The 72,089-nt window shown below is 41.0% G+C and overlaps 1 protein-coding gene across 2 annotated transcripts; it reads right to left on the bottom strand.

Annotated features, from left to right (window-relative positions):
• Window positions 1–43,170: 43,170 nt before the first annotated feature.
• LOC118990817 (interferon-induced very large GTPase 1-like) lies at window positions 43,171–71,238 on the bottom strand. Of its 2 annotated transcripts, XM_037051608.1 has the most exons (3): window positions 71,235–71,238; window positions 61,040–61,046; window positions 43,171–50,132 (listed from the first exon to the last, which is right to left on the bottom strand). In XM_037051608.1, the coding sequence occupies exon 3, from the start codon at window positions 50,043–50,045 to the stop codon at window positions 43,173–43,175; it is 6,873 nt and encodes a 2,290-aa protein (XP_036907503.1). In that variant the 5' UTR covers window positions 50,046–50,132; window positions 61,040–61,046; window positions 71,235–71,238; the 3' UTR covers window positions 43,171–43,172. The 2 variants fall into 2 exon arrangements, with proteins under 2 accessions (XP_036907503.1, XP_036907502.1); XM_037051607.1 differs by lacking the exons at window positions 61,040–61,046; window positions 71,235–71,238 and having other exon boundaries at window positions 43,171–50,531.
• Between the last annotated feature and the right edge of the window lie 851 nt (window positions 71,239–72,089).

The raw sequence follows: 72,089 nt of genomic DNA, 5'->3' as shown, positions 1-72,089 counted from the left end.
AGAAGAGGAAAAAAATAACCTTTTGCCCACTAGAAAATATCTGTGTTCTTACACTAAGGGAAACAAGTAGAAAAAGGTAAGTCTTAGTGGTAAGACACTATGCCAGCCCCCTTATATCCTCTTTGTTCCTCATGCCAACTCACTGAAATAGCTACTCAATGTTCACTATGTATGTAAAAACAAGTTAGAGAGATATGCTAATTTTCTTACTCCATCTTCACCAAGTTCTTGATTATTTATATGGAGAGACCCCGCAAAAACCAGAGTTTAGTTATAAAAATTGTGTATATGTTCTTACATGTTTAAACTTCAGTCACCTTCCAAGATAATAATAAAAAAAGTGCTTTAGGTAGTTGTAGATTTGAGGGTGTGTAGGGTAAATGCAGTCAGTCTGGTTCCCTCACCCAGATGTCTAGGGAACTAAGATAATAACACTTAAAGCTAAATGTTCTAATAGGCTTGAGACTGGTGCCGACATTGTGTGCATTTAGTGTATAAGGGAGTTAGGGGTTTTCCACTGGGGGACACACAGCTTGCAGCATGCATGGATCACTCCACCCTTGAAAAAGGTATGTCAAGCATTCCCAAGGCTCCTTGACTTTTCCTTCATCTCACCGAATCCAGAGTGAACCTGCCCAGCCTTGACTGGTTGCAAGAAGGGTTTCAAACAAAGAAGAACTGAGGATACAAATCAAACAAAAAGTTTATTTGGGGTATTACAAATCTGAACCCTGGAGCACAATCTCACAAGGAACCTATAAACTGCTCTGGGTATAGATGGATGTGGGAGAAAAGAGAGTTTATAAAGGCAAAATCCCAAGGAACCTATGCACCCCAATGTTCACAGCAGCACAATTTACAATAGCCAAGATTTGGAAGCAACCTGGATGCCCATCAGTAAATGAATGGATCAAAAAACTATGGTACATTTACACAATGGAATTCTATGCTGCAGAAAGGAAGAAGGAACTCCTACCCTTTACAACATCATGGATGGAACTGGAAAGCATTATGCTGAGTGAAATAAGTCAGGCGGTGAAAGACAAATACCATATGATATCACCATTAACAGGAACTCGAGTAGTGAAACAAACAAGCAAGCAAAATATGACCAACAACACTGAAATTCAGAACAGGCTGACAGTGACCAGAGGGGAGAGAGGGGAGAGTTTCAGGGGACAAGGGGAAGGATTTGCAGAAACTAGTGTAAATGACACATGGAGAACAGCTGCCGNTGAGTAGTGAAACAAACAAGCAAGCAAAATATGACCAACGACACTGAAATTCAGAACAGGATGACAGTGACCAGAGGGGAGAGAGGGGAGAGTTTTAGGGGAAAAGGGGAAGGATTCGCAGAAACTAGTGTAAATGACACATGGAGAACAGCTGCCCGGGGGGGGGGGGGGGGGTGGAGATGGGAGGGAGGTGGGGAGCACGGGGGGTGGGCTGGGTTGGGAGTGGGGGACGGAGAACTGTACTTGAACAAGAATTTTTTAAAAGGGCAAAACCACAGGCTTACATGAATTGTTTTAAAAAAATTATGACTGGTGTAGGCAGAAAAAAGGTTAGTCTATATAGGATAGGTTACTATGTTTGCTGCTTGGTTGGAGTTTAGTGAAATAAGCCTCATTCTGGGAACTCCAACAGGGTGTAGTCATTTGTGGCTTGCACAGTTGAAAAGTTCACATTCTATCTGGGTGTGAATGTGAATAAAACCAACTTCCCCGGTGTTCCCAACTGTTAAGGTTATTAAACCCAAAAAAGGTTATTAAACACAAAAAACCAGAAAGTAGTTTCTGAGTCTGCAAGACTATGGTTGAGAAGCCTTCTAAATGCAAAGCTTTTGCTGAAATAAAATTAAGCGGTGACAATTTGATAGCTCCTAAATATTTCTGGTGATGTCATCCGGTGCTCAGGCAAATTCTGTATGGCTTACACTGCATCAGTAGTTTTCAAGACAAAGGATGGGGGCAAATGAAACATTATCTTGGAAGAAAACTAGAAAAATTAGGATTCCTTTGACTTTGTGGGTGACAACTGGGCATTGTGAATTCCCTTGAAATGGAATTTCTTTCCCTAGAATTACCTTCAGTTTTACCAAAGAGACTACAGAAAGTCCAGTTTCAACTTGACCTGATTATTTGCATGAATATAGCAAGAGTAGTAATTGATCATATAAGCATTTTTAACTCTGCTTTTCTGTAATTTCATAAGAAATCTTCAAATTGAGCTTTAATCACCTTGTCAGGACACAGAAGCCAAGCTACACAGTTGCCGTTTGGCTTTTCCTGCAATTCTTATAAGATTTGGTGGATTCCTCAAGTTCTTGAGGTCCCCAAAATGTCTTAAGGTTCCTTCCTTGCCATTTTCCAGGAAAACAACCTTCATTTCTTACCTGGAAAGACTGCCATGAAGCATGTGACCAAGCAAGGTGCCAGGTCATTTCTTGTTTTTTTTTTTTGTTTTAAGATTTTTATTTATTTATCTTTAGAGGGGAAGGGAAGGAGAGAGGGAGAGAAATATCAATGTATGGTTGCCTCTCATGCGTCTGCTGCCGGGAACCGGAGCCAGGAACCGGGAACTGGCCTGCAACCCAGGCATGTGCCCTGACTGGGAATCGAACTGCGATCCTGTGGTTTGCAGGCCCACGCTCAATCCACTGAGCTACACCAGCCAGGGCCAGGCCATTTCTTCAGTGGGCTTTTATTAGCTTCAAAAGTCAATGTTAATTCCATAAGACTTTTTGGTGACATCCAGAGTCCAGGCATGTCTCTTTTGATCATGACATTCTAAAGACTTGGTTAATTAAACCACAATTGGAAACTGGTTATCTTAATAAAGAGAACATTCTTATCAGACTTATGTAAAAACAAGTTTCCTTATATTTGGGAAACAAAATGATTTACAGTTAGCAATATTTTGAAAGAAGTCACGAACAATAATAATTATTCTTTTTAGTTCATTTAATTCCATATAATTGATTTTGTTTGTCTTATTTGCCAGCATTTCCATGAATCCGGTAATTCCTTAGGGCTCTTCCTCTACTTCAAAGATAGGACTTGCTTAGATATCTGTAATTTAGAGTAAGTCGGAATTCTTTTTATGAACTTTTCCAAAGTTGTAATATATTTGCAAATGAATTAGAATAGAACAATGACTGTTTATAAATGACAAAACAAAATGACATGGTTATAGATTTGATTATAATGTAATTGACAAAGAATGTTTCTTTGTAAGATATAACATTTCACAATAACAGTTTCTTGGTAATAATTATTATGAAATGACATAAAAAATACAAATCCTATATTTTTGGATTTAACACACAATTTCAATGTATAAAGAAGAAATAACATGAGATTTTAAAATGCTGCACATTACTTATCGGAATAGTGCACTGAGCACTGGAAACAATTTGTAAACGTCCAATGTGTGCACCACAAACACCTGGAGCACCACTGCTCAACATTTCCTCAGGGTTTCATCACTCTTGGTTTGTCCGAAGTTACCGACAGGACATGTGCTACCCCTGAGAGTTTCCCGTTTGAACTTAGCTTGAATTTTTGGGAGTTTCCTTCTAGGACAGGCTGAAACCTTAGAACATTTATTTTCATACAAATATATTTATAAAAATAGGACATAGTTATCATTATTGTTTGGCAGAGCTTCCCAGGTCATTTTAAGAGTATTAAATGGGTTTAATTAGTTCAAAATTTATCTTGTATAAGGAGAGAGAACAAATTTGTGAGGTATTCCAGGCACTCATTGGAATAAGTCAAAGTCATTGCTTCATTCTTAAAATTTAAACTTTGGGAAGGTTGCCAACTTAACGAAAAGATTATAACATAAACTTTTTGTAAAACAAAAAATGTAACACATTTTATGGTAATAATTCTAAAAGATATTACTTAAACTTAAAACTGGTTTTAATATGAAATAATTTACCCAGACCTCAGGATCCTGGTTCATTTATATCACTATTTAATTTCTTTAGGGCAATAAAATATTACACCCTACTTATATCATACGGAGGCAAAAAATGCACCTCATGAAATACCCAGATATACACATATCCCATATAGACCACACATAAGACTACTAAACACATAAAGGCCATAGACATAATTTGAATTACTAATTTTTGTAGAGAAAGCACAAGATTTTCCTCATTTGCTTTTGATAGCTTTTAACAAGAATGGAAAAGTGGATAGAAGATCCTAAATACCATGCAGCAAGTTTTTTATTTGTTTGTTTTTTAAAAGATTTTATTTATTTATTTTTAGACAGAGGGGAAGGGAAGGAGAAAGAGAGGGAAGGAAACATCAATGTGTGGTTGCTCTTTGCGTGCCCCTTGACCCACAACCTGACATGTGGTCTGACTCAGAATTGAACTGGTGACTCTTTGGTTTGCAGGGGAGCAATCAATCCACTAAGTCACACCAGCCAGGGCAAGCAGAACATTTTCTTAAGACTTTCAGTGAAAGCTTCAAGGTCTGTGAATGAGTGGTACAAATAAGGCTCCAATCCAAGGAATCAAGCAGCAGGAAAGAGTCTGGGTGGGGCTGCTCTGGCCCCCTAAAAAGGTCAGAAACCTGGTGACATGCGATACATGCTCCAGATAGAGCACAAGGAGTCATAGTCTACTCCAGCAGTGAAATACAAAGCTGCTGCATGCGTTTATGGGTATGCTGACCCCATATCCTGAGGGTGACCTTACCCCATGATGAGAACACCAGCCACAGGCCCTGGGAATGGATTTACCCACTCAGACAGGAGACTCCATACCACTGAGTCCCCTCCCAGTGGTAGAAGCCCATTTGAGAGAGAAAGCACTTTTGACGTGTGGACATGTAACTCCACACTGGCCAAACAGAAGAGAAAGGAAGCATTTTTGGATGCCCTGGGAATGGATTTATCCCACTCAGACAGAAGACTTAACTCCACACCTGCCTGTGGACATGCTTACCCCATGCCCTGAATGTGGCCTTCCCAATGACCTGAGCACCAAACAAGAGGGAAAGGAATGGGTCCCTTTGGATGTCAGTGGTGACTGGTTCCTGTCTTATTAGCCCACATGCCCCAGGTGTCACCTGGGGACAGTCCTGTAGGGGGACTCTGCATCTTACCTTCTATTTCAATGTTGATGAGACGTGACTTGATGAAGGATTTACTCTACTGCTAACAAGTAGGATTCCCCACAGCAATGAGGGCAAGAGAAAGCATATGGAAAACAGTTCCAGGTCTCATCAGAATCATCAAAAAATGTCACCAGAGAAAAATTAGGTGGAAGAAGGGGTACTGGACCCTCACTGGGGTTTCCTTTTTCACAAATTTTAAACTTCTACAACCTACACAATATTTTATCAACTTTTAAATAACTTTCACAAACTTTTTACTCATTTAGAAATAGCCATCTTTAGAATAACTCACCTTCAATTCTTCTCTGTCAAAATTGCATCTCCATGCCTTCTTCCTTCCATTATTAAAGCCATACAATTTATTTCCAACTTAATTTGACCTTTAGACTCCAAGAAAGCTCAATTTCCAATGATAAAAAGTAAGCAGCCTGCATTCCTTAGATTGACTTTTATGAACGCATTTCATGACCTTTAGAAACATAGGTTCCTTTGTTGGCAAACACATTGACTTTCAAGAAACACACCTCCAACAAAGCACAAGGCATGTAACTATGGCTGTAAATCCTTTTTACAGCCTCTTTGTAAAAAAGGCCCCAAAGAGGTGAACTTAAGACTTGTTAGCAATTAATATTTTACTATTTCATGTTACTTCAAATTATCTAAATATTCAATAACTTTTACTAGAATTTACTGATTTAGAAAAGAATAGCTGAGATAAATGAAATTGATTTGCTTAGATACAGCTACGGTTTTCCCCTTTTGNACAATTTGTTTCCAACTTAATTTGAACTTTAGACTCCAAGAAAGCTCAATTTCCAATGATAAAAAGTAAGCAGCCTGCATTCCTTAGATTGACTTTTACGAACACATTTCATGACCTTTAGAAACATAGGTTCCTTTGTTGGCAAACACATTGACTTTCAAGAAACACACCTCCAACAAAGCACAAGGCATGTAACTATGGCTGTAAATCCTTTTTATAGCCTCTTTGTAAAAAAGGCCCAAAAGAGGTGAACTTAAGACTTGTTAGCAATTAATATTTTACTATTTATGTTACTTCCAGTTATCTAAATATTCAATAACTTTTACTAGAATTTACTGATTTAGAAAAGAATAGCTGAGATCAATGAAATTGATTTGCTTAGGTACAGCTAAGGTTTTCCCCTTTTGATAATAATAATTTCCCCCAATTTTTTATTTTAAAACATGGCTTAGACAAGAGTTTTTAAAGAAGACCAGGTACTTCCATTTCAAAAATGTAAAGAAAGAAACTGTACTTGAACAAGAGTTAAATAAAATAAATTAAAAAACTGTAAAGAAAGAAGAGCAAGTTTCTCTTTGAAGGACTTTGGTTTCATAGGTAGTTACCTATCAGTCTTTTTTAAGATAAGTAGAGGAGGTTTGGGAAAGATAAAAGGATTCGGTAGGCTTTGATGTTCTGGAGCCACACTCTGGCCCAGTAAAGGCTTTATTCATAAAACAAAAGGTTATGTTTATTTTTATTTTTTAAGTAAATTTAATTGATTGTGCTATTACAGTTTTTCCAAGTCTTTTCTTCCCTTTATCCCCCCTCTGCCTTGCACACCCCAGCCCTCCAGCCTTCCCCTCTTCAAGTCACGTCTATGGGTTGTACATAGATGTTCTTTGGCTTCTCTGTTTCTTATACCATGCTTAACGCCCGGCCCCCCACACATCCATTTCATGCCTAAAAATATGCTTCTTATTCCCTGTACCTTCCCCCCACATCCTTCCCCTTGGCCTCCCCACTGAAAATTCTCCACGTGATCTCTGGTTCTCTGTTTCTGTTCCTGTTCTAGTTGTCTCTTAGGTTTTTTTTTGCTTTTTTAGGTTCGGTTGTTGACAGTTATGAGTTTGCTGTCATTTTACTGTTCATAGTTTTTTATCTTTTTCTATTTCTTGGATAATTCCCTTTAACATTTCATGTAGAAAGGGCTTAGTAATGATGAATTCCTTTAACTTGACCTTATCTAGGGAGCATTTTATCTGCTCCTCCATTCTAAATGAGAGCTTTGCTGGATACAGTAATCTTGGATGCAGGTCTTTGCCTTTCATGACTTCAAATACTTCTTTCCAGACCCTTCTTGCCTGCAACATTTCTTTTGAGAAGTCACCTGATAGTCTTATGGGCACTCCCTTGTAGGTGGTTGTCTCCTTTCTTCTAGCTGCTTTTAAGATTCTCTCCTTATCTTTAATCTTGGGTAATGTATTTATGATGTGCCTTGGTGTGTTCCTCCTTGGCTCCAACTTCTTTGGCACTCTCTGAGCTTCCTGGACTTCCTAAAAGTCTATTTCCTTGCCAGATTAGGGAAGTTCCCCTTCATTATGTTTTCAAATAAGTTTTTCAACTCCTTGCTGTTGTTCTTCACCTTCGGGCAACCCTATGATTTGGATGTTGCAGTGCCGAAAGTTGTCCCAAAAGTTCGTAAGCCGCTCCTCATTGTTTTGAATTCTTGTTTCTTCATTCTATTGCAGTTGGATGTTTATTTCTTGCTTTTGTTTCAAATCATTGATTTGAGCCCCAGTTTCCTTCCCTTCATTTTAGGTCTCCTGTATATTTTGCTGTGCTTCACTTCGGGTAGCCTTTTTTTCTTCCTTCATTTTGCGACCGAGCTCAGTTAGTTCTGTGAGCATCCTGATTACCAGTGTCTTGAACTCTATGCCAGATAGGTTATCTATCTCCTTGAGGCTGAGCTCTTTTCCTGAAGTTTTGATCTGTTCTTTCATTTGGGCCATGTTTCTTTGTACTGGCACGCCTGTTATGTTGTAAAGAGGCAGGGCCTTAGCTATTTGCTAGGTCAGGGCAACTCTCTTTGACATGAAGGGGCAGAGCCTAGCCTAGGAAAACCTGGAAAAAGTCCAGACTGGACAAGGGCAAGGAACCCTAGCAGATTCAGGAAAGAGACTCGCCAGGAAGAAGGACTAATCCAGGCCTGAGGGAAACCTGGGAGTGGGCAGAATGTCTGAACAATAGCCTCCACAGCCTGCCAGTCACTGAGACCCCAGAGCCAGGGTCAACTGCTGCCAGAGCCAGTCCTGGGAACTGGTCTTTCTGGTTTTCTGTTCTAAGGTTAATGCACCTGTGCTCCTCCTCTAGGGGCTTCCAATTTGCAATCAAGTTAAGTTTCCCATTCATTCATTTTAATTTAAAGCTAGCTTTTCTAATTTCGCATGCAAAAGTTTGGGCTTTAGAAGAGGTACATATTGGCCATGTTAAGTGGATTACTTCTAGTTAAATCTTCTCATTTCTGTAAGTACTTGCAAGTAAGTAAAGACTTTCCCAAAACTGTCCACATCTCAAACCCTCCCATGTGTCTTGGCCTCCACAAAGATTCCCAGTTGCCTAAGAATGCCTGAGACCCGAGTTGGAGGGAGTACGTGCCCCAGTCATCCTTAGAGCTGAAGGAGTTTGTGGTTTAGACTTTTATTTATTCAGCAAAAGGTTTTGTTAAGACTACAAGGAAGCAACTTCAACTGAAAAACCAAAGTTAAAAATAGCCATTCATTTTCTCCTCCATCTTGCCTTAGTCTGGCTTCTTCTGAAACCTTAACCTCTGGCTCTACCTCGAGGATTAAAAACAAAAAAATCAAAGAAATTTAGCCTCTTACCTTATAACAATAGGGATGGCAGGAATTCCAGGAAAAGTCACCCAGCCTCACTCAATGTAGATCAATGAGTTAATGGAGCACAATGGGCCTCTGCTTGTACCTAGATGGTCCTGGCCTGCAAGGTGGTCCTGGTTGGCCCCTTCCCTGGAATCCTTCCATTCTACCCAGAATGAGACAATCTGAGTCACTCCTTTCATGGCTGCCATATTATGTTACCAGAGAGGAGTTTGTTCTAGAATGGGAATGCCTAGGATCAGTTGTAGTGTGTAGGGTTTTGACTCCACGTAGGAAAGATTTCACAATGCAAGTCCAGGTGACTATGAGGATACATTTGTTAAAGCTGGGGACAATGGAACAAGGAAGGGCTTTGTATATAAGAAGCAACAGGAGAGCCTGGGCTGGGCTGCCTTAGCTCACTGGAAGTCAGAGAAAATGGGGCTTTAGGAATGGGTTCCAGGGGTAAGTGAGGGACAAAATAGGATGTGACCAGGCTGTTGTTTTCCAGTTTGTCTCCCTTCAATCTTCAAACTTCCTTAAATTTCCAGGCTAAAAAGACTGGAGGTGCAGTGAAAAGAGCACTTTCTTTGTAGTCACCAGACAGCGGCAGGTTTGGAATGAGGTTGTGGATGAAGATGTCAAGGTTCGAGTTTTTCCTTAGTCTACGAGAGGCATTCATGTGTCAAGAGAAAGATTAAAAACTTTTATAACGGAGATGTAAAAGAAATTATGATACAGGGTGCAGCCAGGGGGAGTGGTAAAAAAAGATTTGGAATGGTGTCCAGAACTCAAAGTGTATAGGAATATTGGAGGAAATATTAAGATGTCCTCATCCACCCCCCCAGGTGTCAGCTGGGGGAAGGGACAAATGGAGCAGGGACATTGAGAGCTGTTTTGCATAGCAACAGTTTCGCAGCTAACTTCTGGAATGGTCATATAACATATCTATAACATTTAACTGATTTTATGGATATGTTAAATAGCTGTGGCCATGCTTTGAACCAGGGAGAAGTGAATGGCTTCTAACCAGGATGTAACTGGGGGCCGGTCCTCTGAGAGAGTGCCTGCGTGAGAGCTTGGAATGGATTGGCTCTAGGACACGGGGATATACTTGCCCAGGTGAAAGGGAGAGCCACGCTGTTTTGCAAGAGGGCAGACACAGCAGCGATTGGAGGGAGAGCCATGTGGCTTTAGCAGAGTGAGGACCCCCTCTTGCCCAGGTGAGGGGGAGAGCCACGCAGTTTCAACAGAGTTAAGACCTCCTCTTGCCCAGGTGAAAAGGGAAAACCACCCAGTGTTGCCAGAATGGAGATCCCTGCGGCCAGGTGAAGAAGAAAGACAGGCGCTTTTGGTGGAGAGGCCCACAAATGGGAGTGCTTTGGGGCACTCCCTTTGGCCGAGTGGCCTGGAAAGCAGGAGAGACTTTGACTAGAACTTGGTACAAAGAACTCTTGCCAGTGGAAGGTGCCGCATGACTTTGGATTAATTGGAGATCCTGCCTGGACAGGCAACACAGCTCACAGTGCCAGTGACCTGAAAAGCAGACATGTGGTCTTTTCCTGATTTACAGTACCCAGAGATGGGACAGTGGGAGAAGGGAGTGCTCTGTGTGTGTGTGTGTGTGTGTGTGTGTGTGTAGGTGTATACCCTTAAAGACTTTGATATTTTAAGGAAGGCATTAGGCCTGAATAGCATTAAATAAACATTTCGTTTCCTTTTCACAAATCTCTGGCATTGAGAGATGTCTTTTCAATTGGCAGCTGCAGACAGAAGAGCCCAGTACGTATTGGTATACCTTCCTTGGGAGGGGCCCCTGTTGTTCTGTAGCAATTTTTGGCATCCCTTGGTGGGCCAAGCATTGCCCCCCACCTTGGACCTGTTGTTCGGTAACAATTAGACTGAGTTAATGTTAGTCTTTGATATTCAAAATAGATTTGGCTATGCTTCAAGTTGAGGACTCAGTCACAGAAATGTCATGCATCATATTCAAGTGGAGGGCAGTTCAGGGTTTTAGCTTGATGAGAATGCCCTGAGATTTTGTGGGCTGTGGGTGTTGAATTGAAAGCGAGTGGGTGGCCATGGGCTTACCATGGCAGGGTGAGTTGACTCTACCCTCCAGTAGTGTGGACTGCTGGGTGAAGTTTTGGGATAAAGGACATGGCAATAAACTCAGGAGTTGAGCAGGCTACAGAAACCTTGGTGTAGGTAGCCTTAGCAACTCAAGAACGTTGTCCCTCTGTAGGAAATCATTCTGTGTGGCATGGGCCCAGCTCTTACTAGGAGATGCACAAGACCTACACCCACGGATAGGTTCTCCCAGGGGGGATCAGGCCTGCTATGTACCTAGGCCGCTTTGAGTCTTGCTTTTTGCTAAAACCTCCTGCACCCAGATTTGTGGCAAACATTTACTGCAAAGTAACTTCCTAAAAACTATGCTCTAAACCTTCTAAGGACCAGTGTAACCTGTTCAACCACTCTTGCCTTTTCATTTGCAAATATCCCTCTTCTGTGATATTACCAGCATCCTCTCCTTTGTTTTCTGTAAAAGGTGATCACCTAAACTGATCCTGTGCATAGTAAATGAGGACCACAGTGTAATGTGCCAAGAAACCCAACAAAGGTTGGTCTGGCAAGGGCCACGGCTTTTCTTCCCCTTGAGAGAAAAGCCATGCCCACCCTTTTCCTACACAGGACTTGGTAGTCCATGCGAATGTGTCATTTCATCCACAATGACACAGACACTGCAGGCTGGTGTCCTCATCATCCCTGCCAGATGAGATGGGGCGCGTTCAGGGTGGTATGGCCGTAGACCTCATCATCCCTGCCAAAGGTCTAGACCCAAGTTAACTAGTCAATTCAGCATTGGTATCCTACAGAATGCTGAGCAATCAGGTTGACAAAGGAGAGTGTTCCAGGGTCCAGCAGGTGGCAGCCACCACAACACCCTTTTCCACTGTGTTTTGAGGGGACATGCAGGGGAGGGACCCAGGCTTTAATGTTTTTCTCCTGCTAACTAATAATGAATGGGATTTTAGAAGGATATAATATTCTAGACTAAAGTAAGGAAAGGAAAATATTACTCTCCCATCATCTGAATTGCAGTGTAAGCCTTAGGATTCATTCCAAATTGCACTTCTGCAAGGTTATTCACATTTCTTCTGGATAAGAAAGAAAGAAAGAGAGAAAGAAAGAAAGAAAGAAAGGAAGAAAGAGAGAAAGGAAGAAAGAGACAGGATAAGAGAAATGCATACCATTTTTCATTCTTTCTTCCTCTCTTCTCTCTATATTGTACTTGTTTCCTAGTCTGTCTTTAAATTTAGGAAGCTGAGAGGAAATTTAAGCTTTTAAATATACTCCTACTTGCTCTTATGTGATTTTTCCCCTTTTCTCGCCTCAGGACAATGTTCTCCAGGTGGGAAGGTTTCTAAAAATACCCCCCATTCAACAAACCTTTACTGAATATTCAGTATATACAAGCTCTGTCATAATGACAGGGTATATAAAGAAGAAACATCTGGTCTTGACTTACACACAGGGAACAGGGGGAATAGGGAAATGGTAATTTAAACAAGTTGTTGTTATAAATAACCACTTGAAGCAAAAGGAACAGAAACCAACTTGTATACTGACTCTAGGCCTATGTCTGTGTGAATTTATATTTTTATATTTTCTTCATCTTTGGCTAAGATTTCTACCTTGCATTTCCATGACACTTGTCATATTTTATGTTGTCCTGTATTTATTTTTCCTTACTAGTCTTTGCATGTCTTTGGTACGTGATATGGTTTAATTCACTTTGTAAAGCTCTTGGTTTTGTCAAACTTCTAGATATGATACAGGGTGCAGCCAAGGGGTGGGGGCAGAAAAGATTTGGAATAGTGTCCAGAACTCAAAGTGTATAGGAATATTGGAGGAAATATTATTAAGATGTCCTCCCCACCCCCCCCAAGGTGTCATTTGGGGGAAGGGACGAATGGAGCAGGGCCATTGAGAGCTGTTTTGCATAGCAACAGTTTTGCAGCTAACCTCTGGAATGGTCATTTAACATCTCTATAACCTTTAACTGGTTTCATAGATATGTTAAATATCTGTGGCCAAGTTCTGGGCCAGGGAGAAGGGAGTGGCTGCTACCCAGGATGGAACTGGGGGCTGCTTCTCTGAGAGAGTGCCTGTGGGAGAGCCATGTGGTTTTAGCAGAGTGCAGACCCCGTCTTGGCCAGGTGAAAGGGAAGACCACGCAGCTTTGCCAGAATGGAGATCCCTGTGGCCAGGTGAAGAAGAAAGACGCACTTTTGGTGGAGTGCGGCTTTGGTAGAAGAGGCCCACGCGGCTTTGGGGTGCTCCCTTTGGCTGAGTGGCCTGGAAAGCAGGAGAGACTTTGACTAGAACTTGGTACAAAGAACTCTTGCCAGTGGAAGGTGCCGCATGACTTTGGATTAATTGGAGATCCTGGCTGGACAGGCAGGCGACACAGCTCACGTGCCAGCGACCTGAAAAACGGACGTGTGCTCTTTTCCTGATTTACGGTACCCGGAGTTGGGACAGTGGGAGAAGGGAGCGCTGTGTGTGTGTGTGTGTGTAGGTGTATACCCTTAAAGACTTTAATATTTTAAGGAAGGCATTAGGCCTGAATAGCATTAAATAAGCATTTTGTTTCCTTTTCACAAATCTCTGGCATTGAGAGATGTCTTTTCAATTGGCAGCTGCAGACAGAAGAGCCCAGTAGGTATTGGTATACCTTCCTTGGGAGGGGCCCCTGTTGTTCTGTAGCAATTTTTGGCATCCCTTGGTGGGCCAAGCATTGCCCCCCACCTTGGACCTGTTGTTCGGTAACAATTAGACTGGGTTAATGTTAGTCTTTGATATTCAAAATAGATTTGGCTATGCTTCAAGTTGAGGACTCAGTCACAGAAATGTCATGCATCATATTCAAGTGGAGGGCAGTTCAGGGTTTTAGCTTGATGAGAATGCCCTGAGATTTTGTGGGCTGCGGGTGTTGAATTGAAGGCGAGTGGGTGGCCATGGGCTTACCATGGCAGGGTGAGTTGACTCTACCCTCCAGTAGTGTGGACTGCTGGGTGAAGTTTTGGGATAAAGGACATGGCAATAAACTCAGGAGTTGTGCAGGCTGCAGAAACCTTGGTGTAGGTAGCCTTAGCAACTCAAGAACGTTGTCCCTGTGTAGGAAATCATTCTGTGTGGCAGGGGCCCAGCTCTTACTAGGAGATGCACAAGACCTACACCCACGGATAGGTTCTCCCAGGGGGGATCAGGCCTGCTATGTACCTAGGCCGCTTTGAGTCTTGCTTTTTGCTAAAACCTCCTGCACCCGGATTTGTGGCAAACATTTACTGCAAAGTAACTTCCTAAAAACCATGCTCTAAACCTTCTAAGGACCAGTGTAACCTGTTCAACCACTCTTGCCTTTTCATTTGCAAATATCCCTCTTCTGTGATGTTACCAGCATCCTCTCCTTTGTTTTCTGTAAAAGGCAATCACCTAAACTGATCCTGTGCATAGTAAATGAGGACCACAGTGTAATGTGCCAAGAAACCCAACAAAGGTTGGTCTGGCAAGGGCCACGGCTTTTCCTCCCCTTGAGAGAAAAGCCATGCCCACCCTTTTCCTACACAGGACTTGGTAGTCCATGCGAATGTGTCATTTCATCCATAATGACACAGACACTGCAGGCTGGTGTCCTCATCATCCCTGCCAGATGAGATGGGGCGCGTTCAGGGTGGTATGGCCGTAGACCTCATCATCCCTGCCAAAGGTCTAGACCCAAGTTAACTAGTCAATTCAGCATTGGTATCCTACAGAATGCTGAGCAATCAGGTTGACAAAGGAGAGTGTTCCAGGGTCCAGCAGGTGGCAGCTGCCACAACACCCTTTTCCACTGTGTTTTGAGGGGTCATGTAGGGGAGGGACCCAGGCTTTAATGTTTTTCTCCTGCTAACTAATGAATGGGATTTTAGAAGGATATAATATTCTAGACTAAAATAAGGAAAGGAAAATATTACTCTCTCATCATCTGAATTGCAGTGTAAGCCTTAGGATTCATTCCAAATTGCACTTCTGCAAGGTTGTTCAGATTTCTTCTGGATAAGAAAGAAAGAGAGAAAGAAAGAAAGGAAGGAAGGAAGAGAGAGAGAAAGGAAGAAAGAGACAGGATAAGAGAAATGCATACCATTTTTCATTCTTTCTTCCTCTCTTCTATGTTGTACTTGTTAATGTTCCATTCACCAACCACGAGAACAAATGTCGGAGACTTTCAGGGTTCCAAAGATGTTACTTTATTGGCCAAGTTTAACCTGTGCAGGGGCGAACTCTACAAAGTGTTCGGAGACACGGTGCCCGCAAGGGAGGTATCTGGTTTCCTTAAGGACCCACTGCCGGGACACTCTGCTGTGACATTGTCTAATTGTTTACACAGGTAGGCCACTGGCCTTTTCCGGGGTTTGTAGTCTTGGGTTTGCAGGCTGGCTGAGAGCCTGATGGCCCCTTGTACTAAGACCTCCTTCCTGGTGGAGTCCGAACAGGACAGTGACTACTGAGTGTTCCAATCCGGTGTCTACCATAAAGTCAATGTCCTGGCCCCCAACTTTTACTCTGACTATGGGCTCCTGGGGACCAAGCACAATGGAGCCCGGTCCTCCTCAGTCTTGGCTGAACCCAGCAAGGGCTAATACATTAGGGTCTGGCACCGGTGGGACTGTCTGACTGTCAGGCGACTCCTCCTGCCGCTTGTGGGCTGGGCAGTCCCACTTCCAGTGTCCCTTCTCTTTGCAATAGGCACATTGGTTTTTATCCAGCCACTGCCTCTGGCCCCTTTGTTGTCCCCCTTTTCCTTTTGGGGAAGGCTTCTGCGCAGCAATTAAAATCTTGGCAACCTCCCTCGCCCTGCCAACCTCCAGATCATCCCTATTGATGTACACCTTTTGGGCTATCTCCAAGAGTTTAATTATATTCTCTCCCCCAAAGCCGTCTAGTTTCTGCAATTTCTTTCTAATGTCTGATGCTGCCTGAGTTACAAATGCTATATTGACAAGTCTTCTATTTTCTTAAGCTTCTGGATCTAAGGGGGTGTATACCCTATAAGCCTCCATAAGTCTTTCTAGGAAGGCAGCAGGGGATTCCTCTCATCCTTGTATGACCTCACTGACTTTGCTGAAGTTGGTGGGCTTCCTAGCTGCCGTTTTTAGTCCCCTGAGTAGAACCCGGCGATATTGGAGGAGTGCGTCCCTTCCTCCACTGGGATTGGGGTCCCAATTAGGTGGCTGAGAGGGGAGGATATCTTCTAGCTCCCTCCTCCCCGCTGCTGTGCCGCCCTCCTCCCCCATGACAGCTTTTGCAGCCTCTCTAATAATCCTGTCCCTTTCTTCTGATGTGAAGAGGGTCTGCAGGATTTGCTGACAGTCATCCCACGTGGGCTGGTGAGTTCTAAAAATGGTCTCAAGGAGGGAGATTAACCCTTGAGGCTTTTCCGAAAATGGGGGGTTCTGGTGCTTCCAATTATATAAGTCACTAGTGGAAAAGGGTACATATATTAGCCGGGGAGGAGCGCGCGGTGGCGCGTCCGGGGCTGGAGGCACCTCTCGCAGCGGCAAAATGGCCGGCGCTTCCCCCAGAAACAAGATGGCGGAGGCAGCGTTATCTCCCGCCAGAGGGCCGTGCACCCCGCCCGAGGTTATGGCGCCTTCCCCATAATGTGGGCCTCTGCGGGTATGTGGTGGACTTAATACTCTATCCCCTCCCGGGTGGGTGGAATCTGGTTTTTCTGGGAGAGGGTAGGGAGGTGGAACATTCACAGGATCAAATGGGTCTTCTGGCTGCCCTGGGTAAAGCCTGAGCTTACCCAGTGGTTTCCTCAGGGCGTGACCATTGCCAGATTCCCCACCCCCCCCACCATCCTGGCCTGGGCTTAGAAGTAACACATATTGCTCTCCTACCCCTCCTGTTTGTCTGCATGCATCTTCTAATATAACCTGGGTGCTCAGTGGTAATATCCACCCAGACGTCTATGTACAAATATTGGTCTGGGTGGGGTACCCTTTAAACCGTTGCCCGGACGGCAAACAGGGTGGGCAGGTCAAAGGTGCCCTCCGTGGGCCAGCCAACATTAAAGGTGGGCCACTCGAGCTGGCAAAGGGTTCGGAGGAACTCTGGGTCCGGCAGAGGTCCCCCGTAGCCGCTTGCCCGCCTCTGGAAGTCAGAAAAATTCTTTAGCAAGCAGTCAAGGGGGGGTCCCAGGCACGGACTCTCTCTGGTCCATCTTTATATATTGGATGACCTTTGGGATCTCGAAAATGAGAGCTGAAATCAAAAGAGTTAAGAAACCAGTCGCCAAAACACACACTCGTCTCTCACACCCACCCAAAAGCGAACCGTGGTTCTCAGGCATACGATCACTCTCAGACGGTCACGGCGCGGCGCAGTGCAAACCGGAAGCAAGCGCAAAATCGAAAATAATACCAAATGTGACCTAGTCACAACTCCCGAGGGCGTCCCCTCCTTGGGAGCCCCTGGGTGTACTACCGGCAACATCTCGCCTACCACCTCAGGGCCAAACGGTCTAGACCTCCCAAAACCAAAAGAGGATCCTCGCAAATACTTACTCAGCCCGGGCTGCCCATCCAGTCTTCCGAACCGAAACTCTGCAAAGGGATATCTCGCTGGGGCCTCCAAATGTTGCATTCACCAACCGCGAGAACAAATGTCGGAGACTTTCAGGGTTCCAAAGGTGTTACTTTATTGGCCAAGTTTAACCTGTGCAGGGGCGAACTCTCCAAAAGTTTAACCTGTGCAGGGGCGAACTCTCCAAAGTGTCCGGAGACACGGTGCCTGCAAGGGCTGCAAACGAGAGTCACGCCAAACGCTTACAGGCTTAGGGTTTTATAGAGGCGCGCAAGCAAGCTGGATACAGAAGCAGATGTGGCGGTTTGCGGTTGGCTCAGGGGCACAATAGGGTTACTGAATATTGGTGAGTTAACTCGTGCACTGGCTCGTGCTCCTTTACCTGATTGGTCAGTTGAGCTCGTGCACAGGGGCAAAATTTCCCTCCCTAGTGACTGTCCAGATGGCTATCTGCCTGACTAACTTTTGCTCTTAAACCACATCCTGGAACACACCCCGCTCTTTGGGTGTGTCCCGGAGCCTCTTTGCCTTAGTTAGTAAAACACCTTTTGCTTCCTTACAGCTATGTTCTGGCTAGTTCCCCTTTGCCCTCATCATTTCCTAGTCTGTCTTTAAATTTAGGAAGCTGAGAGGAAATTTATTTTATTTTATTTTATTTTTTTAATTTACCTTTAGAGGGGAAGGGGAGAAGGAGAGAAACATCAATGTATGGTTGCCTTTTGTGCATCCCCTGCTGGGGGTTGGCCTGCAGGGAACCGGCCTGCAACCCAGGTATGTGCCCTGACTGGGAATTGAACCGCGATCCTCTGGTTCGCAGGCCTGTGCTCAATCCACTGAGCTACACCAGCCAGGGCAAGAAAGCTGAGAGGAAATTTAAACTTTTAAATATACCCCTATTTGCTCTTACGTGATTTTTCCCCTTTTCTCGCCTCAGGAGAATGTTCTCCAGGTGGGAAGGTTTCTAAAAATACCCCCCATTCAACAAACCTTTACTGAATATTCAGTATATACAAGCTCTGTCATAATGACAGGGTATATAAAGAAGAAACATCTGGTCTTGACCTACACACAGGGAACAGGGGGAATAGGGAAATGGTAATTTAAACAAGTTGTTGTTATAAATAACCACTTGAAGCAAAAGGAACAGAAACCAACTTGTATACTGACTCTAGGCCTATGTCTGTGTGAATCTATATTTTTATATTTTCTTCATCTTTGGCTAAGATTTCTACCTTGCATTTCCATGACACTTGTCATATTTTATGTTGTCCTGTATTTATTTTTCCTTACTAGTCTTTGCATGTCTTTGGTACGTGATATTGTTTAATTCACTTTGTAAAGCTCTTGGTTTTGTCAAACTTCTAGATATGATACAGGGTACAGCCAAGGGGGGAGGGGGGCAGAAAAGATTTAGAATAGTGTCCAGAACTCAAAGTGTGTAGGAATATTGGAGGAAATATTAAGATGTCATCACCCCCCCAAGGTGTCAGTTGGGGGAAGGGATGAATGGAGCAGGGCCATTGAGAGCTGTTTTGCATAGCAACAGTTTTGCAGCTAACCTCTGGAATGGTCATTTAACATCTCTATAACCTTTAACTGGTTTCATAGATATGTTAAATATCTGTGGCCAAGTTCTGGGCCAGGGAGAAGGGAGTGGCTGCTACCCAGGATGGAATTGGGGGCTGCTTCTCTGAGAGAGTGCCTGTGGGAGAGGCATGTGGCTTTAGCAGAGTGAGGACCCACTCTTGGCCAGGTGAAAGGGAAGACCACGCAGCTTTGCCAGAATGGAGATCCCTGTGGCCAGGTGAAGAAGAAAGACAGGCGCTTTTGGTGGAGTGCGGCTTTGGTAGAAGAGGCCCACACGGCTTTGGGGCGCTCCCTTTAGCCGAGTGGCCTGGAAAGCAGGAGAGACTTTGACTAGAACTTGGTACAAAGAACTCTTGCCAGTGGAAGGTGCCGCATGACTTTGGATTAATTGGAGATCCTGCCTGGACAGGCAACACAGCTCGCAGTGCCAGTGACCTGAAAAACAGACATGTGCTCTTTTCCTGATTTCCAGTACCCAGACTTGGGACAGTGGGAGAAGGGAGTGCTGTGTGTGTGTGTGTGTGTGTGTAGGTGCATACCCTTAAAGACTTTGATATTTTAAGGAAGGCATTAGGCCTGAATAGCATTAAATAAACATTTCGTTTCCTTTTCACAGATCTCTGGCATTGAGAGATGTCTTTTCAATTGGCAGCTGCAGACAGAAGAGCCCAGTAGGTATTGGTATACCTTCCTTGGGAGGGGCCCCTGTTGTTCTGTAGCAATTTTTTGCATCCCTTGGTGGGCCGAGCATTGCCCCCCACCTTGGACCTGTTGTTCGGTAACAATTAGACTGGGTTAATGTTAGTCTTTGATATTCAAAATAGATTTGGCTATGCTTCAAGTTGAGGACTCAGTCACAGAAATGTCATGCATCATATTCAAGTGGAGGGCAGTTCAGGGTTTTAGCTTGATGAGAATGCCCTGAGATTTTGTGGGCTGCGGGTGTTGAATTGAAGGCGAGTGGGTGGCCATGGGCTTACCATGGCAGGGTGAGTTGACTCTACCCTCCAGTAGTGTGGACTGCTGGGTGAAGTTTTGGGATAAAGGACATGGCAATAAACTCAGGAGTTGTGCAGGCTGCAGAAACCTTGGTGTAGGTAGCCTTAGCAACTCAAGAACGTTGTCCCTGTGTAGGAAATCATTCTGTGTGGCAGGGGCCCAGCTCTTACTAGGAGATGCACAAGACCTACACCCACGGATAGGTTCTCCCAGGGGGGATCAGGCCTGCTATGTACCTAGGCCGCTTTGAGTCTTGCTTTTTGCTAAAACCTCCTGCACCCGGATTTGTGGCAAACATTTACTGCAAAGTAACTTCCTAAAAACCATGCTCTAAACCTTCTAAGGACCAGTGTAACCTGTTCAACCACTCTTGCCTTTTCATTTGCAAATATCCCTCTTCTGTGATGTTACCAGCATCCTCTCCTTTGTTTTCTGTAAAAGGCAATCACCTAAACTGATCCTGTGCATAGTAAATGAGGACCACAGTGTAATGTGCCAAGAAACCCAACAAAGGTTGGTCTGGCAAGGGCCACGGCTTTTCCTCCCCTTGAGAGAAAAGCCATGCCCACCCTTTTCCTACACAGGACTTGGTAGTCCATGCGAATGTGTCATTTCATCCATAATGACACAGACACTGCAGGCTGGTGTCCTCATCATCCCTGCCAGACGAGAATTGGTCCATTCCATTGATTTGAGTCCCAGTTTCCTTTCCATCACTATTTGTTTCCTGGACATCTTCCCTTCATTTCAATTAGTTTAGCCTTCATATGTTCCTCTAATTTGTGATTATAATCAACCAGTTCTGTGAGCATCCTGATAAACAGTGTCTTGAACTGTGCATCTGAGAGGCTGGCAATCTCTTGGTCGCTGAGAGTTATCGGCTCTGGGACTTTGAGTTCTTCTTGCGCCATCTTTCGGGCTGTTCGTGCCTGTTCCAGAGCAGGATCGGAGCCCTAAGGTGGTCACCAGAGCAGGGCAACTAAGTCTCTGGGTTGTGACGTTGTATGTGGGGGCGGGGTCAACGAGGAACCATGCTGTCCCATCTGCCGCCTCCCGCCTCGGCCCTCACAGGTGCTGCAGCTGCCACTGTTACCGGGCCCGAGCATTTTGTCCCTCTGCACGTGAGTGTGCCACCGCCATCAGCCCTCGCCCCCTGGGGCCTGCGGGGTCCGTCTCACTGTGCGCGAAAGTGCGACCTTCGTCAGTCTGCCCCGCAACCCCAACTGGTTCCGGGCTGTCTGCGCCTCTGGGTCGGGGGATCTGTCCTGCCCGTCCCTGCTGGCTCCTGGCTGCGCCTCTCTTACCTTCCCGGTTGAACGGTTAGTGGTTGTCGGACTTCGTATAACTCAGTTTTCTGTTTTTTGCTGTGTCTTTGGTCTCCAAACTGTTGTTGTATTCAAACTTGGTTGTGGGAGAGGGCACCGTGTTTCCACCTATGCTGTGCTACTTTGGATCATGGTGAAACTTAGAAAAGTCCAGTAGAGTCCAAGTCTGTAAGGAAGCATTTTGCAAGGAAGTCCTTTGCAGCTTTGGAGTCAGTTAGAGTAGGCACATTCACAGCAGCAGCATTTTCTTTTCTTTTTTTAGTTTAGGCCACATGACCTCCTTCTTCATTATAAACTACATAACTGCTTGCTTACTTCTGCCTTCCAAGCTGCATGGTAAAAATCCCTTATTACTTCCCAGACCACATGGCCAAGACCCTGAATGTCTGCTGCACTTAGTTTAAGTCCAGGGCCGGGTCTTCCGGTGTGACCCCCTTTCCAGCATCTCCCACAGTTGGTTACATCTGCCAGCCCTCCCACACTGTCTGCCTTTTTCTGGCTGCCATTGTTAGTCTGGGTTGCTATCTCCCCATGATGCTTGGGAACCACCTCCAAGATTCCATGCAGGTGTGGTGAGCTTTCTTGGCTTCTTTCTTAAGGAGCCACATCACTAGACAAAGTTATGCCCATCTCCCTTACAGCACAGCTATTTCACATAACACTGGCCAGCTGTTGTTGATATGCGAAGGGCCTCTACCTTTCAACTGGTCCATTTACTTCCCCATCCCCCAGCTATGGCTGTGGAGGCTTCGGGATTTTTTTCATTTTTTCATGTTTCTGGGGGCTTCTCTGGTTCCGGGGAGACACTGTCTCAGCACCCCATTCTAAACATTGTTTCACCCCTGTTGCATTATCCCAGGCATGAGACCTGTCAGCTCTTACTGTGCAGGAATGGGCTCTCTCTGTAAGCTCTGAGGTTTTAGGGGGTACTGCAGAGATAAAATCCTGGGCATATTCACCGAGGTGTTCATTCCTTGTTCCAGGTGGAAGCCCATGGCAGTAGACATGAAAGCAAATTGAATTACTATAGAGGTCCTGAGAATGAAGAAAGAAGCTCAGGGAAGTGGTCAGACAGGTGAATTTAAAAATTATGAAAATTTCTAGCAGAGAAAATCAAACAGTATGTTCTAAATGGCATTTTAAAGATATGTTTTTTATACCTTCTTCAAATTTCTTCCTTTTTAGAAGAGTTCTGTTTTTGCAGTTACAGTGTAAAGAGGCTCATGCAGTGATTCCTCAGCAAAACAGCATAACTGGTGAGGATTATTTTAAAAGCCAACCCATTAAAATTCTTGGAAATTCTCCATAAAGCAAAGGAAGGGATATTTATTCAGGAGAATGAATTAAACTCATTAAGAACAATGAAAGAGGCTTAGGCCATGAGGTGTGACAGCTCTTTCCCTCCACTCTGAGTAGGTGTGGCCAAGAATTTGGTTTTTCCTCTCCCCTCCCCTCCCAATCAAGTGACAGGTTATCTTACTGGGAGTGTCAAGCAGCCAGCATTTCTCATCCTACCAACTCTGGCTTGCAGAGGGTAAATTGCAAGAGAGTGTTGCAGAGAAGTTGGGGCTTCTTTCTTTTGCCCACCCCTACTCCTAGGTGTGGAGATCCTACCACAGAAATGGCAGGATGACAATACTGGGATCACAGTTGTTTTTGCCACAGCTCACTTGAAGGGCAGAGAGGTTCCAGTTTGGGAAAGGCAAACCAAGGAGACTAGAGCTATTGCCCTCACCTAGTGCCATAGCACCACTCAGAGATTCTTCTTAGGGGGAAAAGAAGTTTAGAATAACAGAGAGCCCTGAATCTCTACCTGAAAGAAACTGAATTTCTTTGAAACGGAATGTGGGGAAGTTGAAGTCTAAGGGTGTTCTTGGAGACAAAGGAGGTTTAAGTTACAAGCATTAAGGGGAGAAAGGTAACTCCATGAGAGCAGAAAAATCAGAACAATGAATGAAAAACAGTGAATTTCCTTTTACCTGATGAGGAAAGTTGTCTATATAGCAGGTTTTATGTGAGGGCCTATTTAGAATCCAGTTTCCAGCATGCTGAACTTGAGATATCTTTAAGACATCCAAGTGAATGTGTTAAATAGGCATGCATTTGACATTTGAAGGGGAGTATGGGTGAGATACATGTATTAGAAGTCATCAATGTGTAGGTGGTATTTAATGCCATAAGGACAGGTGACACATGAAAAAGGAATCTAGACATAGAAAGAAGACCAAAGAGTAAGCCTTTGGAGTATGCTAGTATTCAGAGTTCTACAAAAGGAGTCAGAACCAGTAAAGCAGAGTAATATAAGAGGAAAAGCAAAAATACAGCATTCTCAAAATCAAGTGAAGTGAGTGTTTCAAGAAGTAGAGAGTGGTAAAAAATGAGATTCGTTAAGTAGATAACTGAGAATAAAAAATTAGATGAAGTAAAGGCCCTTGGTACACTTTATTTCATTAATGTCAGCTGCATTATGTTTGAAATTTCAAAAATATCTTTGCTATTTAAATATCATCTTTCCAACTATTACCACTTTCATTTAAGTGTCTTGTCAATATGAAACTGGAAAAGACCACATTCATGCTGCCTGTCACATACTGAACCCCATAAGCAGTGACAGGGCTTGAATCTTTATGAGCACTTTATTCAGATAATGGCAGGTTCATACCCTAACAGACCATCTTCAATTCCATTTTAAATTCATCTTTTTTATAAGGAGAACAAAGTGTAGGTAAGGGGTTCGGAATTCAAGGAAAAGTTAATTGGATTAAAAAACTGCAGCATTCTCACCCTGGGCAGTGGTCTTTAGATGCACCCCAGGAGGTGGTCTTTAGCTGTGTCCTGGGTGGTAGTCAGCTCACTCTGGAGTACAATGAGTCAGATACCATCCTGATGGCTTGCAGTCCTCCTGAGACACAAAAATGGAACTGCTTATAGTCTCCTGGAATCAGGGTGGGTCAGACCTTCAGTTCCTGGAATAATAGTTTTCACAACCATTGACTGTTAAGCTTATTAGCTATTAGTTAAACTAAAATTTTCCAACTCTTGAGTCCCCTATCAATTACCTCACCTCCACTAGAAGTAAATAATATAATAGATGCCAAGCATGTGGAAATGAAGTGGACTTGGACCCTCTTTTTCAGGAGCTATCAGTTGAGAATAAGATGCAGTCACCCTTGCATTTCAGTATAATGGCATGATAATAACAATAACATTAATAATTGCTATAATTCCTTCTATCAACATGACTTTTTCTGCTCTTGCTGTTGTTGCTACTATTACTCCTCTTACTTCTACTGAGGCAGAAAAGTTAGAATAGGACAAAAAGGCCCTAAACTCTACCTTTCCCCTTCTCCATCTTAGCTGGAATATTGTTGATGTGACACTCACTGACACCTCTTTCCCTGATTCCTCCTCCCCAATTTCCTATAACTGAGAGGAACAAAAAAAAAAATGCAATCTAAAAAAGAGGGACAAGGACTAGTTACATCAGCAGTCACCTCATTGGTGTCAGAAGCCAAGGACCATCCTATCCCCCTTTCCTGCCCTCATTTAATAAAATCCTTCCATTCTGACCCATCAGGGCATCTGGTTCTTTGAGGTCACCTGCTCTCACATCTCCGGCATGTACTATTTCCTCTATGAACTTACTGTGCTCTGATAATTTTTTCTGTTATGCTCTTGACCCCTTTCTTGGAACGTGACAGGAAACTGCACCCTGGTGTCAGGCTGAGGCCTCTTTTGGGTTTCCTGGGTGCTACCTTGCATCACTACTACCACCATCTAACATACTGGAACACGTATTCTTTTCCAAGAATTTGAATTATCTCAAGTAATCTTCACACCTCCACGAAGTGACATTTTATAGGGGTAAAAAAATGAAAAAGAGTCAGGTTCAGTAATTCATTTTTCTACCATTGGTATTTAGCTAGGAATGGGGAGCAAGAGGAACTAGACATTACACTTAAAAAATGGGATGCAGGAACATGTCTGCTTCACAAGGAAGCAGCAGTTTCATACTCCAGGGGATAATAGCTTTGTGCTCTGCCAAGTGGATTAATACTCCTCTCTTTTCTGCTCTCCTACCAGATTGACAAATGGGGGCAAGAGAAGACAAGCACAGGTGTAATAGCAGTGAAAATGGTGCAAAATGAGGTGTTTGACCAAGGAGGCCTGTCAATCTAGCCTGGGGATGAAAGCGATTTGTTGCCAGGTAAACCTATTTAAAACCCAAGAAGGCTTGGGAAGTGCATTGGTTCTTTTAAAAAAGTACCAGGTCTCTCCCAAGTCCAAACTAATATAATCCCAGGGGGAAAAGAGAAGCTCTCTCTTCCCCACTTGGTAATGCACTCATCCTATTTGTTCATGCACTCTTGCATGGGAACATGCATCATTGTGGGTCTAGCAGCTATTGTGGCCTGCAGCAAGGTGTTGCAAATGCCAAAGAACTCAGCTTTAATATGAAGCCGAAACTCTGGACACTGGCTTTTGCTTTGGCCTTGTGAAGGATAGGGTTGTACTTTTTTTATGGAGACACAGAGAAAGATGGGACATTGGAAACCCAGGGGCAGCTTCTATTTCCACACAAATAAACCAAGCTACACCATAGTCTCTTGTGTGGGGGTCTTTGGAATGCCTTCCTTGTGACCTGGTGGAAGAGCCTAATTTTCCTGCATAGAAGCTGAGGTTATAGAGCTAGTAAATGTGTGAAGGCTCTACACAAAAGAAAGCAGTCTAATGTCTGAGTTTGTGTTCATTACAATTGCAAGTCTGGCATTTCCTAACTATTAAACCTGGACATATATCTACTAATTTGTTCCCTCACTTTAAATTATTTCCCTCTTCTTGCTTCCCCCTTTTAATTTTTACTGGTATAACTTTTCTAAGTAGTCATCGGTATATGATCTATGTCTCAGGGTTGCTTCTGATGAACCTAAGACATTATTTTCCATACTGCTAAAGAATTGTGACAGTGACTTTTCTATGTCTTAGGTTGATTACTGTTTAAAATAGTTGTAACTATGGATAAAGTACCAAAGGACATTAATACCTTCAAATGCATTTTGAGCTGTAAGTTAAACTCACTTTTATTAAGAACTTCCTATGTTCTCTAATGTGGTTCTCCAAAAACTCCTTGTTGAATGTTTCTGCGAGTGAAGTCTAGATGAAACTGTTTCAGCCTATCAGCATGGCTCTGTTACTGAAAAGAGGACCTGGCCATTAGCAGGTCTGCTTGAGGGTGTACAACAGTATGTGGGTTCTTGACTTGTGCAGAAAAGATTTCACAATTCGAGTCGGGTGATTTTGAGAGTATGTTTAGTAAAGCCGGGGACAGTGAAACAAGGAAGAGCTAGGGTGGAAGAAGCAACAGGAGAGAGCATAGGCAGGACTGCTTCATCTCTCTGAAAATGTTATAGGAAATAAATGAGCCTAGGTGGGGGTGCTTTAGCTCATTAATGGGAAGTCAGAGAAAAGGGGGCCTTGGAGACAGGGTCAGTGGGTTATCCTGGGATGAGCTGCTGCTACCCATTGCTACCCTGGTTGCAAGCCTTATGGGTCCTTCAGAGTTTAGGAGATGCATGCCTCTAGGGGAAGAAGAGGGAGAAGGGAAGGGTGCAGGTGTGCTGGGACCTTCATTTTGAGGGATTTTTAATGGCTAGGTGTTTAGGGGAGGTCTTAGGGGATGATCTCAATAGAATATTTATCAGCTTTATGCTGAGGTGCTAAAATGAGATTTATTCTCTTAACTTCAACTGCCCTTGGGTGTGGTTGGCAAATGGCACTAATTGGATTTCTGCTATCTATCTCCCTGAGCAAGGTGATTTAAGCTATTTACCTTCTTGTTGGGTTGAAGTGTAAAATTACTTTTAAGTGTTCCTGGTTACAGAAGATAACATTTTTATATTTGCTAGATAGCTGTAAACTGCTTGGCCGTTTAACTATCTGTCTTAGCTTTTCCATTATGCTTGTCCTTGCTTACTAGCCTGTCTCAGTTCTAAGAACTTCCTAGGTTTTCAACTCTAATTTCCAAAAAAAATTGTGTTGAATATTTCTGCAAGTGAAGACCAGATGAGACTATGTCAACCTCTCAGTGTGGCTCTAATAAGATGTTACTCAAAAGCAAAGGAGTAGTGACCTTGGGAGAAGCAGTGTAATATTCTAAGAACTTAGAGAATATTTACTCAGTGTATGGTACTGTCCTAAGTGCTCTCCACATAGCAATTCATTTATTTTTCCCAACAACAGCATGAGAAATGTACTATTACAGATAAGGCACTTGATCACAGAGAGATTACATCACATGCCTATGGTCTGACAGGCAGTACAAATAGAAAGGTAGAAAGTTTAGTAAATATCATGGCAATTTCAATGATAACACATGCTTTCATTCACCACAGTGAACCCTTGTCCACTCATTCACCACAGTGCTAGCATAAAGGGCTGAATGGCTTTTTTAGACCTCAGTGAAGGTTAGGAATGATTAAACAGAATTAACAATTTTGAGGGAAGGCAGAAAAGATGGTATGTTTTATATGTCTTCTCCTATAGTACAAAGGAATGGCATGCCCAAACTTAAAGGGGTCAAGTTTTATTCACATCATGTCATAATCAGCTAAGGCCTCCATAACATAAAACCATAGACTGGGTGTCTTAGAGAAAAGCAATTTATTTCTCATAGTTCTGGAGCATCTAAGATCAAGATTTTGGTTCATTCCATTCCTGGTGAGGATTCTCTGGACACGTTCTTGCTGTTTGCCACTTTCTTTCCTTGGTTTCCACAAATGGAAGGAGAGGGAGAAATCTCTGGTGGCTGTGTAAAAACATTTTTTAAAAATTTGATCCAGTCATTCATCGGTAAATGAGTGGATCAAAAAACTATGGTACATTTACACAATGGAATTCTATGCTGCAGAAAGGAAGAAGGAACTACTACCCTTTGCAACATCATGGATGGAACTGGAAAGCATTATGCTGAGCGAAATAAGCCAGGCGGTGAAAGACAAATATCATATGATCTCACCGTTAACAGGATTCTAAACAAACCAAACATGCAAGCAAAATACGACCAATGACACTCATATATGGAACAGGCTGCAGGGTCCAGAGGGGAGAGGGGAGAGAATTATAGGGGAAAAGGGAATGGACTCACATGAACAAGTATAAAGGACACATGGACAATAACTAAGGGTGGGGGGTGGAAAGGGGAGGGAGGCGGGGAGCATGGGGTGGGGGGCGGGCAGGGTTGGGAACATAAGACAGAAACCTGTACTTGAACAAGAATTAAATAAAAATTATATTAAAAAATTTTTTATTGTTTTTCAAGTACTGTTTTCTGCCTTTTACCCACATCCCAGCCCACCTCCCTGGCCCGCTCCATCTCCCTCTCGTTTCTACCCCCGCTCCTGTTATTATCCATGTGTCCTTTATACTTGTTCCTGCAAACCCTTCCCCTTTCCCCACTGAACTTGCCTCCCCTCTCTGCTCTGGTCACTGTCAGCATGTTCTCTATTTCAGTGTCTTTGGTTATATTTGCTTGTTTGTTTTGTTGATTAGGTTCCTGTTAAAGATGCAATCATATGGTATTCCTCTTTCACTGCCTGGCTTATTTGCTTAGCATCATGCTTTCCAGTTGTACCTGTGCTGTCCCAAAGGGTAGGAGCTCCTTCTTTTCTTTAGTTTTTAAAGTGTATTTCATTGATTGTGATATTACAGTTGTCCCCTTTTTTCTCCCTTTTATCTGCCTCTCCCTGCACTGCCACCCCTCCCTCCAGCATTCGTCCTCCCCTTAGTTCATGGCCGTGGGTCGTACATGTAAGTTCTTTAGCTTGTCCATTTCTTATACTATTCTAACCTCCCCCTGTCTATATTGTCCCTACCTATTATGCTTCTTTTTTAAAAATATGTTTTATTGATTATGCCATTACAGTTGTCCCATTCCCCCCTTCATTCCCCTCCCCCCTGCACACCCCCTCCCCCCAATCCCCCCTTTAATTCATTTCCATGTGTTACAAGTTCTTTAGATTCTATATTTCCCATACTATTCTTGCCCTCCCCCTGTCTATTTTCTACCTACCATCTATGCTACTTATGCTCTGTACCTTCTCTCCCCTTCTCCTCCTCCCACTCCCCTGTTGCAAACCCTCCATGTGTTCTCCATTTCTATGGTTCTGATCCTGATCTAGCTGTACACTTAGTTTGCTTTCGTTTTAGGTGTGGTTGTTAATAACTGTGAGTTTGCTGTCCTTTCACTGTTCATATTTTTTATCTTCTTTTTCTTAGACAAGTCTTTTTAACATTTCATATATTAAGGGCTTGGTGATGATGAACTCCTTGAATTTGTTTTTTTTTAAAATATAGTTTATTGATTATACCATTACAGTTGTTCTATTCCCCCCTTCATTCCCCTCCATCCGCACACTCCCTCCCCCACCATTCTCCCCGCCTTATTTTATAACCACCTGTCTCAAGTTCTTTAGATTCTATATTTTCCCCACTATTCTTGCCCTCCCCCTATCTATCTTCTACCTACCATCTATGCTATTTTCTGTATCTTCTCCCCCCTTTTCCTCCTCCCACTCCCCTGTTGCTAACCGTCCATGTGTTCTTCATTTCTATGGTTCCACTCCTGATCTAGCTGTCCTCTTGGTTTGCTTTTGTTTTAGGTGTGGTTGTTAATAACTGTGTGTTTGCTGTCCTTTCACTGTTAACATTTTTCATCTTCTTTTTCTTAGATAAGTCCCTTTAGCATTTCATATAATAAGGGCTTGGTGATGATGAACTCCTTGAACTTGACCTTATCTGAGAAGCACTTTATCTGTCCTTCCATTCTAAATGAAAGCTTTGCTGGATAAAGCAATCTTGGCTGTAGGTCTTTGGATTTCATGACTTGGAATACTTCTTTCCAGCCCCTTCTTGCCTGGAAGGTCTCTTTTGAGAAATCCGCTGACAGTCTGATGGGACCTCCTTTGTAGGTGACTGTCCCCTTATGTCTTGCTGCTTCTAGGATTCTGTCCTTCATTTGAATCTTGGGTAATGTAATTATGATGTGCCTTGGTGTGTTCCTCCTTGGGTTTACCCTACTTGGGACTCTCTGAGCTTCCTGGACTTCCTGGAAGTCTATTTCCTTTGCCAGATTGGGGAAGTTCTTCTTTATTATTTGTTCAATAAGTTTTCCACTCATTCTTTCTTTCTGCTGCATAGAATTCCATTGTGTACATGTACCACAGTGTTTTGATCCATTCATTTACTGATGGGCACCTAGGTTGCTTCCAGCACTTGAAAATTGTGTTGCTATGCCTATTGGAGTGCATAGGTTCTTTTGGATTGGTGTTTCAGGGTTCTTAGGATACAGTCCTAGCAGTGGAATTGCTTGGCCAAGAGGCAAATCCAATTTTAGTTTTCTGAGAATATTCTATACTGTTTTCCATAATGGTTGTACCAGTCTGCAATCCCACCAACAGTGAACTAGGGTTCCCTTTTCCCCACAACCTCTCCAACACTTGTTGTTTGTTGCTTTGTTTATGATGGCCATTCTGACCAGAGTGAAGTGATATCTCATTGTGCTTTTAATTTGCATCTCTCTGATAGCTAGTGTTATTGAGCATCTTTTCAGGTGTCTCTGGATCCTCTGTATGTACTCCTTGGAGAAGTGCCTGTTCAAGTTCTTTACCCACTTTTTAATTGGGTTGCTTGTCTTAGAGTGGAATTCTGTGAGTTCTTTGTATATTTTGGAGATTAAACCCTTGTCTGAGGTGTCATTGGCAAATATGTTTTCCCATATGGTTGGTTCTCTTTCTATTTTAATACTATTTTTTTTTTAGCCATGCAGGAGCATTTTATTTTGATGAGATCCCATTTGTTTATTCTTTTCTTTATGTACCTTACTCTAGGGGACATATCTGTAAAAATGTTGCTATGTGAAATATCTGAGATTTTCCTGCCTATGTTCTCCTCTAGGACTTTAATGGTGTGAGAGATTATATTTAAATCTTTTTCCCACCTTGAATTTATTTTGGTGTATGGTATAAGTTGATGCTCGAGTTTCATTTTTTTGCACGTAGCTGTCCAGTTCTCCCAACACCATTTGTTGAAGAGGCTATTTTTACTCCATTTTATATTGCTACCCCCTTAGTTCAATGTTAATTGACTATAGAGACTTGGGTTTATTTCTGGGCTCTCTGTTCTGTTCCATTGGTCTATGTGCCTGTTTTTATGCCAGTACCAGGCTGTTTTGGTTACAGTGGCCTTGTAATACAGTTTGGTATCAGATATTGTGATCCCTCCTACTTTGCTCTTCTTTCTCAAAGTTGCAGCAGCTATTCAGGGTTGTTTATGATTCCATATAAATTTTTTCAAAAAGTTGTTCTTCTATGTCTGTGAAATATGCCATTGGTACTTTAATAGGTATTGCATTGAATCTGTAAATTGCTTTGAGTAGTATGGACATTTTTGATGATGTTAATTCTTCTGCTCCACGAACATGGTATATGTTTACTTTTTGTGTGTGTTTTCCTTGATTTTTTTCTTCAGTGTTGTGTAGTTTTCTGCATACAGGTCTTTTACCTCCTTGGTTAGGTTTATTCATAGGTATTTTATTTTTCTTTTTGCTATATCAAGTGAATTTTTTAAAATTTCTGCTTTTGATATTTTATTGTTAGTATACAAAAATGCCTTTGATTTCTGGATATTGACTTTGTACCCCACTGTTTTGCCAAATTTATTTACTAGGTTAAGCAGTTTTTTTGCAGAGTCTATAGGATTTTCTATGTACATTATCATGTCATCTGTAAGCAATGATAGTTTTGTTTCCTCCTTTCCGGTTTGGATGCCTTTGATTTTCTTTTCTTGTGTGATCACTGTGGCTAAAACTTCCAATACTATATTGAATAGAAGTGGTGAAAGTGGACAACCTTGTCTTGTTCCTGATCTTAGTGGGGAAGCTTTTAGTTTTTGCCCATTGAGTATGATGTTGGCTGTAGGTCTCTCATATACAGCATTTATTATGTTGAGGAATCTTCCTTCTATTCCCACTTTGCTGAGTGTTTTTATCATGAATAGGTGCTGTACCATATCAAATGCTGTTTCTGCATCTGTTGATATGATCAAGTGATTTTTGTCTTTGCTTTTGTTTATGTGATGTATTACATTTAGTGATTTGTGAATATTGAACCATCCTTGCATCACTGGGATGAATCCCACTTGGCCATGGTGTATGATGTTTTTAATGTATTGTTGGATGTGATTTGCCAATATTTTGTTAAGGATTTTAGCGTCTATGCTCATCAGCGATATTGGCCTGAGGTTTTCTTTCTTTGTTGTATCTTTATCTGGTTTTGGGATTAGGATGATGATGGCTGCATAAAAAGAGTTTGGGAGTCTTCCATCATTTTGGATTTTTTGGAATAGTCTGTGAAGGATAGGGGTTAGCTCTTCCTTAAATGTTTTGTAGAATTCTCCTGTGAAACCATCTGGTCCAGGGCTTTTATGTATTGGAAGCTTTTTCATTACTGTTTCAATTTCGTCTGCTGTTATTGGTCTGTTCAGGCTTCCTGCTTCTTCTTCATTGAGTTTTGGAAGATGATTTTTTCTAGAAATGTGTCCATTTCACCTAGGTTTTCAAATTTCTTGGCATATAGTTCTTCATAGTAATTTCTTACAATCCTTTGCATTTCTGTGGTGTCAGTTGTAATCTCTCCTCTTTCATTTCTGATTGCATTTATTTGGGTCCTCTCTCTTTTTTCTTGATGAGCCTGCTTAAAGGCCTGTCGATTTTGTTTATCTTTTCAAAAAAAAAAAAAAACAGCTCCTGGATCCATTGATACTTAGAATTGTGCTTTTAGTGTCTATGTCATTTAATTCTGGTCTGATCTTGGTTATTTCCTTCCTGCTACTTGGTCTGGGCTGTGTTTGTTATTGTTTCTTGAGTTCTTGTAGGCACAGGGATAGGTTGTTTGTTTGAAATGTTTCTATGTTTTTTTAGGTAAGCCTGTATCCCTATGAACTTCCCTCTCAGGACTGCCTTGGCTGTGTCCCATAGTTTTGGGTTATTGTGCATTCATTTTCATTTGTTTCCAGAAACTTTTTTATTTCTTCCCTAATTTCATTCTTGATCCATTCACTGTTTAATAGCATGCTATTCAATCTCAATGATTTTGAGTGTTATGGGTTTTTTTCATTGGGAATCATTTTTAGTCTCAGTCCATTGTGGTTGGAGAAAATGCTTGGTATGATCTCAATTTTCTTGAATTTGTTGAGGCTTGTTTTGTGTCCTATCATGTGGTCTACCTTTGAAAATGTTTCATGTGCATTTGAAAAGAATGTATATTTAGCTTCTTTGGGATGAAGGGCTCTCTATATATCAGTTAAGTCCATTTCATCTAGGGCATTGTTTAATGCCACAGTATCTTTGTTAATATTTTGTTTGGAAAATCTGTCCATTTTTGACAGTGGGGTGTTAAAATCCTATACTATAATTGTGTTGCTGTCAATATCTTTCTTGAAGTCCTGTAAGGTTTTCTTTATGTATCAGGGTGCTCCTACATTGAGTGCATATATATTTACAATGCTTATATCTTCTTGGTGGATTCTTCTATTGAGTATTATGAAGTGACCTTCTTGGTCTCTCTTTAAGACCCTTTTTTTTTGAAGTCTATTTTGTCTGATATGAGTATTGTTACCCCGGCTTTTTTTTCTTGTTTGTTTGCTTGGAAAATTTGTTTCCAGCCCTTCACTTTCAGTCTCTGTAGGTCTTTTGTCCTGAGGTGGGTCTCTTGTAGGCAGCATATGTGTGGGTCATGCTTTCTTATCCATTCAGCTATTCTATGTCTTTTGATTGGATCATTTACTCCATTTATGTTTAAGATTATTATTGATAGGTAGCTATTCATTGCCATTTTTTTGTACCTGTGTTCCTCTCTGTCTCTCTCTTTTCCTTCCTTTCCTTAGAGCAGTCTCTTTAGCACCTCTTGCAGAGCTGGTTTGGTGGAGGTGTGTTCTTTTAGGCTTCTTTTGTCTTGGAAGCTCTTTATTTGGCCTTCTATCTTGATTGAGAGCCTTGCTGGGTAAAGTGGCCTTGGTTGTAGGCCTCTGGTTCTCATTACTTGGAATATTTCTTGCCATTCTCTTCTTGCTTGGAGTGTTTCCATTGAGAAGTCAGTAGCTAAGCTAATTGTTGCTCCCTTGTATGTTATACACTGTTTCTCCCTTGCTGCCTTTAAGATTCTCTCTTTGTCTTGTAATTTTGCCATTTTAATGATGATGTGTCTTGAAGTGGGGGCCTCTTTGTGTTCCTCTCGATTGGGACTCTCTGTGATTCCTGGATTTGTGGAACTTTTCCTCTCATTCAATTAGGAAAGTTTTTCATCATTATTTTTTCAAACAGGTTTTCTATCCCTTTCTCTTCTTCTTCTCCTTTTGGTACCCATAGTATACAGGTATTATTATGCTTCATGTTGTCCTACATTTCCCTTAATCCCTCTTCATTCTTTCTGAGACTCTTTTCTCTTTCTTGCTCTTTCTGGGTGTTTTTTCTATCCTGACCTTCAGCTCACTGATCCTATCTTCTGCTGAATTGAGCTGTTTTTAATTTCTTCCACTGTGTTCATTCAGTTCAGAAATTGTTTTCTTCATTTCCTCTTGGTCCTTGTTGACAGTTTCTATTTCCTTTGTTATGTTGATATAGTTTGCAATGAGTTCTTTGTAGTTTCCCTGTAGTTTCTGATAATTCACTGTGAGCTCATTGAACTTCCTGATAACCACTGCTTTGAACTCAATATCTGATAGTTGAGTTGACTATTACATTTAGCATTTTTTTCTTAGGCTTCCTCCTTTCCCTTCATTTGGGGATTGGTTCTTTGTCTTCCCATTGTTTGTGAGACTCTTCTTGTTAGCCTCAGCTTATTAAACTCATCTGTTCTGACTCCCTAGGTTTATGGTGTAAACTTCTGTGGTAGAATATCTGTGATATTCAGTGGTGTAGTCTCCTTGATCTCCTGAGCTCACTGGTCTTGGGCTGCCATTTATGTTGGCTCTGTGTTTGTCTTTTGGTTTTGATTGTTGTTGGTTCTTCCTTTGGTGTGTCCTTCTCACCACCTGGTTAACTGAGGGTGACTCTATCCACCACCTCTTGTATTTTATTGTTCTGTTGTGGGCAGGTTGTGTTGAAGGTGGTTCTTTCATGTGTACAAGGTTTTGAGGATTCTCTCTTGCTCCTGTTCAGTTGTTTCTTCTGGGTAATTTCTCCAGTATTTAGTTGTATTTCCAGTTAGGTCCTGCATTGTGTGGTTTCCACTCCCTCCTTCACCTTTTTCTGTTGTTATCTGTTGGTGGTTTCTTTGTTGTTGGGTTTCCTCTTCCAACAGGTATCCTGATGTTCATAGCTTCAATCTACTCTTTTTTGTGATCAGTTGAAGGGGGAAGGCAAAATGGTTTAAGACAGCAAGAGTGTATTCTATGATATTTATAGCAGTAGCTGGTAGAGAAGAAATAGAAGATTCTTTGGCTATATATAGTGTTAACCATGCTCTTCCACCCAAGTAGCCACTTTCTAGAAAGGGTGAAAAGAAAATGAGACTCTTGTTGGCCAGGGAAGGATTGTGAGTTGGATCTGTGAAGCAGTGAGCTTGTGGGAGGTCAGATTCTGAGGTAAGGTGAGAGTAAAGGATAGCAAATAGGTGTACTATGTGATAGAATAGAGTCAACCACAGCAGTAACAGAGTTCAGGAAACTGTTAAGTGGGCTAAGATCTAGGAGGGGTGCATTGTAGTATTTATAATTGTATGGAATGGCTATTATTTACAATAATAATGGAGTGACAATCATATGACAGAAGCTATGTGATCTGGATGACAAGAATAGGAAGTATAGGTCCTTGAGTAATGTGCTAATGAAACACAAGTGAAGTGAAGGACAGTAAATTAACAATACACTATGAAAGAGAGAATAAGGGAAACCAGTCAAACACTACTATTTAACCAGCCAAGAAAAGAAGACTAAACAGAAAGAAGAGGAATACAAAAATACTAATAAAATAAAAGATGTAAGAATAATGGAAAAATAATTATACAAGTAGGCAATAACTTGCAGGTTCTCTGTACAAGGTGAAATTTGTCTCACTGTCTCAGGTGTTGGGATGACCCCTTTTTGGGTCCAACTCTGGTCTTCTCACAGTGCCAGGTTTTTTTGTCTTGTTTATGGGGATTTAAAAAAAAGAAGAAGAAGGAAGGAAGAAAGAAGAGACAAAACGGGAAAGAAAGGAAGAAGGAATAAAACAAGGAAGAAGGAATAAAACAAGAAAGAAGGAAAGAGAGGAAACAGGAGTTGAAAGATAAAAAATAAGTTAAAAAATAAAGAATTACTTTTTAAAAAAGCCCCTTGCTGGTTTCAAACTGGCTAAAGAGTTTTGCTGGTCTTGGTGCCTGCAGCAGGCTGAGGGGCTATTGGTTTTGCTTTTCTTCCTTCCTGATCTGCACTCAGTCAGCCTCCAGCCCAGCTTCCCATCAGCGTCTGGTCCTTCAGGTTCACAGGTTTAGTTGGGCACTCTCCCGAAGGCTAACCGGGTGCCTCTTCCCAGGGCTTTGGGTGTGGGAGCCAGGCCTTCCTCAGAGCACACTCTCCTTGGGGTTACAGGTGTGGGTTTGTGGCCTTCCACAGAGCACACTCTCCCCCGGTTGCAGGTGTGTGTGCTTGGCCCGGCCACCTTGGGTCCCTCAGGTTTGAGTGTGCACTCTTCCCAGGGTTATGGGAGTGCGCAGGGTCTTCTGTGCCACCTCAGAAGTGCTGCGTGGTTGGGTGGGGGGAAGACCCGACTGGCTGCTGCAGGTGAATTCCCCAAACAGTGTCTCTTTTTTCACTTTTTCTTTTTGAGAAGTTCCTCCTACTCAGGCCTGCCACTCCATACAGAAGCCTGGCCTCTTACACAGCCCAATTCTCCAACCAAACTGGGAACTATCAGGGTCAGGGCCTGTCACGGCCCAACTCTCAACTCTTCCCAGCTGGCATCCACAGACTCTGTGGGTGCTCACAGCCCCTGTGTGTTGGCTACTTAGTCCGTATTCCCCTCTCTTCAACTTCAAGCAACCAGATCTCTCCTGGTGCTGCTCAAACCTTGTTTGGCAGGGGAGGGAGCCATTGACCCAGCTCTCCCCCAACAACCCTGAGGCTTCAGCCACCCTGGTCCCTACACTGGTCCCTGGAACCTTATTGTCCTGAAGCACTCTCCTTACTGTCTGGTTTTTGAATGTCCACTACAATTTTTGGTCTCCTATCTTCATATACGCTGGGGTACTATTGGTTGTTTGCTCTGTTTCTCAGTAGATGGGCCAGGTTTTTCTCCCATGTGTAGGGGGAGGTGGAATCTGCTCCCTGCTACCTCACCTCCATCTTCCATCTCCCTCTGACTTCTCTTCTCATAGGGCACTGACCCCATCATGATGACTGCATCCTCATGAACTCATCTCACCCTGATTACCTCTCAAGGCCCTCCTCTTTAAACCACTTTTGGAATTAGGACTTCAACATATGACTTTGGGGGGCACAAACATTTAGTCCATAACACACCCCATTTCCTAGACTTTCTTGTATTTCTATTCTTTTCCTCTGAGAGAGTGACCTACTTCAGAATATCCTAGTGCAAATTTTCATTTTAATTTTAGAAACCTACGGCCCTGGCTGTTGTGGCTCAGTAGTTTGAGCACTGGCCTGCGAACTGAAAGGTTGCTCATTCGATTCCCAGTCAGGGCACATTCCTGAGTTGCAGGCCAGGTCCTTAGTTTGGGCCATGCAAGAGGCAACTAATCTATATTTCTCTCCCACATGTTTCTCATCCTCACTTTCTCCCTCCCTTCTCCTCCCTCTCTCTGAAAATAAATAAAACCTTTAAAAAAAGAGAATTACATTTTACTAATGTTTGATGTGGAATTAGAATCTATCACCTTCCTTATTCCATTCCCAAAGCTTTGTGACCCCTTCTGTTCCACAGCACTTGGGATTTCTTGCTTAACTTGCTCTGGAAATCCCCTTAGTCAACTAATGTGTTGACCCCCAATTTCTGTGATTCTATATTCCTTTCTCTCAATAACCCTTAATGGAGACCTGTTTCATTTACCATGTGAGCCTTAGTTCTACTAATCTTACAACTGGTACTTCCAATCCTGTGGACTATACCTGAGCCCAGTGTCTTTCTTTTACTTTTGATAATCATGTGATTTTCTAAAAAATTTAGTCTTTATTATATATATTTTTCCACTAATGTTTAGTTCCCTCCCAATCATGTGATTCTTACCTTTCCTGACTCCATTTCCTCGGGCTTCACTGGTCCTTAAGGCCCCTCCCTCAGTGACTACAATCTAATGACACTATAAGTCTCAGGATCCTGATCCCACCTTGAGGGCAGCTTTACTCTCTCCGCTACTACTGCAGAAAACCCCATGTCTACATAGATATCTTCTCTCTATCCCATTTTACTTTTTGCCAGTTTTTTGTCCCTTGAGCACAGCCTCTGAATCTTATTTAATAATCACAATACTTAAATGCCAAAGAATTCATCAAAATCATTTTTATTCATACACAACAATTTTGGATTGAAAAATCAAAGTTAGTATATGATATACGACACTTCTTAGTTAAGGGCCTCTAAGGATTCATTAAACAAAACCAAAAAGCATTCAGTAAATGTTAACAAAACATTGCAGTTTTAAAGGAGGCAGTAATGCGAAAGATATCACACTTGCAGGGTTTCTATGTCTGTCACCATTTGAATATGATCATATTAAGAGGTACTGCCAGCCCTTACTGACTATATTCCAGAGAATAAAAGGGAAAACGTGTTGTTGAAGAACACCTGTTACCTATAAAAATTTTCTATTCTGGGATTTTTTCTGGAGGCATGGGTCATTAGACTTCAAACTGAGAGTGTGCTTGAAGGTCTTTGTGGATACAGAGATAGCAAAATTAGCACTATCACCCAGCTCTGAAGATCCAAGTTTTAGACTGCTGTTCTCTGGGTTGTCTGTTTTCACTGGCTATGGAGGGATAGACAGTGCTCTTGTAAATGGAAGCCAATGGATGCTCTTATGTCCAACGTGAAGTAATTCTGTTCTTTGTATCAGGACTCCTTGAATTCATCAGCTTTGAGAATATAGGATAAGTCATTGTTTCAGGATATGTAGGTTTGCAGAAGGGTGACTTTCTTTTTTCCTCTCAGATTCTTAGTTGGCTTGAGCAGGGTTTTCATTTTTATTCTGATTATACTCCTATGACTTAAATAATGTGAGAAGTCTCAAGGGTGTTTGCTTTGGAGATAAGCATTTCCTTGCAGTTAAATACAGAAAAAGAATTTCTTATTGAAATACAGAACCTAAAATCTATATATTTTTGATAGTTCATTGTAGAGGACCATTCTGGGTGGTGTGAGCTCCAGTGGCAAACATTTACTGCAAAGTAACTTCCTAAAAACCATGCTACACCTTCCAAGGACCTGGTTCAACCACTGTTACCAAGTGGTAACAGGTTCAACCACTGTTGCCTTTTCATTTGCAAATATCCCTCTTCTGTGATGTGATTACCAGCATCCTCTCCTCTGTTTTCTGTGTAAGCTCATTGGAGCAAGAGTGGAGGCTTTTGCTCCCCTTGAGAGAAAAGTCATGCCCGACCTTTTCCTCCACAGGACTCGGTAGTCCATGTGAATGTCTCATTTCATCCATAATGACGTGGGCACTGTGGGTTGATGTCCACGTCAATTCATTATCTAAGAAATAGTTTTAAAAATCATTAATGGTGTAATCAGTTCTGACCTTGTGCCCTGGCTGGTGTGACTCCATGGGTTGACTGCTGTCCTGTGATCCAAAGTCTCGCTGGTTCAATTCCCAGGGCACATGATGGAGTTGAATGTTAGGTCCCCAGCTGGGGGCATGTGAGAGGCAACCCCTCCCTCTCTTTCTCCTTCTCTTCCCTTCTCTCTAAAAATACATGAGTGAAATCTTTACAAAAACTCTGACCCTGTTCACAACTTTGATTGAATGGCCCTTTTTACCTGCTCATAAATCTTGTTGATGACAGGGAAAAACAGGGTAATGGTTCAATGAGAAAAAGTTGTTTTATATCTATTTTCTATATTTGCTTGATAGTGTTTCCTGAATTGATGCAGGTTTTAATTTGTTCAAGCCTGTGATATTTCTTTCCAGAACAAAACGTGTCTAAATTTTCCCTATGCTTTGGCATCGCCTTTCAATGAGTATTTTTTCATTCAAGGGTTGGTGACTCTTTGTCACACTTTAAGAGGTGAGAAAAGTACACTTAAAAAATAAAGGCAATTTGTAGCTTCCAGCCAAGAACTATATATTTGTTTAAAATATCCATATAGCTAATCTATAAAATTTGTATCAGTCTGCAATGATTTTGATTTCCTTCTATGAAAATAAATTTATTATGGAATAGGGTAAAGGGAGGATAAATGGTACTGGAAAAATATAATAAAAATAGGACACACACAAAAAGAAAATGACTTTTTCTGAGATTTTTATATAATATTATATATTTAAAAATAAAAAAATGTATAATAGTTCAAAATATGAAGTAGATATTTTAAATGGATATTATTCAACTTTTATAATAATGTTTATATATTTTAGTAATTTGCTTTTCAATCAGAAAAAAATTGAGATAAAAAAATTAAGTTCTGGGCCAAGATGGAGGTGTAGGTAGACACAATGTGCCTTCTCAAACAACCAAAATAAGGACAACAACAATTCAGAAACAAAGTAACAACCAAAATTGAAAGAAAATTAAACTGTATGGAAGTCCAACAACCAGGGAATTAAAATAGACACATTCATCCGGACCAGTAGGTGGGGTGGAGTCTGGCGGCCAAGTGGAGAGGGGTCTGGGCACAGGAAGCAGTGACACTGGGAATGCAAGGAGGCAATGGGTGCGTAAGGAGACCCTGGGCACCCAAGTGGAAGCTGGCAGACCCCAGGCATGGGGTGGCAGTGGGCAGACCCAGCGAGGCAGTGAGTGAGAAGTGGGATACTGTGTGCAAAGTGGCTGGCTGGCTGTGCAGCAGTCCCACATTTGCACACAGATAACTGAGGAGCGAGACAGATCGTGCAACCCAGGGTCCTAGTGCCGGGAAATAAAGCCTCAAAACACCGACTGAAAACACTTGTGGGGGCTGAGGCACAGGGAGAGACTCCCACCCTCACAGGAAAGTTTGTTGGAGAAACCCACAGGGTCCTAGAATGCTCACAAGCCCATCCACATGGGAATCAGCATCAGAAAGGCCCAATTTGCTTGAGGGAAGCAGCAGAAGAGGCTGAGGTGCAACAGACAGCAAGCAAAGTGCCATTTTTTTCCTTCTCTGACCCTGCCCCCACATACAGCATCACAACCTGGTGACTTGGGTTGCTCCACCCTGGTGAACACCTAAGGCTCCACCCGTCATACATAACAGGTGTGAATGCACCAACACATTATGGCTCAAGAAGAAGAACAGCTCAAAGCCCCAGAGCCAATACTTCGAAGGGACCAAGAGATAGCTAACCTATCAGTTGCACAGTTCAAAATACTGGTGATCAGGATGCTCACAGAACTGGTTGATTTTAGTCACAAGTTAGATGAACAAATGAAGGCTAAACTAAGTGAAATGAAGGGAAATGCACAGGAAACCAAAAGTGATGGGAAGGAAACTGGATCTAAAATCAATCGAGTGGACCAGATGGAAGAAAAAAATGACCAAACAAAAAAGAATGACGAAACAAGAATTGAAAAAAAATGAGGAGAGGCTTAGGAACCTCCAGGACATCTTTAAACGTTCCAACATCCAAATTATAGGGGTACCAGAAGGGGAAGAGGAAGAGCAACAAGTGGAACAGTTATTTTAACAAATAATAAAAGAGAACTTCCCTAGTCTGGCAAAGGAAATAGACTTCCAGGAAGTCCAGGAAGCTTAGAGAGTCCCAGAGAAGTTGGACCCAAATAGGAACACACCAAGGCACGTCATAATTACATTAGCCAAGATTAAAATGAAGGAGAGAATCCTAGAAGCTGCAAGACATAAGGGGACAGTCATCTACAAAGGAACTCCCATCAGACTGTCAGCTGATTTCTCAAAAGAGACCTTACAGGCAAGAAAGGGGCTGGAAAGAAGTATTCCAAGTCATGAAAGATGAGAATCTACATCTAAGACTGCTCTATCCAGTGAAGCTTTCATTTAGAATGGAAGGGCAGGTAAAGTGCTTCTCAAATAAGGTCAAGTTCAAGCAGTTCATCATCACCAAGGTCTTATTTTATGAAATGTTAAAGGGACTTATCTAAGAAAAAGAAGATAAAAAACATGTACACTAAAATGACAGCAAAATCATAATTACAAACAACCACACCTAAAATAAAAACAAACTAAGGAAACAATGAGAACAGGAACAGAACCAAAGAAATGGAGATCACATAGAGGGTTAGCAACCGGGAGAGAGGGGAGGAGAGGGGGAGAAAGGTACAGAGAATAAGTAGCATAGATGGCAGGCAGAAAATAGACAGGGGAGGGCAAGAATAGTAGGGGAAATGTAAAAGCTAAAGAACCTAAGACACATGGACATGAACCAAAGCGGGGTAGCGTGGGAGGGAGAGGGTGTGCAGGGTGGAGGGGAATGAAGGGGGAAAATGGGACAATTGTAATAATGTAATCAATAAAATATATTTGGGAAAAAAATTAAGTTCTTTCACAGAAAATCTTGAACTCTTCAAATATTGATTTATTTAAAAATGTTTCATTGGAAAAATGTAAATAATGAAGGTTGTCATGAGAAGAAGATATTTTAGAATTGTTTGGGTTTGGGGACTCTTGTTCAGATTCTAGTACTCTTTTTGTGGTCATTGAGTACTATTGCTTTTTCAAGTCATCAAGCACATCCTGCTTTGTGATTTTGGTCCAGGCATGAGGGATTTTACCTCTACCTGTAAATTTTTTTTTATATTTTTCTTCCAGGTTTGATCTGAAGTGACAGACAAACCATTTCCAGTATGGCTGGGTAGATGTGTCTGGGGTGATGCTCCATGTGGCATATTCCCCTCCTGCCTCTCGATAGTTCTTATATGCAAACTCACGACCATCACTCAAAATGAAGGAACATTCACTTGCTACTGAACTAGTACAGAAATCAATGGAAAAGTGGTTGGTCTTCACCCATCTGTATCCATTGACAGCCTCAGGACGATGGAAAGGAACACTGTGATCTCCACCATGTGAAGGGATGGTGTTTGTACAAATTGCTCCACAGAAGGGACACTGTTTCCAGCAGCCACAGAGTTGTTCAGAGAGCAACTTCTGGATTTGAGGAGCCATTTCTTTTACAGGCATATTTGAACACATTTGTTCTATTGCGTTTATTGCAGGATCCAAAGCTTCACTCATGGCTTCTTTGAGAAACTCAAAATCTTTTATCTCCTGGTGTTCAATGCTTACCAAGTCTTTTCGTGGAAAGACCAAGTTACTCCCCAGGTGATCACAGAACAAATCCAACCACCCAGATACAGTGCTGTTTTTATCTCTAGCTGTTGCTATGGATTTGTGAATAGCTGAGAGGATGGTATCCTTGATGTCATCTAAACTTATTTTTAAAAAAGTCTTTATTTTTCCACTTTTTGGATTTAAACAATATGTTTTAATACGGTTTTCAATGTAAATCCTAAAGAAGGATTCTGAATTATGAAGGTACTCCCAGTAATCATCAAAATCTTCTTTTTCTGCCAGAGAGATAAGAATGTGTTTTTCCAGGTTAGCCCTGTTACCATTGAATGCTGGATATGTAGCTCGCATGTCACCAGCAATTTTAGGAACCAAGTTATTCCAGATTGTGTCAGAGGCAGCAGGAGTGAGTTTCTGCCACAGAAAATCAACAAATGTTGTGATTGAGCTTGCTCCTTGACAAGAGATTTTAAAACTCATGAAGAAATCATCCTTTTTACTTTCCAGATAGTTTACAGGATTATTTGCTTTTTCAAATGCCTCATGCATCTCCTTAAAATCTGCTGATGCTCTTTTGAATAAATGAGACGATAGGTCAATTCTATATTTACTTGTAAATTTGTATCTTTCCTCAGTGGGTGAAGATTTCACCTCATCTTCTATTATTTTCAGGATTTCATGGAAATAACTTGGATTGTAATCACACTGTTGCCTCTGAAAGTTGTTAATAGTTTCATTAAATTTTGAAATTATATGGCCAGTGGTCCTATCTATGGATTCTTTATCCTGTACTTCTAATTGCTGTGAAATTATGTGAAATCTTTTGGTCATTTTGACATGTTCATTATAATTGATGTGAAAATGTCTTCCTTCATTTTCCTTAATTTTGTTCACCACATCTGCCTCTTTTTCAAAATAGTTGAAAAGGATGGTTTCAGCATCAGCATCAATTTCAGGTTTTTTGACTGGAGAGAGTTTTGAGGATACACCACAGACCCATTTTCCCCAAACTTGATTGAATTTCTCATGTAGCTCTTTCTCACTCAGTTCTTTGCCCTTTACATTTAGAGCTAACTTTCGGCTTCTTTCCAGTAATTCTCTTTCATAATCTGACTTTCTCTTATCCAGTATTTCTTGATTGCTTTTATAACTTATATGGCCCTCAAGTTTATTCTTGCTTTCTACAATAAGTGCTTCTTTAAGGTTTATTAGCTTATTTTCAAAATGTGCTTTCCACTGTGTCAGTATGCCACTATCTGGATCTTCATTAAAATATTTTTCAAGTTCTTGCTTGATGGCTTCATATTTTCCTATAACTGGAACCTCAAGTATGCTTGCTGTGAGTGTCTGGATTATTCCATTCTTTATCTGGTTGATCAGCTGGTTCTGCAAGTCTAGTACATGACTCCTCAGCTCCCAGGTCCAGTTGTTGTACATGGTTTCTAATTTGCTCATTGCCATGACCTCTTGAGTGTTCCTGAAACTGAAAATAAAGTTCTCATTCAACAGGGCTCTCCACAAATCTTGGACTCGGAATTTTACATCTGATATCTTCAAGAAGCTTTGCCTAGATTCCTGTTTAGCCATTTCGAAAATTTTACCTTTCAGTTCCTGGACATTGTGGCTGTAGCGAGGATTGGGAGGGGCCATAGGGGGATTGCCATCCCAGAGGTGAGCAAAGTAGTAGACATGAGTGTTGATGTCAAACTTAATGACATCACTGAAGCGAGTTATACCTGAGCACTGTTCTAGCTCAGCCGCTATTGTTGCCATTTCATCCAGTCTCTGCTCTAACCGCCTCCGTCCTTCCATAGTTTGGTCTTTAGCTGTAAGTTCCCCTACATTCTGATGGACAAAAAGGCAGCTGGGTGAGATTTTTACTTGTTTCATTCTCATAAAAGCTTGGACAACTATTTGTAGAATATCTTGCATCTCTGATGGATTTTCCCCAAAAATATTGATCAGAGTTAAGTTTCCAAGTCCAATGACAAATGTTGCTAACTCATTGTCATGATTCTTCACTTTGTTACTGAGTTCTGGGGCCCGAAGTCCTTCTGTGTCCACAACAAGAACAAAATCAAAGCCAAGTTCCTCTGTGAATATTTCTTCTACCTTCAGGAGCTGCATGTAGGCCCCGCGGGTACACCTCCCAGCACTAACCATGAACTGCAGACCAAATAGTGCATTCAGCAGGGTGGACTTCCCTGAACTCTGTAGGCCAAGGATGGAAAGAACAAACAGCCGTTTGTTTCCAAGTTTCTCAGAGACTTTGTCAAAAAGGGCTGCTACCCACCTTAGAGGCACATAGGAAGCATCCCCATCCATCAGTTCAATGGGAACACCAGATATCAGCAGATCTGCAGCTATCTGGGGAAGGCAGAGATAAAGGGTATCTTTTGTGGGGGAAGTTTCTTCCAGAGCTTCGTAGATCTGGCTAACTTCTCTGAGAAGTTGCTCAATACCCAATGTACAGTCACTAATCTCACTGGAAGTAACTTCTATCTCATTATGCAAACTATTCAGAGAGTGGCTCTTTGGTGCACTTTGCTTTTGTGTTTTTATCAGTGACAACAAAGAGCTTTTCTTTTCATTCAGTTTTTCCAAGTGTCCTGCAGTCAGGTTGTCAAAAAACACACTCAACCATTGCAACAAGTAGAGTGTGGTTTGAGTTTCTGAATGATTTTTGAGGGTTTTAAGTACAAAATGCATTAAGTCATTGAGAGGAAAGGCTCTGTTCAACTGTTGATGCCGTATTCTTTGTTTTTCTGTTTCAACCTCACTCTTGTGTTGTTCAATGCTCCGATTCCCCTTTTCTCTCAGGTGATAGAGTTCTTTGTCCTTTTTACACCAAAGATGCCACAGGTTTCCCTGAAGGGGTAGCAATTTTTCCTTTATCTGAGATATCTTCATTTCTTTCAGTAGAGACATTAGGAACTTTACATTTTCTTTGGCTTCCTTGCATTCTCTCTGGTCTTCGTCAATAAGGAATCCTTGCTTGCGAGCATATAGGGCACAGTCTTCTAAGCTGAGAGCAGTATCTGTGTTCAAGAGCTCTAGCAAACGTTTGATAGTAGTAACAAGCTGCTCTGTTAATTCTGCCTCATTTATATTCCTGATCCCAATTCTTACTTTCTGGCCAGAATTATTGACCATGATTTTTTCTTTGTTGTCAAGTAAACAAATCAAAGGTTTTGGTGACTGACTCAGGTCATGGACAATTTTTCTGTTTTCTTCATTGTCATCAAAAGTTGACATGAGGACCACGATGAGAGAAGAGACCTCCTGCAGGAAGCTGAGTTGCTTCTTATGTTCCTTTGCGTCTCCATGAAGATTGGCGAAGGTCAAGCAGTTGTCAAATCTGTCCTCATCTTCCCCTCCAGGACAGAACCAGCAGATTTCCACCACACCTTTCATCAAGAGACAGTCTTTGGTGCTCCCTCTACAATGTCGGTTATAAAAGACATCATATTTACGATTACTGAGAAGATAGTTCATGATCTGAGATTTGGAAGCAGAGAAGTTATTTCCAACTCTAATAAAGGACACAATGGGGGTTGAGACACAACACATCTGCTTATTCTTGTAAATGATCTTTGATTTCCTTGCTTCCTGCCAGCTTTTTCTAATGTGACTGAGAGACCAGAGAGAGAACTCAATTTGAGAACTACAGGGATTTGGTATGAGAAGGGGGAGGGCAAACTGGCAAATGGAAAGTTTGGACAAAATATATTGCCTGGCAAAATCATCTGCACAGTGAAGAATTGCCATCTGAATATCCATAGGGTGAATATGGGATCTAGGTTTAGTGGCCAAAGGATTAGTGGGAGTATCACTGTCTTCAAATATGTCTTCATATGGGTCAAATGCCTCATTTTCTTGAGTCAAGGCAATTGGATAGACTTGATTTTGTGTGTTTCTAGGCTCTCTTAACACCTGGTATCTCAGTTCGTAATCTAGCACTAGTAGCTTCTGCAGAAAGTAAAAGGGAAGCTCCCTTTCCAAGCTGGGCTGGGTGTTGTACACAGAAGTCTTGTGGATCAGATGGAAATTGTCTCTGCTCATCTTTTTTGGGTAGTATTGATCTAGGTCTAGACGCTGGAGTAATTCCAGGAAAGCCAAGTCTTCTATGACTTCACATCTGCTATTTACAGTATCATGTGGTTCATGGGATTGTTTCTTTTCATAAAAGATATTTTGCAAGTTTTTTCTTACCTCATCCATTTGCAATGAAGAGGTGATGGCTTCATAATCACCATCGATTAGCAATCTCAAGTCTTTCTCAAGGGTTTCCCAGTCATGATCTACTCCAGGTTTGGAGATGACTTGTACAAGTTCCTTTGACAAATATTGGCCCATGTGTTGTCTTATTAATGCCAAGCGTTGTTTTTTCTCCTCTGGTGAAATAGCTGTAACTCCAGCAGTAGCTGTAAGACCTGTGAGCACCAGGAATGCCTGAGCCCTGTAGGGGCAAATATTGTTGAGCTCCTGGTATTTTTCTTGGGCAGTTTGCATTTCATTCAGTAGAAAGTCTAACTCATCACGTCCCAGGAGGTACTGAAAGGTACTGTGTTCCACATGATATCCTGCACCAGCTGCAATAAAACATAGCAGGAGCTGTGTGTCTGGCTGCTCTGTTTCTCGGAGGTAATTCAAGAAGGATCCAAGAGACAAGCTGACCTTGTATGTGGCCTTCCTTTGAGCTTCCTCCACTATTTTTGCAGATTCAGGTTTGGCTTTCACTTCCATGAGATCATTTCGAGTATCTTGTAAGATTTTAATTAATTCAGAAAACTGGGAGATGTTGATGTGCTCTTGCTCTGACTCTGACTGGAAGATCCACTGCATGATGGAATGAGCTTGAGGAAAGTTTTCCACTCTATAGATGTGAGGATCCAAAAGGATGCGCAACTGTGATTTAACAAATTTACTTTTATGAATGAAATATTTTTTGCAGAAGTTAACAGTGTTTACTAGAAAATTCTGTACACCCCAATCTGTAAGGCATACGTTAACCCAAGAATCATAATTTTTTGTTTTCTGACTCAACATTTGCATGAAATCTATGAGTTTTTTAAGCTGCTTTTCAGGATCAGATACCTCCCAGTACTTCACGTTCTCTAGGAAAAACCCAGCCTCCTTCCCAATACTCAGTAGTTCTTTCCCATCCTGGATCTGGGCAGTGAAGCCAGCTAGAGCAGTGTAGCTAACCTTCAAAAAGTTAGCTACCTGAAGAGGTTCCTTAAAATCACTTTTGTGGCTGGAGAGGATGATGTCCCAAATGGGCACCAGCTGAGTTCCCCGGTCAATGACATACCAGGTTTGATTACTGGCAACTAGGCCAGCTTTCCACTGTGAAAAGCCATTTGCCTCAGGTGGGCCACCTGTCTGGGATACAGACAATTGGACTTTGGTTTGGAGATTTTGGAAGGTTGTGCTTTGTGCAGTAGTTTTTGCACGAGAGGCTGACACCTCCATACCTTCAGCAACTGTCACTTCCAAGCCACTGTGGCTGCCCCTTATGTAACCATTCAGGGCCTCTGCTGCCTGCTGTTTCACTTCTTCCAGTTGCTCACTTTGGAAACCCTGTGCAACAGCTTTCCACCAGTAGATTCCTCCCAGGTGCAGAGGGCCCTGGTTAGCATGAGAGCCAAACCTGTGGAAGAAAGCTTCAGCCTTGTGTTTCAGCCATGTGAGTCTGTCTGGTTCTGCAGGCTGATCCAGAAGGTCTTCTATACATTTCAGTTCCTGGAGAGCAGCCTTGGAGAACTGGAGCTGGTCAATAGGAAAGTGGAAGGAGGCAAGAGGGATATAGCTGAATGTGGTAGAGCAGAAATAAGAGTGCTCAGAATGTGATTGCTGCATTTCCTTGGATTTTGAATGTTTGTTGTGGTCCATACCAGCTTCCAAGCTAAATCCCCAACCTGAACCCTTGGCTGAGGTAATTACACTGACGCCCAGCTTCTCTATCATCTGGGTGAACATGGATTCTGCTTGAGAAGATGTAAATTCCCTTGTTTCCATTCGTGTGCCCTGCTCAGGGCCACAGAGAGAGAACTCCTTGGGAACACTGAGTAGCTCTTCTCTCTTTTCTATAAACCCCCTTTGGTGGCTGGTTTTGTAAATTCCCTGCAGAGCGAGCCCTCCAGATGCCCATCTCACCAGATCTCTATCTGAGAGATTCTCCCTGTGAGTCACTGTCCCCTCCATGGGGTTGAGTTTTCTCTGCATGTTTTCCATGAGTTCTCTTAGAGACTTCACAAGTGTCAAGTCCTCTTTGGCAATCTCCATTTCCTGTTTCAGCTCTGCCTCTTGTTTCTTCACTGCCTCTTCCTGTTGTTGCCTCCTTTCTGACAACAAATCTCTTAGCTCCTGTAGCTCCTGCTCTGCCTTCTTCTGGTTTTTCTTGATCATTTCCACTCGTGACTCTTGTAACTCTGAAAGTCTATTTGAGTGTGACAGGTTAAGCAACTTCTCCAGGGCCCTTTCCTCCCAGTGATGTCTTGCTTGGGATTTCAGCTCCTGGAGGTCTTTTTCTTCTAGGTGCTGTAAGGCCTGGGCACAGGTCACACCCAGGTGTTCTTGAAGCTTGGGCAACCAGTACTCATCTGCAAGTCCTACTTCCTTCAGCATCTCTTTGAGATCTTGCCTCCTATTTCCTCTGAGAAGGGGCTTATCAAGGGTGGACTTTTCTGTATCCATGGCTGAAGAAAGAAAAGACACTCAGTTAGGCTGTGTCATTAACTCAGGAAGTGTCAGCCACATGGCAAAAAGTGTAAGAGTACTAAAGATTCCAGCATGTAAGACTTTGTCATCTTTTTATCTCATTTCTTCAACAAATGTATGCGTTTTAAAAATTTCACTATGTATGTGTGTATACACAAGACATCTCTGTGGGTGTTCTCTACATGGACTGCTTTTTTAGTTGCCAGGATGACTTGCAACTTAGTAGACTAGCTTTTAGCACTTGCTATTTAAAGAGAATCAATTGCATGGAGTGTATTAAGGTGGGGGATGCAGTGTGAAAATATACAAGCAATTGACAGCTTGATGTTTATTTTAAAAAGGTGTATATCCCTCTTATACACCAGTTATATTCCTCAATTAGTTTCTATTAAACCTATGTTGAAGAGTTTCATTCTTCTTTCTGTCACTTCTGATGCCATCTAATAATATTTATTAATCCCTTGTTCTTTAAAATGAAGTTCTTGACATGAGCATTATGGTGGCATTAAGATGTTTCTCCTTTTTTGCCTTCATTTTAAACAATTATCTCAATAATGAGACACCTATCCACAGACAAACATGCCTCTTTGCAAATTGTGGGACCTAGCCATATGCCAAGGAATGTTATAAGAGTCTCTGTGCTTCTGATAGCTGGCTTAAGAACTCAATATGAGCTATGGAATCAGCAGAGCCAGTGACATCTGCCCACCCTCTTGGTGTGGTTGGGAAAATCCTCCAGAATGCTGACCTGGGCAGATGTCCAAAGGTAAGAGAGATTTGCTTTGGAATCCAGTCTTCCCCAGGGAAGATTTCAACAAGGGTTTGGTAATATTGCATGGGCTGAAGTATCTGAAGGTGGTAGTCTCTCCAGTGGGGAAAAAGGAGAGTGGTTAGTGGATGCCTGGTTACCCCAGCTTTATGGGATATAACTGGAGAAACACATTGCTTTTCAGCAGCACCCAGAGTACTGTGGCAGGACATCCATGACCACAGAAAGGGAAGAAAAGGGGAAAAAAGCAGAGAGGAATATTGAAAGGCATTAAAAGCATAAATTTCCTGCTGCCTGTGCTCAGGACTTCAGCAGGACAGCCTCCCATGTCCCTCTGAGAGAGCATCCCCTGAAGATCTCCCCACTGAGTCTACAGGCACCACCAGGGCCTCAAGTGCTAAGCCTATAACTCCTGGACATTGTGGCTGCCCTTTTGTGTTTAGCAGTGAGAGCTAATCTGGAAAACGGAAGGGAATCAGGAAAACACACCAAGAACTGTATGCAAAGGAGAAACCACAAACTTGGGCTATGGCACTACCTTCTGGAAAATACAAGAGAAGTCTCCAGTAGCCAGCCTGGTGAGTTAGTTGTAAGAATAGAGATGACATAAAAGTTTATGAATTTTGCTATAAGAGAAAAGCCATAGAAAGGCAAAGAAAACCAAGATGTAACAGCATCAATAAACAGAATAGTCCATCTGAAGGCACTGGTAAAGGAGGTATGTGCTATGTCACATGCAAAACAATTTTAAATTACAAGGACATGATACATCAAGGAAGCACATTAGCAAAAAAGATATTAATTTTCCAATAACTTAGCTTAAAGGCATGGCACTTTGTGACTTGCTTGACAAAGAATTCATAATAACTTTTTTTGAAGAAACTTATCAACAAGAAAACTCAGAAAGACGATATAACAAAATCAGGGGGAAACGTGAAAAAAATTAGATATTTACCAAAGCAGTAGAAATAATTCTCAAATTCTGGAATGAAAAATTCAATGAATAAAATGGAAAATGCAATAGAGAACATCTGTATCACAGTAGAGCAAATAAAACATGGAGTGAGTGAGTTAGAGGGCAGGAATTTGTAAATGACCCAATTAGAGAGGTATAAAGAAAAAAGAATGAGGGGTCCAAGAAGGCAGCAGAGCAGGTGAAAGTTACACTCACCTCCTCCTAGGACCAAACCAAATAACAACTAACTTATACAGCAGTAAACCTGAGTAACCAACTGAAACTAGCTGAAAGAATGTTTATAACTAAGGATATACAGAAAATGCCACATTGAAACAAGCAGGAGGCATGAAAAGGTCTGGTACCATACACAAATGCAGTGGCTGAGAATCTGAAGGAATATCTCAGCTGCATAGGTCTCTGCTGAGGTGCCTCACATCTCAAGGAAGCCAGCCTGAGTGAGCCTCTGGTACAGACTTTCTTGAGGCTCTTGAGGAGATCAGGGCAGATTTGGGTTGGCAGAGAAAAACGGGGACAGAATGAGCTGTATGACTCTGGGAAAGAGTCATTTTTCCTCCTGCATAATGGATTGGCACTGCTTCCCCCAAGGGAGAGCCACTAGATCCACGCTTCCAACTCTGGGTGGCCACACCCTGTTGAGCACATACCCTGTGTAAGAGTCAGCTGCAGGTGTCCAGCCTGGACCTGTGGTTCAGACTTTCATGGAGGACTCTTGAAGAGTTCTGGGCAGACTGAGGGTGTTGGAGACTAATGGTAGCAGATTGAATTGTGTGGCTCTAGGACAAGGGTGATTATTTCTCTCACATGTCCAACTGGTACCACTATTCCTGAGCAGAGCCCTCCATTTACATGGACCAATCTGGTCTGTTTTACATTAATGAACTCTACTGGCCTTACCCTAATGACTCCTGGAGACCTGCCCCAGCACAAAGGTCTGCGAGCCCATAGCAGGTGGCTGCAGGCCTTGGTGTACACTGAGACTTACTGAGTGGCATCATGAACCTAGCCTGGGCACTGAGTTTGAATCTGTATCTTCCTGCTGAACACAAGTCACTTCTACCTGGTGACTCACCAACAACCTACCTTACTCAACTTGCATATGGCCGCAGGCTCTTTCAGTGAATAAACCAACAGAACTGTGGCAGATTAAGGGAAATCTATAGTGCCTTGGGCCCTTTGCTTTCCTGAGCTTGGGTCCAGTGCTGAGGAAAGCCATCTTAAGTACACAGCTTGGTCACACCCACACATGCCCAGGTTAGCAGAGGCTGGCACAAACTGGGGATCACTTGTAGCTTCAAACAGGTAGCCCAGGGCTGGTCACAAGCAGGTCCTGANAACAACCTACCTTACTCAACTTGCATATGGCCGGAGGCTCTTTCAGTGAATAAACCAACAGAACTGTGGCAAATTAAGGGAAATCAAATCTATAGTGCCTTGGGCCCTTTGCTTTCCTGAGCTTGGGTCCAGTGCTGAGGAAAGCCATCTTAAGTACACAGCTTGGTCACACCCACACATGCCCAGGTTAGCAGAGGCTGGCACAAACTGGGGATCACTTGTAGCTTCAAACAGGTAGCCCAGGGCTGGTCACAAGCAGGTCCTGACATTGACCTACATTGAAGTTACTGTCAAGAGGCCCCAGAACAAAGACACTTCATAATTAAAATGCCAAAGGTTATAGGCAAATAGAGAACCTTATAAGCAGGAAGACAAAGACAGTTTCCTACCAGGGGGAATCCCAGAAGGCTGACAGCTGATTTCTCAACAGAAAAATTTCAGGCAGAAAGTGATTGGCACAAAATACTCAAAGTGATGAAAAGCAAGGATCTGCAACCAAGAATGCTCTACCTAGCATTTAAAATGGAAGAAGATATTGTTTATCTTTTCAAAGAACCAGCTCCTGGATTTATTCATACTTTGAATGATTCTTTTAGTCTCTAAGTCATTTACTCCTGCTCTGATCTTGGTTATTTCTTTCTTTCTACTCACTCTGGGTTTTGTTTGTTGTTGTAGATGTAGGGTTATGTTTCTATATTTTTTAGGTAGGCCTGTATTGCTATGAACTTCCCTTTTATGACGGCCTTTGCTGTGTTGCATAAGTTTTAGACTGTTGTGTGTTCACTTTCATTTCTTTTCAGACACTTTCTGATTTGTTCCCTGATCTCATTATTAACTCATTCATTGTTTAAGCATGCCATTCAATCTCCATGAATTAACTGTTTTTGAATGTTTTCCTTGAGATTGGTTTCTAGTTTCAGGTCCTGGTAGTCTGAGAAAATGCTTGATATGATTTTGATTTTCTTGAATTTGTTGAGGCTTGTTTTGTGTCTTCTCATGTGGTCTATCTCTGAAAATGTTCTACATGCATTAGAAAAGAATGTGTATTTTGCTTCTTTGGGATGAAAGGTTCTATACATACCAGTTAAGTCTATTTGATCTAAGGCATTGTTCAATGCTACAATGTCCTTGTTGATATTTTGTTTGGAAGATCTACTCACTTTTGACAATGGGATGTTTAAATTCCCTAGTATAAGTATGTTGCTGTCTACATCTTTCTTGAAGTCCTCCAAAATTTTCCTTATGTTTTGAGTGCTCCTGTGTTGGGTGCATATATATTTATAATGTTGATGTCTTCTTGATTGATTCCTCCCTTGGGTTTTATGAAATATCCTCTGTGTATCTCTTCTTTTGGCCTTTGTTTTAAAGTCCATTTTGTCTGATATAAGTACTGCTATCCTAGCTTTTTTTTTCTTATCCATATACTTGGAATGTTTTAAAATTTATATAGAACCATAAATGACCCCAAGTAGTTGCAGTAATTTTGAGAAAGAAGAACAAATTAGGAGGGATCACAATATCCAACATCAAACTATATTACAAGGCCACAGTAATCCAACTGTCTGCTACTGACAAAAGAACATACATATAGATCAATGGAACAGAATAGAGAGCACAGAAATAAACCCAAATCTCTATGGACAATTAATATTCAACAAGAGGAGGAGAAGCATAAAATCAAGCAAAAGTAGTCTCTTCAATAATTCATGTTGGGAAATCTGGACAGCTACATGCAAAAAAATGAAACTCGACCACCAACTTATACCATACACAAAAATAAACTCAAGATGGATAAAAGACTTAAATGTAAGCCACAACATTATAAAAGTCTTAGAGAAGAACATAGGCAGAAAAATCTCAGATATTCCATGCAGCAATATTTTCACTGATATGTTCCCTAGAGTAAAGGACACAAAGGGAAAAATAAACAAATGGGACTTCATAAAAACAAACAGCTTTTACACTAAGGAAAACATCAGCAAAATGAAAAGGGATCCAACCGTATAAGAAAATATGTTTGCAAATGATACCTCAGACTAGGGTTTGATCTCCAAAATATATAAAGAAATTACCTGACTCCACTGCAGGATGACAAAGATGCCAATTAAAAAATTGGCAAAGGACTTGAACAGATACTTCTCCAAGGAGGACATAAAGAGGATCCAGAGATACATGAAATGCTCAATATTGCTAGCTATCAGAGGGATGCAAATTAAGACCACAATGAGACACCACTTTACACCAGTCAGAATGGCCATCATAAACAAATCAATAAGCAAGAAGTGCTGATGGGGTTGAGGAGAAAAAAGAACCCTAGTACACTGTGGGTAGAAATGAAGACTGGTGCTGCCAGTGGAAAACAGTGTGGAACTATCTCAGAAAACTAAAAATGGAACTACCTTTTAACCTGGCAATTCCACTGCTGGGATTATATACTCAGAATCCTGAGACACCAATTCGAAAGAACCTATGTTCATAGCAGCACAATTTACGATAGCCAACTGTTGGAAGCAACATAAGTGTCCATCAACAAATGAGTGGATCAAAAAACAATAGTACATTTATACAGTGTAATACTATGCAGCAGAAGGGAAGAAGCAGCTTGTATCCTTTACAACAACATGGATGGAACTGGAGAGAATTATGCCAAGTGAGACAAGTCAGGGTGTGAAAGACAAATGCCATATGATCTCACCTATAAGTGGAACCTAATCAGCAAAGGAAACAAACAAAATATAACTGGAGATATTGAAATAAAGAACAAACTGACAGTAACCAGAGGGGAGTGCAGAGGGAATAATGGGAGAAAGTGGGAAGAATTGTCAAGGGATATGTATAAAGGACACATGGATAAATCCAAGGGAGCATAGGATTGAGGTGGGGAGGTTGGGATGGATAGGGTGGGGGAAGTGGTTGGGGGATAATGGAGACAACTGGATTTGAACTACATTAAAAAATTAAAAACAATATAATAAAATATTATACCTGTTAACTAGGAAAAAAATGGAAAGAGAAATAAAGAGTTTCCCCAGCATAAAAAAGCTAAAAGAATTTATCACCACCAAACCAGTTTTACAAGAAATGTTAAATGGACTGGTTTTGGAAGCAAAGATAAAAATTATGAATAAAAGGACATGGAAAGAAAAATGCTCAAGGCCAAAGAGTAAAAACAGTGGCTAAACCAACTATAAAACTACTCAAAGCTTTAAAGTCAAACATAGGAAGATCATGGGTAATTACAACAAAAGGATACATACAGAAAAAATGAAAAATAATGACAAAAACTTAAAAGTAGAGGGCATGAGTTAAAATTGTAGGATTTTAGAAATGTTTCAACTTAAGTAACCATCAACTTAAAATAGACTGCTATAAAAATATGCATGAAGCACATGGAAACCACAAACTAAAAAAATCTGTAAGAAGTATATGAGATGAAAAACTGATCTAAGTGTAACATATGACATCACAATATGCGAGAGAAGAGAACAAGAGAATAAGGAATAAACATAGAAAAATTAGAGAAACAATCAGAAAAGTACTAATAAAATGACAATTACTATATACCTATAAATAATTATTTTAAATGCAAATGGACTAAGTGCTCCAAACAGAACACATAGAGTGGCTGCATGTATAAAAATACAAGACCTGTATATATGCTGCCTACAAGAGACACATTTTAGTTCAAGAGACACACAGACTGAAAGTAAAGGTATGGAAAAAGTTACTTCATGCAAGAGGAAATGAAAAAGCAGCTTGGGTATCAATACTTACATGAAACAAAATAGACTGAAATGTAGCTAACAAGAGACAAACAAGGATATTTTATAATGGTAGAATGATCAATCCAATCAGAGTATGTAACTCTTGTAAACACCTATATACCCAACATAGGAGCACCTAAACATATGAAGCAAATATGTTAAAGGATGTAAAGGGAGAGATCGACAGTAAGACGATAATAGGACATTCCTCTGACAACAAAAAAGAGATCATCCAGACAGAAAATCAAGAAAATAGTGCCTTTAAATGTCACATTAGACTAGATGGACATAATTGATATTTTTAAAAATATTTATTTATTTATTTTTAGAGAGAGGGAAAGGGAAGGAGAAAGAGTGGGAGAGAAACATCAATGTGTGGTTGCCTCCCATGTGCCCCCCACTAGGGACCTGGCCTGCAACCCAGGCATGTGCCCTGACTGGGGATCGAACTGGCGACCCTTTGCTTCACAGGCCTGCGCTCAATCCCCTGAGCTACACCAGCCAGGGCTAATTGATATTTTTAGAACATTTCACACAAAAGAAGCAGAATATGCATTCTCTTTAAGTGCACATGGACCACTTTCCAGGACAGACCTCATGTTAGGCCATGAAACAAGTTTCAATAAATGTATTTATTTTTATTTTTTAAAAATATTTTTATGGGAAGGAAAATGAGAGAGAGAGAAATACGGATGTGTGAGAAAAAATTCCATCAGGTCATCTCTTGTATGTGTCCCAACTGGGGACCAGCCTAAAACTCAGGCATGTAAGTGGACTGGGAATCAAAGTGATGACTTTTTGCTTTGTGTGATGATGCCCAATCAACTGAGCCATACCAATCAGGGCAAGTCTCAACACATTTAAAAAGGCTGAAATAATATCAAGCATCTTCTCCAACCACTATGGTATAATACTAGCATCAATTACAAGAAGAAAACCAAAAAGACACTAACACGTGGAGACTAAATAACATACTACTAAACAATGAATGGATTAGCAGTGAGATCCAGGAAGAAATCAAAAGATACCTTGAGACAAATGAAATGAAAAATACAATAAGCCAAAATCTGGGACACAGTCAAAGTAGCTGTTAGAGGAGCATTCTTAGCTATAAAAACCTATCTCAAGAACAAGAAAAAGCTCAAATAAACAACCTGTGAATAACCCATGAGGAGTTCTGGCCAAGATGGAGGCGTTGGTGTTACGGAAAAAGTCACTCACACTCAGTTAGGATGACAGAGCACTCTTTATTAAGTGCGGGCTCAGAGGAGGCAGTCTCTAAATTCTGAGCCCCGTTCTGCGGGTTGGTTTTACTTTTAAAGGGTGCGAAGTGGGTTACAGAAACAGGATGCCATTAGATAGCTGTTTATCTAGGGTGCACACAGTTTGGGGTGGGGCAAGCACACTCTGTCTTACTAAAATGTTGCAAAAAACAACTTTAAAATGATATTTCCTTGTCCCTATCCTGCTTCATAGGTAGACACACTGTGCCTCCCTGCACAACCAAAAGGACAACAACAAATTCAAAAACAAAAAAGAACCAGAACTGACAGAAAATTGAACTGCATGTAAGTCTGACAACCAAAGAATTAATGAAGAAACATTCATTCAGACCAGTAGGAGGGACAGAGATGGGTAGCTGGGTGGAGAGGACTCCTGGGAAGGTGGTGGCTGGAGGACTGGGCAGTCCCACATTTGCATGTAGATCAACTGGGAGGAACAACTAGGGAGTGCGATAGACCACACAACCCAGGGTTTCAGTGTGGGGAAATAGAGCTTCAAAGCCTCTAACTGAAAACTCCTGTTGGGGTTAAGGCAGAAGTGAGAAAAAACTCCCAGCCTCACGGGAGAGTTCACTGGAGAGACCCACAGGGTCCTAGAATGTACACAAACCCACCCACCCGAGACAGCACCAGATTTGGGCCCAATTTGACTGTGGGTAGTCAGAGAAGTGACTGAAAACCAGCAGAGAGCAGAGTAAGTGACACTATTCCCTCTTATAACCCTACCCCACATACAGTGTCACAACACAGCCACATGGGTTGCCCTGCCCTGGTGACCACCTAAGGCTCCACCCCTTACTACATAACAGGCATGCTGAGCCAAAAAAAAAAAAATGCCCCCAAAGAAAGAACAGATCAAAGCTCCAGAAACCAAAACAAAATAAAACAGCCAAGCGATGGAGAGATAGCCAACCTATCAGATGCACAGCTCAAAGCACTGGTTATCAGGATGCTCCAGGAACTCACTGGATACTTCAACATCATAAAAAAGACCCAGGCAGCAATGAAGGTTGCATTATATGAAATGAAGAAAAATCTATAGGGAACCAACAGTGATGGGAAGGAAACCAGGACTCAAATCAATAGTTTGGAGAGGACGGAAGAAAGAAACATTCCACCAAAACAGAATAAAGAAACAAGAATTCAAAAAAATGTGGGACACTTAGGAACCCCCAGGACATCTTTATACATTCCAACATCCAAATCATAGTGGTACCAGAAGGAGAAGAGAAAGAGCAAGAAAGAGAAAACTTATTTGAAAAAATAAAGAAGGAGAACTTCCCCAATCTGGCAAAGGGAATAGACTTTCAGGAAGTCCAGGAAGCTCAGAATCCCAAAGAAGTTGGACCCAAGGAGGAACACACCAAGGCATATCATAATCACATTAGCCAAGATTAAAGATAAGGAGAGCATCTTAAAAGCAGCAAGAGAAAAGGAGATGTTACCTACGAAGGAGTTCCCATTAGACTATCAGCTGATCTCTCAAAATGTCTCTGCCCCTCCTACCAATCTGGATGAATGTTTCTTATCCTTGGTGTTGGCTTTCCCTAGGGTTCTTTGAGGCCTTCTTTGGCAAGATGGGGCTGGAAAGAAGTATTTGAAGTTAGGAAAGGCAAGGACCTACATCCAAGAGTACTCTATCCAGCCAAGCTATCATTTAGAATAGAAGGGCAGATTAAGTGCTTCCCAGATAAGGTCAAGTTAAAGGAGTTCATCATCACCAAGCCATTATTATAGGAGATGTTAAAGGGACTTATCTATGGGAAAGAAGAAGACCAAAAATATGAACAGTAAAATGACAACAAACTCACAGCTATTAACAACTTAACTTACAATAAAAACAAAAACAAACTAAGCAAGCAACTAGAATAGGAACGGGATCACAGAAATGGAGATCACATGGAGGGTTGTAAGTAGGGGAGTGGGAGGAGAGAGGGGGAAATGGTACAGAGAATAAGTAGCATAAATGATAGTTACAAAATAGACAGGGGTAGGTTAAGAACAGTATAGGAAATGTATGGGTCTTATATGTATGACCCATAGACATGAACTAAAGAAAGGGATGCAGGGGGGAAGGAGTGTGCAGGGCTGAGAGGAATAAAGTGGAGGGGGGGAGTGGGACAACTGTAATAGCATAATCAATAAAATATATTTAAAAAAAGAAAAAATAACCCATGCATAGGGACAACAGGGCAGGGATTGAATGGTAGCAGTGGGTGGGCGGGGCAGAGGAAAGCAAAGGGGGAAAACTGGGATAACTGTAATAAAATAACAACAAAATATTTATAAAGACACAGCCTACCTTATACCTTAGAAAACTAGGAAAAGAAGATCAAAGCATAAAATGAGTAGAAGAAGAAAATAAAAAAGATCAGACAATAAATAAATAAAATAGTTCAAAAACTAGGAAAAAAATCAATGAGATCAAGAACTGGTTTTCTGGTAAGATATAGAAATAGATCATTCCACTTCTGGGACTATAGCCTAAGAATCCCGGGTCACCAATTCAAAAGAACTTATGCACCTCTATCATCATAGTGGTGCTATTTATGATACCTAAGTGCTGGACACAACCTAAGTGCCCATCAGAATTGAGCAGATGAAAAAACGGTGGTACATCTACACAATCAAATACTACATAGCAGAAAGAAAGAAGGAACTCCTGCCTTTTGCAGCCACTTGGATGGAACTGGAATATATTATGCTAAGTGAAATAAGCCAGACAGTGAAAGACAAGTACCATATGATCTCACTTGTAAGTGGGATCTAATGAACACAATACACTAATGAACAAAATAGAACCACAGCCATGGAAACGTGGAGTAGAGACTGAAAGTGACCAGAGAGGATGGGGAAGGGGGAAAATGGTAGAAAGAGGGGGAAGGGACTAGACAAAGAACATGTATGAATGACCTACTGACATGGACAGTAGTGTGGTAATTGAGTGTGGGATTTGGTGGTGGGATGGGTGGAGGAAAGCAAAGGGGGAAAATTAAGACAACTTGAATAGAATAACAATAAAAATGATGAAAAATATAACTTTAGCCAGAATTATTAAAGAAAATGAAGGGGGAAAGGGCAAATAAAATTAGAAATGAAAGTGAAGACATGACCATTGGTACCACAGAAATATGAAGGATCGATCATATGAAAATACTGCAAACAAGTCCATGCCAACAAATGGAACGACCTGAAATAAATAGATAGATTCTGAGAAATATACAATCTTCTGAGACTGAGTCCAGAAGCAACACAAAATTTGAACAAACTGATCACTGCTAAGGAAATAAAATCAGTAATCGAATAACTCCAAAAAAACAAAAGTACTATACCACATGGCTTCATAAATTAATTTTACTAAACATTCAAAGAAAATAGTACCCAGTCTTTTGAAAGTACTCCTAAAATAGGGAAGTCTCCCAGACTCCTTTTACAAGGCCAGCATTTCTTGGATCAAACATCAGACAAAGACATTACAAAAAAGAGTAAATTATAGGACAGTATTCCCAATGAACAGAGATGCAAAAATCCTCAATAACGCATTAGCAAATTGAATTCACTACTACAATAAAAGATCACACAGCATGATCAAGTGGGATTTATTACTGGGATTCATTCCTGGGATTCAGGTTTGGTTTAATACTTTAAAATTAATTAACATGATACACCCCATAAAGAAAATGAAAAATAAAAATTATAAAATCACAGAAATAGGTTTTAAAAAAGCATTCGATAACATTCAACATCTACTTGTGGTTAAAACTCTCAGCAAACTGGGGCTAGAGGGAACATACCCCACCATCATAAGGGCCATATGTAACAAACCCACAGCTAACATCATACTTAACAGAGAAAAGCTAATTTTTTTTCTTTAAGATTACAAACAAGACAAGGATGTCTACTTTCACTACTTTTATTCAATATAGTACTGAAAATCCTAGCCATAATAATCTGACAAAGGAAAAGAAATGAGTACATTTGAGTTGTAAAGGAGAGGTAAACCTGTCATTATTTGCAGATGACATGATACTGTGCAGGGGTGGGCATAAGCAGGTTTGTAGTTGTGAGTATGCAAAACACATCGTGACATTCCTTTGAGTTAATAAAGCTATTGTAATAATTACAACCTGCATGTCTTTCCATATGAACAACTGTAAACCTACTTTTATCTATCCTGTGTGTAAAGAACCCTAAAGACTATACCAAAATCTATTAGAACTAATCAATGAACTCAGTAAGGTAACATAATACACAACTAATTCTCAGAAATTGGTTGGTTGCATTTTATACGCCAACAACTTACTATCAGAAATTAGAAAATAATCCCATTTACTATTGCATCAAAAAAGAATAAAATATGTAGAAATAAATTTAACCAAGGAAATAAAAGACTTGTACTCAGAAAAGTATAAGACACTAAAGAAAGAAATTAAAGAAGATACAATTAAGTGGTAGCATATACCATGTTCATGAATAGGCAGGATTAACATCAAGAAAATGTCTATACTATCCAAAGCAATCTTCAGATTTAATGCAATCTGTATCAAAATACCAATGTCATGTTTCATAGAACTAGAACAAATAATCCCGAAATTTATATGGGAACACAAATGACCATGAATAGCCACTGCACTATTGAGAAAGAAGAACACAGTTTGAGGTCTCATGCTATATGGTCAAACTACACTATTAGGCTATAGTAATTAAAATAGCATGGCACTTGCATAAAAACACACATAGGTCAGTAGAACAGAATAGAGAGCCAAGAATAAACCCACCCTCATATTTAACTAGTTTGTGACACATTGAGAAAGAATATAGTATAAAAACAGTGTCATCAATAAATGGTGCTGAGAAAACTGAACATATACATAAAAAAGAAAATCCATTTTCTTAGACCATATATGAAAATCAACTTAAAAAGGAATAAATATGTGAATACAAGACCTGAACGCATAGAACTTCTAAATGAAAACATAGGCAGTAATGCTCTTTGAGCACTATGTCAGATATTTAAGTATCAGTATGTTGTTACACTTGAAACTGGTATAATCTATGTCACTTGTAAATGAAAACTGAATTTTGAAAAAATTATAATGCATTGCTTTAATAGAATAAAATAAACCTCATGATCATAAGAACAGATGCATAAAGCACTTGATGAACTATAATATTCTTTCATACTAAAAATTCTTCAAATACTGGGTGTGGAAGAAACACCTCAACATAGTAAAGGCAATATATGACAAAAATCACAGCTAACATACAAAAAGAGGAAAAACTGAAAGCTTTTTGTTTTTAATCAGGAACTAGGTTAAGGAATCCTCTTACTGCTCTTATTGAACATAATACTTGAAATTTCATTAAAGCAATTAGGCAAGACAAAGAAATGAAAGGCATTAAAATTAAAAAAGAAGTAGTATTGGTATTATTGCAGACAATATAATCTTTTTAAAATTTACTTTATTGGGGTGACATTGGTTAATGAGATTATATAGGCACAATATGATTTTATGTATAAAATATCCTAAAAACTAAACAATCAACTGTTGGAACCAACCAATAATTTTAGTAAAGTTTACAGGATATAAAATCAGCATACATAAATCAGTTGTGCTTTCATACATTAACAGTGAAACATCTCAAAGAAAAATAAAGAAAACTAATTTGTTCACAATAGCATCAAAGCAATACTTAGGGATAAATTTAACTAGGGAACTGAAAGATCTGAGAATAAAAACTATAAGGCTTTGGTGAAAGAAATTGAAAAGGACACAAACAAATGGAAGACATCCTATATTTATAGATTAGAAGAATTAATACTATTAAATGTCTGTACCACTTAAAGCTATTTATAGATTCAACACAATCCTTACCATAATTTCAATAGCAGTTTTTTTTTACATAAATAAAAAATACAAGTTTAAAATTTGTGTGGCCCCATAAAAGATCTCAAATGGGCAAAGCAATCCTAAGAAAGAAGAACAAAGTGAGAGGCATCACAATTTTTGATTTTGAACTATACTACCAAACTTAAAACAGTATGATACTGGTATACAAAAATAAGACACATAGACCAATGAAACAGAAGAGAGATCCAAGAAATTACCTTCTGAATACATGGTCAACTAATATTTGACTCAGGAGCCAAGTACACTCAATGGGGAAAGGATCATCTCTTCAATAAATGGTGTTGGAAGACTGGATACTACATGCAGAAAAGTGAAATTGGGCCCATATCTTATGCCACTCACAAAAATTAACTCTAAATGGCTTAAAGATTTTACTATAAGATCTGATACTCTAAAAGTAATAGAAATAAACTTGGGAAAGAAGCTTGATAACATTGTTTATAGTAAAGATTTTTCTGAATATGACACCAAAACACAAGTGATAAAAGCTAAAGCCAAATAGGAGTATGGCAAACTAAAAAGTTTCTACACAGTGAAAGAATAAAAAAAGGGGGGTAACATGCAGAATAGGAAAAAATATTTGTAAACCATGTATTGCATGAGGGGTTAATTTATAAAATACTAAAATACAAAACTCAAAAAATTTAAATTAAAAATGGGCAGAGAAATCAAATAGTTATTTTCCCAAAGAAGACATCCAAATGGCCAGCAGAGATAAGAAAAGATGCTGAACATCCCACTAATCATCACTAATCAGAAAATGCAGATAAAAACCACAAATTGATAGCAACTCATTCCTGTTACAATGTCTGTTATTAAGAAGAGAGTAGAGGACAAGTGCTGGCAAAGATGTCAAGAAAAGGGAACCCTTGCATAATGTTGCTGGCAATATAAATTGACTGGGCCACCATGGAAAAGAGTATGGAGGTTTCTCCAAAAATTAAGAATAGAACTACCAGCAATTCCACTCCTCAATATACATGATCCAGCCATTCAGCTCCTGGGTATAGATCCAATGGAAGTGAAAATAACATATTGAAGAGATATATACACTCCCATAAACATTAAGGCAGCGTTATTCACGATAGCCAAGATTTTACACGTGCATGCATACACACACACTGGAATATTCTTTGTTGGAATGTATTGCATTGCTTTTTATTTTATTTTAAACTGTTAAACCAGCTTTGCATAACTGAGATAAATCTCACCTGGCTATGGTGAATCATTCTTTTATTTATTGTTGAATTCAGTTTGCTAACATTTTGTTCCAGAGAAAAAAATATCCCACCATTTGGACAGCCAATCTAGGCTTAGAGACCTTGGCAAACCTCTCTTATGCCATCACTTATCATATAATCCAGTGTTACGCTGGAACCAGTACTGGCTCATGAGAACAATTTGCTAAATTTTCAGGAATTTTGTAAGGCAATTATTAAGCACAGTCATTAGGAAAAATACACTTCCTAGGAGTCACATCATCAAATGTTGCATAAAGGGGTATATAGCTCTAAGGGCTTATCCTTCCACTGAAGCAATGAACAAACAAGAGAAAAACCATCAGAATCAGCCCTGGCTGGTGTAGCTCAGTGGATTGAGCGCAGGCCTGCGAACCAGAGGATCGCGGTTCAATTCCCAGTCAGGGTACATGCCTGGGTTGCAGGCCGGTTCCCTGCAGGCCAACTCCCAGCAGGGGATGCATGGAAGGCAACCATACATTGATGTTTCTCTCCCTCTCTCCTTCCCCTCTAAAGATAAATAAATAAATAAAATCTTTAAAAAAAAACCAAAACATCAACCTTGTTGGTTGATCTCCAGAAAACAAAGGTTTATAGCAACAAAATGCATGCTGAAAGAAGGAAAAGGAAACTTAAAAATGGTGGAGGAGTGTTGTGGCATTTCACTTGCCCTTGACACACCCCCTCCTCCTCTGCTTGATAGAAGTCTTGAAGGTATCAGCCCACATTCTTGTTATGAGCCCCTGGTCCCTGCTTCCAGAGGGAGAAGAGTAGACCTGTTCTCAAAGAACTGTGTTTGTCAATTTGGGTTATCAAGGAAGCTCTCTGAAGGACTAATATAAAGCAGTTTTGCCTTTGTTTTGCCTGGCACAGAGTTTTCTTCCGGGCAGAAATGCAGCAAGGTGGAGGGCATTCATTGAAAACACAAAAAGGTCAATCAACAACCCTTTTTGTGTTGTACTGCCCTGGGGAAGAGATTAAGGTTGACACAGGCAGACATGCTGCTGGACACCTGGGAGGAAAGACTGGGGAGAGATTTTTATCTGGAAGTAAAATATTAAAAAAGCTCCTGTGTCTAGGAATTTAGAAAGTAAGGTGCAGACTCCAGGTTGGAAAAATGGTTGGAAGACCCTAAGCTTTTTCCTTTCATTAACCCTTAGGCTCAGGACAAGCAGAAAATGAGGGTTAAGGCCAAGTGGTAACAGCCTTAATAAGTAAGCATTGAGGAATGCTAAACACTGAGCCAACATGCAAAGAGGTTTGTTTTGGCCCCAGGCATTCAAGAAAATTACTATCAACACATGAACTTACCATAAATTAAGAAACATACTTCAGAGACCACTCATCACAAATACAGTCTTTATAGAAAAAACTAGAAAAGTCACTAAACAAAAAACCACGACCCACAGCAAACAAGAAAACCAGGCCTTGACCACGAAGAATGACTTCCAAAGTTACCATATAGTTATTCAAAATCTTTATTTTCACATAAAAAATTAAAAAGCATGCAAAGAAACAATAAAAATGGGATTCATTCATAGAAAAATTAACAGAAACTGTTTGTGAGGTAGAAAGTCACAGGACTTATCTGGCAAGGACTTTAAGTTAACTGGCTTAAATATGCTCAAAGAGCTAAAGGAGACTACTGACAAAGAGCTGGAGGACACTAGGGGAAAGCTGTCCTCAAAAGAGTGACAACCAATAAAGGGATGAAGTTATAAAGAGACCAAACAAACTCTGAAGTTAAAAATTATAGCACCTTTAACAGGAACCTTATCAACAAAACAAACAAACAAGCAAAACACAACCAAGGACACCACTGAAATTGAGAACAGGCTGACAGTGACCTGAGGGGAGAGGGGAGAAGGGAGGGATTTTCAGGGGAAAAGGGTGAAGGTTTTGTAGGAACAATTATAAAGGACACACACACAGTAATGGGGTGGGGTGGGGGCTGGGGTGTTGGGCTGGTGTGGGTGGGGGAAAGCAGAAAACAGTACTTTAACAACAATAAAAAGGTTTTAAAAAAGAATCAAGCAATGAATGCATAAATAAGTGGAACAACAACAAAAAGAAATTACAGCAGCTGAAACCAAGAATTACAACATGTCAACATAAAAAGATCTGAACTTGTAGAAAATTTTTATAAGAGCTTATGTGAACCAAACTGATGTCATCAGGAAAGAAATATCTCAAATGTTCCCTTGAGAGTAGTTTGCTTGTAAGGGCCTGAAAAAGAGGATTTATTCTGGCATTTCGAAGGCATGTTATCCCAGATACACAAGAACAATGGACAGAGCTTGTATTTTTCCTAAAGAAGTTATAGGTGTAAGGCCCTGGCTGAGTTACTCAGCTTGTTGTAGCATCATCCATACATCATAGGGTTGCAGGTTTGATTCACAGTCAGGGCACATACCTAGGTTGTGGGTTCAATCCCCAGTCAGGATGCATACAGGAGGCAACTGATCAGTGCTCCCCTCACATTGATGTTTCTCTCTATCTCTTCCACTTTCTCTAAAAGAATCAGTAAAAAAAATACCCTTGGCTGAGGATTAGAAAAAACAAACAAACAAGAAGTAGGTGTGGGGCATGGATTGTCCATCATGACCTGCCAGTTAGAAATTTATGATCAGATTACCTTGTGAGATTAATTTCAGTCTCTGGTTTATTACAGAACCTTTTGTTGTTATTGTTGTTCAAAAACATCAGACTTGAGCAGACAGAATTAAATATCATAAAAGTTGATGATAGGTCGATTGCAATGATTCTGTCTGTGGAGCAGAAAGACAAAAGAATGAAGAGAAATGAGGAGAGCCTGTAAGACCTGTGGGACACCCTCAACCTCAAACACACATCATGAGAGAACTGGGAGGAGAGGAGAGAGAGAAAGGGGTGGGAAAGAATTTTGAAGAAACAATGGCCAAAAAAGTCATAATTTGGTAAAATACATGGATCTACACATTTAAGAAGCTCAGTGAACTTCAGCAAGGACAAACAGAGCAGATATACACTGAGACACATTATGATAAAACCTTTGAAACAGGGAGAGACAAGGAGGGAATTTGGAAAGCAGTAAAAGAGAAGTGACCTGTCATGTACAAAGAAGCCTCAAAAAAAAAAAGCAGTAGATTTCTCAGCAGCAACCACAGAGATCAAAATTCAGTGGAATGACATATTTAAAGTAGAAATAAAAGACTGTCAGCCAATTATCCTGTATCTAGCAAAGCTGTCATTCAATAATGAAGGAGAAATTAAGACTTTCCCAGAAGCAAAGGCTGAGGGACCTTATCACTAATAGATATATCCTACAGAAAGTGCTAAGGGGAGTCCTTCTGGTTGAAATAAAAGGACACTAGATAGTAACTTGAAGCCATATGAAGAAATGACACAGGTAAAATTACTACTTAGGAAAATATAAGGCAATGTTACTATATTTTTGGTTTGTGAGTCCCTTTTCAATCCAATTTGATAAGATGAATGCATAAAACAATAATGATAAATCTATATTATATGGGCAGACAATGTATAAAGATTTAACTTTTGACACAACAGCATAGGAACAGAATTTTTGTGTACTTATGGAAGCTGTATGTGCTATTAATTCAAAACATTGTTCTAAGGTTAAGAGGTTAATTGTAAACCCCAGGGTAACTAATACTAAACATAATTTTTTAAAAGATTTTATTTATTTATCTATAGAGGGGAAGGGAAGGAGAGACGGAGAGAAATATCAATGTATGGTTGCCTCTGCTGGGGACACACAATGTATCGTGTGTCCCCTGCCAGGAACTGGCCTTAAACATAATTTTTAATTATGTTTAATTAAAAATATACAGAAAAAGAAGTTTGAAAGGAATCAAACTAATATTTCATTAAAAAAATAATAAGGCAGTAATGGGAGAATTGAGGAAGAAAAAAGATGATCTACAAAATACATAATAATATTACAGGAATTCTTCTTTTATAGTAATTGCCTTAATGTAAAAGAATTAAACTCTCCTATTAAAAGGTAAAGATTCTCATAATGGATTAAAATAGTTACCTTTTGATCTTTCTGAGGTATTAACACAAGACTATATAGTCATACCCAGGATAAATTTATCATATCATAGTGAATCTCTTAATCCTATTGTATTTTTCTTTTAGGGAAATTGAGAAATTTCAAAATTATGAGACCTTGATTTCTTTTCTAAAACAATTCTCTTTTCAAGCTATCTCTTTTCTCAAATTGTATTATAAGCAGCAAGAAGAAATCAAGGGGTACTTATAACAATTTCCTTGGAAGTTTCCTAAAATAGTAAGTTTTGCTTTGTACATCACTTCAAGACATAATTTTGGTAAGCTTTCTGCCAGTACATAATAAGAATCTTTGTATTCATCTTATGTCATGTTCCTCACTTTTTCTGAACCCTCACTGCAAAATTCTTAAAGTCAAAATTTGTTCTATCAAAAAAAAAAAAAGATTTGTTTTATCAGCCTATTCAAGGCAGTTTAGGCTGTCTCCGTCATGTTCTTTAAAATTCTTCTACCCTCTGCTCACTTGCCTGATTCCAAAGCTCTTCCCATGTATTAAGGTATTTGCTTCAGCAGCTCCTACTTTGAGGCACCAAATCTGCATTCTTATATTGTTGTATAACAGAATGCCACAAACTTAGTGAGGAGAGCAGCACTAAACTAAGGTGGCGCCAGCCCTGTCAACTAAGAAGCCATATTTAGCGCACAGCTAGTGGATCAATGACTCAGCGGGGTAGGACAGCTCTGGGATCATGCGGAGTTGTAGAAAATGGTAGACAGCGTGTGCTTACCAGAGAGGTAATATCAACCTCTCAGAGCATGTTCAGTGGAATGACATGGAAAATGTAAGGTAAAATGAAGGGTACTCATGAAGGGTAACACCACCCTCTCAGAGCATGAGCAGTAGAGCTACTTAATCAGCATGTGCTTATTGAGGTAGCACAAGACAATGTGTGTTAATCATATGCTAATGCAGCTGTACGTCGTAGAACAATATGATAGCAAAGGCCTTTGAACAGACAGCTGAGACAGTGAGAGGGAGAGGACCAGCCCACTGCTGCTCTCATCAACCCTGTTCTAGCCCTGAAGTCACTGCTGACTCTGCCTTGCAAGACACGGACCAGCTGCCTCTCAGACCTGTACTCTGATCTGTACTCTTGGGATCTTGTCCCCAAATTCTTTCATGTGAGGTTATTGCTGATTGTTTCTGAGTGATTGTTAATGTTGTTTGGTTACTATAAATTTGAATCAAATCTGCGTTAATAAAGGGTGAGTGAACAGCATAGTCACCTGTGTTGTCTCACTCTTATTCCTTGGCACCATCTTACTTGTGGCCACATGGGTAACCTGGTACCTTTGGTCCCTAAGGCCAGGGTCGGTAGAAGAAATGGGGAGGTCAAGGGTTGACTTATATAAAAGGCTATATTGCTGGACTTCCGCCAAGATAGAGGCATAGGTGGAAACACTGTGCCTTCTCCCACAACCAAGTTTGAATACAACAAAGGTTTAGCAAACAAAGACGCAGCCAAAGAACAGAAAACTGAACTATACGGAAGTCCGACAACGACGAACCGTTGGAACCGGACAGTAAGAGGGGCAGAGCCAGCAGTGGAGCAGGGTCGGGCAGGAAGGATTGATTTCCCAACCCAGGCACGCAGGCAGCCAGGGTTCCAACACAGACCCATTAAGGGTGCGGGGCAGGCTGACTGTGGTCACACATTCGCATGCAGATAAAACAGCAGAGGAGTGAGTAGTGAGACGGACTACCCGGCTCCGGTGGCAGGAGGAGGCAGAGGGGACGAACATTGCTTTCCTTTGACCCCACCCCCACATACAGCATCACAACCCAGTGACTGAGATGCCCCACCCTGGTGAACACCTAGGGCTCCGCTCCTCATATGTAAAAGGCATGAACAGTCCAAAATATGGCTCAAAAGAACTCAAAGCCCCAGAGCCGATAACTCTAAGCGACCAAGAAATAGCGAACCTCTCAGATGCACAGTTCAAAATACTGGTGACCAGGATGCTCATAGAACTGGGTGATTATATTAGAGTCACATATTAGAGGAACATATGAAGGCTAAACTAATTGAAATGGAGGGAAATGCACAGAAAACCAATAGTGATGGAAAGGAAACTGGGAATCAGATCAAGGGAGTGGACCGGAAGGAAGAACAAAACATCCCACCGGAAAGGAATGAAGAAATGAGAATTCAAAAAAATGAGGAGAGGCTTAGGAACCTCCAGGGCATCTTTAAATGTTCCAACATCTGAGTTATAGGGGTACCAGAAGGGGGAAAGAAACAGCCACGAGTGGAAAA

The sequence above is a fragment of the Sturnira hondurensis genome, unplaced genomic scaffold (genome assembly GCF_014824575.4).
Source record: "Sturnira hondurensis isolate 20B ecotype Veracruz unplaced genomic scaffold, ASM1482457v3 Scaffold0007378, whole genome shotgun sequence".
Classification (NCBI taxonomy): domain Eukaryota; kingdom Metazoa; phylum Chordata; class Mammalia; order Chiroptera; family Phyllostomidae; genus Sturnira; species Sturnira hondurensis.
The sequence above is the reverse complement of the archived record's forward strand: the minus strand, read 5'-3'. Positions and strand labels throughout refer to the sequence as shown.

Excerpts from the sequence above, each read along its gene's own strand:
- LOC118990817 (XM_037051607.1), bottom strand. The coding sequence starts at position 50,456 with ATGGATACAGAAAAGTCCACCCTTGATAAGCCCCTTCTCAGAGGAAAT.